We start from the raw sequence: 65,848 nt of genomic DNA on the forward strand, positions 1-65,848 counted from the left end.
ATATGCCAAAATCCACCTATCGTGAAGGCCCAGGCAACAAAAGAGCCACATCACTTAGGTCAAGGGCTCAGAGATATTGCAAGGTGTCCCAAGTAGTCAGGGCTCAGGCAGATGTGGAGAGTCATATCACCTAGATGCTGCCCTAGGAATATGTCACAGTGGAACATGAGAGCAGCATGCAGGCAGAAGGTCCACATCACTTGAGTGCTGGGTTCTGAGGTATTTCATAAGGATCTCTTCACATAGCACCCAGCAAAGAGAGTTTCATCAACTAATTGAAGGTCCTCTGCTCATGTCACAATGCTCCATGTGGGTAGGGTCCAAGGAGGGACTCACATCTCCTAGGTGATAGGCCCAGAGATGTGTCACAATATCCTCTATGGAACATAGCCCTGGCAAAAGAGTACCATCACCTGTGTGCCTTGCCTAGAAATATGTCACACTCCAGGTTGACAGGACCCCAACAAGAGCCCCACATAGCCTAGGTAGCAGGCCCAGAGATATGTCATGATTCCCTTCTTTGGGCATGGCTGTGGCAAAATAGTTCTCTTGCCTGTGTGCCTGGCCTTGCAATATGTCTCTATATTTCCTTTGTGCAGGGCCCATTCCAGACAGGAGAGTTATATAACCTATGAGGCGAATACAGGGATATGTCCTAATAATTTTGGTGGGCATGGCACAGGCAAAAATGTAACATCACCTGGGTGCTAGATCCAGTGATAAGACAATCCTTACGGAGAGAAGGGCCCTGGCAGGAGAGTCACACCACCTTGAGGCTGGCGTAAGTAGATATCACAATCCCATATATGAGCTGAAACAAGTCTAGAGAGTCAGATTACACAAGTGCTTGGCAATAATTTATATCACAATCACACTGTCAGAAAATTCCAAAGGTGAGATTTTAAATACCAATCATTTCTTATTTTCATCTTTGACAATTGACTTCATCCATGTGAGGTAATGATAATTCTTACTGTCAGCTGGGTGTGAGTACAAGACTCACAATTTTACCTGTGTGCTGAGCCCGGCTTTGACTCCCTCTGTATAACCCAAAGACTTGGTAAAATATGTGTGAGTGTTGTAATCTTTTGCAACCTTTGTATAAAAGATGGTCCACGGTATCAGTCATGTCCCTAAAACTAGTTATCTAGTTATAAAAGTCAAAATAGCCTCTATTGCCTGAGTCCACATACGACAGTCATTATCATTCCTGTTAGCCATGCCTAGATATAGGATTTAATTCCCTCTGCGGTTATGAAACAGGCAGAACAGGCACATCACCTAAATGCTGGGCCAGAAATATTCCAGTATTCTTTTTGTAGGCAGGGTTCTGTCACAAATATCATATATTTGTGTGCTCAGTTCAGCTCTGTGTCACAATGTTTCTTGTGGGCAGTCTCCAGGCAGGAGAGGAGAGTCATATCACCAAAATGATGGGCCCAAAAATATGTCACAGTGCTTCCTGTGACAGAGCCCAGGCAAGAGATTTATATCATTTGGATGCAGTGTTTGGAAATGCTACAATTACTAAAGGAAGCCAGGTACAGGCAGGAGAGGAGAGTTATGCAACCTAGATGATGGGTCCAGAAATATGTTACAAATCCCCTTGAGGACATTGTTAAGATAGCACAGTCAAATCACCAAGTTACTTGGCTCAGGTACTTATGAGACTATTGTTTTTGGGCTATACCTATGCAGAATTATTAAATCACTTAGGAGCTGGACAAAGGTATAAGACACAATTACACTTGTGGAAAGGCTTAAGAATAAGGGTCACCATCCTGCATATGTCCTGGCTCCACTCATATGAGTTGTTATTAGACTTTTGCTATGGTTTGTGGTATATGGCACAATATTACCTGGCCAGAAGGAAAGCAAGAAATTCACATAACCTATGAGGGTTTGGCTCCAGTGTGATATCACAACTTACTTTGTGGACAGGACACTGGCTGAAGGGTCACATCACCTGAATGCTGATTTCAGTGACATATGAAAACTTTGTGTGTAGGCAAGACTTTGACAAGAAAGAGACTTACTTCACCTAGGCAATTGGCCTAGATTTATGTCACAATGTCTGTTCTGTGCAGTACAAAAGCTGGAGAGTGACCTCACATTGGTGCTGGGACCAGCAATATGTCACAATCTCCATGTGGTTAGGGTACAGGAAAAGTGAACCAACGTCACCTAGGTGCTCAGCCAAGCGTTATGTTTCAATGCTTTCTGTTGGCAGAATCCCCCAAAAAGAATCACATCACCTGGATGCAGTTATGTGTCACAATGCATTGTAAGTGCAGGGCTAAAGGAGTAGAAGGGAGTCACATCACTTATGTGATGGACCTAGTTATAAAACACAATTCCCTTTGTAGCCATGTTTTAGGCAGATAATTCACATCACCAGGGTGACGATACGAGTGATAAATAAAAGTGCCCTTTGTAGGAGAAACATGGTAGATGTTATATATTGCAAAGGTGTTTGTTATACTTATGGCGCAATTTTATCTGTGGTCTGGGCCTAGAAAAAGAGTCAAATCATTCATGTGCTGGGAAAAGTTACCTGACCCAATCACACGCTCAGAAAAGTTTGCAAATAAGTTTCGCATTCCACATAAGTTCTCGTTTCCTGTATGTAAGTCGTCAACTCTTTCTATGAGTTTGGTGGAAGTAGAGGAGTCAAAATCTCAACAATGGTCAAGATCCATGTATAGGAGCTCCAGTCCCATTGGAAGATTGTGTTCCAGTAGGGGAGTCACAGCACCGCAGGCATGCTGAATCATGGTTCAAATGTTGCCAAAACACCTGTGAATCTAATCCCCGTATGAGAGTAATGATTTCAATCTTTGATGACTTTTATGTGTGAGATTTAGTACCTCATTACTAGGCCCTGTTTATGCGTGAGAATCACAATTGTATCAACTAGGTGTGCATAGAGAGTCACATTCTTGTCTGGTTGCTGGGGATAGTGACTTGTGGCTCAACCATATGTCACTATCCCCAACTGTGTTCAGGGCCCGTTCTGAGGAGAGTTATATCGCCTAAGTGGTTGACACAGTGATGTGTCACAATAATTTATGTGGGCATGGCTCAGCTGATTCTTACTGAGAGTGGGGCCCAGGCAGAAGGGTCAAACCACCTAGAGATTGGCCCTCATAGATTTCAAAATAACATCACTGGGCTGGAACCGGTCTGGAGAGTCAAATCACACAGATGCTCGGAAAAGATTTATATCACAGTCAGACTGGCAGAAAATTCCCAGGATGAGACTAACAATACCACATATGTCCCATTTTTATCAGTGACAGTTGGCTTTATATATATGAGATGGTTACAGTCTTTAACTGTCAGCTGGGTGTTCATATGAGACTCACAATTTCACCTTAGTGATAGGTCCTGTTATGACACCCTCTGTACAAGATGAAGGCTTTTTAAAATCACTTATGCTGTTACAATCTTCTGCAATCTTTTTACCATAAAGAAACTTAATCACTTAAATAACTCTAAAGCAAGTTATGAGATTAAAAATTACTCCTATTTGAGGGTTCTACATATGGGAGTCCTTATCATGCCTGTGAGCTGTGCTTAGATATATGTCACAATTTACACCGTGGTAATGAAACAGGCATGAGAGCCATATAATCTAAATGCTGAGGCAGAAATCTTCCAATATTATTCTTTTTGGCAAATTCCTAGAAGAAAAATCACATAACTTTGGGCCTATGCCCAACTGTATGGCACAACACCCCTTGTGGGCAGTGGTCCAGAAAAGAGGAGAGTCATATCATGTAAATGATAGGTCCAGAGGTAAGTCATAATGTCTCTTGTTGAAAGGATCAGGCAAGAAATTCATATAATTTGAATGCAGTGTTTAAAAATGCTACAATACCCAGTGGAAGCAGAATTCAGGCAGGAGAGGGGACTGAGGTAACCTAGATGATGGATCCAGAGACATGCTACAAACGTGCCTGAGGATAACGTTAAGACAGGAGAATCAAATCACCAAAGTGCTCAGCTGAGATATATGTCCAAATCTCAATTGTGCGCTATACCTAGGCAAGATTACTAAATTACTCAGGAACTGGGCAGAAGTGTATGTCACAATAACACTGGTGGAAAGTTCCAGGAGTGGGAGCCACCATCATGCATATAACCTGGCTCCAGGTTTAAGAGTCATGATTAGTCCTCTTATCTGGTCTCAGTTGTATGGCACAATATCCCCATGGGCAGACAGCAAGCAAAAAGGTCACATCACCTGGGTGGGTGCTGGTCCAGTGAGCTGTCACAATCTTTATTGTGGGCAGACTTCTGGAAGAAGCATCACATCACCTGAATGCTGGTTTAAACGATGTATCAAAATTTCCCTTTTGGGCTTGGCTTAGAAAGGAGAGGAGACTCACTTCACCTAGGCAATTGGTATAGATAAATGTCACAATGGCCACTATGTGCAGGACCAAAGTTTGAAAGTGACCTTAACTTGGCGCTGGATTTAGCAATGTGTCACAATCTCCCCTGTGGTCAGGGCAGGTCAAGAGAGGAGAAACATCATCTAGGTGCTGAGCCAAGTTACATGTTACAAAGCTTTCTGATGGCAGAAACCAAAATGGAGAGTCCCATCAGTTGGGAGCAGTACCCAGTTATGTGTCACAATGCACCGTTAGTGCAGGGCCAAGGCAGTAGAATTGAGTAACATCACTACATGATGAACCCAGACATAAGCCACAGTGCTTTTCATAGGCAGGCATTAGGCAAATAATCCACGTTACCTGGGAGCTGTTCCCAGTGACATGTAAAAGTGCCCTTTGTCTACAGGCCCAGGCACCTATGCTTAGGTGTATGGTCCATGTATATCACAATTTCATCTGTGGTCATGGGCCTAAAGAAGAGAGTCAAATTATTCAGGAGCTGGGCTAACTTTTATGTCCTAATCACACAGTAGGAAATATTCAGAAATGTTTCACAGTCACAGAAGTCCTGGCTTCACGTACGTACAGGAGGAGTCAACACCTCCTGTGAGTTGTGTCAAAGCAGAGGAGTCCCAATCTCAACAATGGGCAAGATCCATGTATAAGATGCCCAGTCCCACTTGAAGATTGTGTTCCAGTAGGGGAGTCACGGCCTCACAGTTGTGCTGAATCATGTATCACCAAACCACCTGTGGGTCAGATTTGTGTATGAGAGAAACAATTTCAACCTTCAACTGATCTTTTTTGTAACAATTTAGTACCTTATTTGTAGATCATATTTTTGTGAGGGAATGACAATCGTGTCAGCTAGGCATGCATCCAAGAGTCACAATCGCACCTGGTTACTGTTCCCTGTTATGACAGTTTGTGTACCACTCAGACTTTATATGATATGCTTGAGTGTCATAATCCTTTGTGAACTTTATGCAATTAGGAGACTCATTTCTTTACTTATGGCCATGAGACTGACCATGAGAGTAAAAATATGTCTCCCTTCTGGGTAAAGATATGATAGTTATATTTGTGTATGTAAGCTGAACTCAGGTATATGTTAAAATTTCACCTGTGGGCAGAAACAAGGCAGCATAATTGCCTTACTTGGATTCCGAGCACAGAATTCATTATAATCTCCTTCATAGGCAGGCCAAGTCAGAAGATTCATGTCAACGGAGAACAGCCTCAATGAATATGACACCATGTCGACTGTAGACAAGGTTGAAGAAAAAGAGGAGAGTCACACCTCCTAGGTGCTTAGCTCAGCAATACGTAATAATTTCCCCTATTGGCTGCCTCCAGAATAAAGGGGATGGTTACATTACCTAGGTTTTGCGCTCAGTAGTATGTCACAATTCCTTTTGTGGGCAGAACCTAGGCAAGAGACGAGAGTCACATTTCCTAGATGCTATGACCACTGATGTCACAATGTGCCTTGGGGCAAAAGTACAGGAAAAATAGGCAAATCACCTAGCTGATCGGCTCAGAGAAATGTGATAATATCCCTTGCTGTCAGGGTCCAGGCAAAAGAGTCACACTGTTATGATTCTTATGCAATGATATGTCAAAATACACACATGGGAAACAATTAAAGCACAAGTTTTAACACCTGGGTACTCGGCACAGTGATATGACACAATCTCCTCATGTTTGAGGGTGACACCTTTAACTGTCAGCTTGGCGTCTGTAACAAAGTCACATTGTCACGTGTGTGTTGGACCACCGAATGACACCCTCTACAACATCCAAGGGCTTCAAACGGCATCCATTATATTTGCAAACTTCTCTGAGGCCCATAGGCTCATATGGACTCACAATCTTATATATTGTCTTAAATCCAGGTATGATAGTCAATATCTCTAATTTAGGCCACATTCAGGAATGAGAAGCATTTTTATGCCTGTGAGCTGGGCCCAAAAATGAGTCACGATTACACCTGTGGCCAGATCCACATGTGAGAGTCACAACTCCATTTTTGTACTGTGTTGTCATGTTAGACTCAGTAACTCCATAGTGTACTTTGTAAATGTGGGATGGTGACAACTTTTACTTTCACCTGGGTGTGAAACTGAGAGTCACAATTTTAACTTTTTGCTGGGCCTTGTTATAAAATGCTCTGTACCACCCATAAAGTTTATACCACAGGAATTCGTGTCGTAAACTTCTGTGAGCTTTGTAGAAATATTCAACCAAGAATTTTTTCTATTGCCATAAGCCTAGTGATGAATGGCAAAATATCTTCCATTGACTGAATCCCAGTATAAGTTTGCTCATCATGCCTGTGAACTGAAGCAAGATATAAACCATAATCCCATTTGTGGGCAAAAAATTAGAAAAAAAAAGTGTAACATTACTTAGGTGATGTGGCAATTAACATGTCACAATATTCTCTCTACACAGAGTCTAGGAAAGAGGGCCACATTAACTGGATACTGGACCCAGCAATATGACACAATTCCACATGTGGAAAAACATAATGAAGAGATGAGAGCCAAAACACTTACAGAATAAGCCAAAGATGTGTCAAAACACCCTCTGTGGCTCTGGCACAGGCAGGACAGTAGCATCATCAGGGTGCTGGACTTATCACTATGCAATAATTATCTCTTTATTCAGGATTCTGGCAGAAGAGTAACATCATCTGGGTGCAATAGGTCAAAATTTCCCTTTGTGGGCATGGTTCAAAAAAAAGAGTAGAGTCACACAACCTAAATGCTGGGCTCAGCAATATGTCATAATCCCACTATTTTAAAAGCCCAGGCAGGGGGCGAGAGTCATATCACTTAGGTCATGGGCTCAGAGATATGTCCCAGTGTCCCCAGTAGGCAGGACTCAGGCAGAAAATGTGGGTCATATCACGTAGGTGCTTCTTTATGTGTACATCACAATATAACACATGGGGAGAACCCAGGCAGAAGAGCCACATCACCTGGGTGCTGGGTGCTGAGATATGTCACAAGTTTCCCTAGGACAGCACTAGATTGAAAGAGTTACATCATCTTGATGCAGGTCTAACTTTTACGTTGCAACGATCTATGTAGGTGAGGCCCAAGCGTTCGGTCACATCACTTAGGTGACAGGCCCAGAGATATGTCACAATGACCTCCTTGAAATATATCCCTGGCAAAAGAGTATCATCACCTGTATGCCCTGGCCTGCCAATATGGCACTACCATTCTCTGTGTTCAGGGTCCATTCCAGAGAGGGGAGTTACATCACCTAAGTGGTGGACACAGTAATATGTCACAATGATGCCTGTGAATATGGTCCAGGCAACAATGTAACATCACCTGAATGTTAGATCCAGTGGTATGTCTCAATCCTTACTGAGAAAAGGGTCCAGGCAGGAGAATCACATCACCTAGACGCTGGCTCAGGTAGAGATCACAATCTCATATACATGCTGGAACCTGTCTGGAGAGTCAAATCACACAGATGCTTGGCAAAGATGTGTATGACATTCACACTGGGAGATTATTGCAGAGATGAGATTTACAATAACATACATGTCCTGTTTTCATGTTTCACAGTAGGCTTCATATACATGAGATGCTGACAGTACTTCCTGTCAGCTGGGTGTGCATATGAGACTCACAACTTCATCTTTCATTTGGGTTTTGTTATGGCATTATCTGTACAAGCCAAGGGCTGTAAAATATTTGAGGGTGTTATAATCTTCGGTGACCCTTTTACCAGAAAGAGATCTAAGACATCACTTGCATTGCTAAAGCGAGTTACAAGAGTCAAACTTACTCCTATTTGGGAGGTCCACATATGAGTCATTATCATGCCTAGTGATTTGTCAGAATATTGAGCTGTGCCTAATTATTTGTCAAAATTTACTCTGCAGTAATGAAACAGGCATGACAGCCACATAACCTAAACGCTGAGGCAGAAATGTTCCCATATTCTCCTTGTAGGCAGGCTCCTGGCAGAAAAATCATATAACTTTGGGGCTGTGCCCAACTGTATGGCACAATGCCCCCTATGGGTAGTGTCCAGGCAGAAGAGGAGAGTATATCACTTAAATGATAGACTTAAATGACCAGAGATATGTCACAATGCCTCCTGTTGAAACGGCCAGGCACGTATTATTTATAATTGTAGCCGTTTTAACTGGAGTCATTTGGTATCTTGTGGTAGCTTTAATTTGCATTTTTCTAATGATAATGTTGAGCATCTTCACATGTACTTGGCCATTTGCATGTCTTCTTTGGAGAAGTGTCACATAGTGTATCTTGCCTATTGCTAAATTGTGAGTTAGTTTTGCTGTTACGTTTCTTATATATCTTTATGTTTTTCCATTGTGATATGTATATTTTGCAAATATATTCTCCCACACTGTAAGTTGTCTTTTCACTCTGTTAATTTATTTTTGCTATGTAAATTTTTTTTTTAGATTCTGTTAATTTTATTTGTCTGCTTTTGCTTTTCTTGCCTGTGGTTTTGAGATCTTATTTAAAATGTTTTTCCTGTCCTGTTTAGTAAAGAATTTCTCTATGTCTTATTCAAATAGTTTTATAAGTTTGAGTTTACATTTCAATCTTCTATTTATTTTTATTTAAATTGTTTTAATATGGTAACAGGTAGGCAACTAGTTGTATTCCTCTGTATTTAAATAATCCATTTTCTTAGCACCATTCGTTGAAAAGATTGTCTTTTCTTCAATGTATGTTCTAAGCAACTTAAAAATTACTTGGCTCTAGGTTTATGAATTTTGTTACTGGGATCGTTGGATACTTTGGTCTATGTGTCTGTTTTCTATGCCAGTATCATGCTGTTTTGCTTGTTATAGCTTTGCAGTATGTTTTGGAGTCAGGTAGTTTGATATTTTCAGATTTGTTCTTTTTTCACAGCTATTTGGGGAGTGTTTTTTTGGTTCCCCATAAATTTTATGCCTCTTAATTTCATTTTTGTTCAAAAATGTTCTTGGCATTTTATAGAGTTTGCAGTGAATTTGTAGATTTCCTTGTGTAGCATAGCCATTTTAGCAATATTTTTTATAACTCATGAGCAAAAATATCTTTTTTTTTACTTTTTTCATCAATATTTTATAATTTATAGTGTAGAGAGTGTTTCTCTTTTTAATTAAGTTTACTGCTACACATCTTTATTTTTTATTCTAGATAAACAAAAAGTATTTGGAAAATTTTACGTGACTTTGTAATTAAAAACAACTGAACAAATTAGGTATAAATGATATGTACTTCAACACAGCTAAGGCAAAATATGACAAATCAATAAACAAATTAAATATTGTCACCGGCAGGTCTTCATGATTTTTTTTTTTTAAATTAGAGGACTGGATAGAGAAAGATCATGTATCAAAACTTATACATTTGTCATTAAATTTTAAAACCATGAAGTTTGAATTTTTGCCTACATTTTAGACCAACCATGCTTATTCCTATGAAAAAGCTTGCAGTCTTCAACCGCAGCTCAGAAGAAACAAAAAGGGATGAGCGATGAAAAATCTGGTTTAATATTCTAGTTCTAGGCAATTACCCTGCAAATTTTTCAGTGATGAAAATAAACAGGGTGCCCCCCCAAATCTTGGCAAAGTTAACTATTGCCACTAGTTATCTGGGTTTGTCACAAGCATTTTTTTCTCTTCCTTGTGGAAAGAGGACTCAATTCCACAGCTTTATCTTAGCATTTAGCTGCTAATGAGGAGTCCATGCAATCCCCTGAGGAACATTTTTGTCCCAACCTCAATTCCAAGCCTCAGGTTGAAGCCCTAAGAAAGAATACTGGATCTGAGAAATCCAGAGGCAGATGATTATGGTGGTTAAAATTCACCGTGGAAGTGAGCATGACTAATTCCAGTGGATTAAGCCAAGCCTCACATTTCACGGATAAAGGCCATGATAGTATCTGTTGCATAAATGAAGTCTAATGAACTCCAGAACTACTGAGAGCAGGGAAGATAGGACATATGTAGGTAAGAGCAGATATTTCCACCCCCAACAGGCCTTCCTGTTAACATGAGTGAAAGCTGCTTTGACATCCATGGGTTGCAACCTATCACAATCCCTGGAACTCGGGGATACAAGGATGCAAGGGGGAAAGACAACATTCTTTCTTCTATCCCTCAACATACACTGGATATTTCCTAGAAAGATAAAGGAATCAGGGATACATGGTCTTCACTCTCCTTCTAGATGAGTAGCCATTCATTATCAGTCTATATTCCTTTTAAATGCATCCTGAAATTTTGGGCCTCCTTTGAAAAAATGCTTACTTTTTACCTTGTTTTCTCCTCTGTCTTCTTTTTACAGACAGGTAATCATGTATTCATACTATGGGACAGTCACCTCAGATGCATTCTCCAACCTTAGACTGGTTGGCTTAACTTAGGATTGGACTCAGGGCAAAAGAACACAGAAGCCAGACATGCTGGCAAAAGGGTGAAAGAAAATTTTCAAGTTGTGCTTTTGTCCTTCTCCTTCCTATGTAAACTGGAAAAATACCTTGGAATTTTTGAGCTGTCCTTGCCACCTTCCCCTTGTTTTATTTTACTTTATTTTAATACATGATTTTTAATAACCCAGTTTGATTCTTCTCCCATTTAGGTTACCAAATTCATGCCACCAGAGCCTCAGACAAGGCCCCTTTCACTGGAGACACTTAGGTAGGCCTCTTAGGAAAATCTGACTGCCGGTTTTCCAAAACAGTGCCCCCTGTCAACAGGAAGCTCTTAAAAGTGGTGTTGGTCCTGATCCTTCTCCTCATTCTAATGGCAGTTAGATGTACTTCTTTATATGGGGAAATAACAGAGTTAGAAAACAGCCAATGGTCCTGGGTGAAACCCCATCTTCAAGCCTAAAACAGCATAAAGACTGAAAAATCAGACTGCTTCTCCCAGATGAAGCCTGCCTTTTTTCAACTGATTCTCTCTGAATAGTATCCATGTCCACACTGGGGGAAGTGATTGGAGCCAGGGAAACTTCACTCCTTGTGCAGGGAGAAGGAGACTGGCCTCTGCAGTTCTTGTGTGATGGTTTAGTGTTAATCTACCCAGGAGGTGGGACTTGTAAACAGGACTCCCACTCACTCTGTTGACAGTTTTTCTTTCCTTCTTTTTACCCAATCAACTCTACCCTTCATCCTTCAGAGTATCCCTGGGCCTAATCTTTCCTAGTCACGTGAGAAGAACTCAATTTTGCTGAAGTAAGGAGAAAGTTCTGCAACATGAGGATTGGGAACCCTCATTTATGATAAGCTGAGTATATGCATGTGGATTTATTTTTGCCTTCTCTTATCGGTTTCAACATTTATTTTTCTGTCTTTATGCCAGCACCACACTGTTTTGATTAATGTAACTTTGCAATATGTTTTGAAATACAAAACTATTATTCCTCTGAGTTTATTTATTTTTTTACAGGTTGTTTGGTTACTTGTGGTTTTTTGAGTATTTATAGAAATCATAGGGCAATATGTGTTGGCTCACTCCTGTAATCCTAGAACTTTGGGGAGCCAAGCCAAGGTAGGTGGGTTGCTTGAGCCTAGGAGTTTGAGACCAGCCTGGGAAATATGGTGAAACCCTGTCTCTAAAAAAAAAAAAAAAATACAAAAACTTTCTGAGCATGCCAACATGCACCTGCAGTTTCAGCACTTGTGAGGCTGAGGTAGGAGGATCAACTGAGCTTTGGAGGTCAAAGATACAGTAAGTCATGATTATGATATTATACTGCAGCCTGAGTTACACAGGTAAATATTGACTCAAACATTTTAGAATAATTTAGTACTTCTGCAAAAACTATCACCATTTTTAAACATCTCATTGATCCATAGATCACCTGGTATACCATTAACATCTAAAAAACTTGCACGTTCTAACACTTGAAAAATAGTATGCTCAAGAATATGTCCAGTTTTCAAATATATGCAAACATGATGGTTTTGTTTTAACTTCCAGCTGTATTTTATTGTAGTCAGAAAAAATACTTTTTGTGATTACCATCAGTTTAAATATGCTAAAACTAGCATGCTACCTCACAAGTTTGCCTATCTTAGAAAATGTGTCATATACAATTAGAAGTATTATGTATTATGCTGTTGTTGGGTGAAATGTTTTGTAGATTAACCTGACGTCTTATTTCTCTATTTAACTTTTTATTTTTGTGCATTCTCTTTATCTTTATTTTGTTTCTCTTTATTTTTCATTTTATCTATTAATTTAATTTAATTTTATTTCTATTTTTCTTTTTTCTCATTACATTCTCTTCATTTCAAATATACTTCAACTTGTATCTTGTTTTTAGCAGTTTATTTAATTTTATATTTTTTCTGTTATTTGTTTCTAGTCATATTCCTTCATATTATCTTATTTTTTATCCATATTTCTTTTTTATTTTTTCTCCTTATTCTGAAACTTTTTATTGGAAATTATTTCATTTCTGTTTATTTCTTTTATTTTTTGTATTTATTGTTTATCTTCATTTTATTTTCACTTATCTTAATTACATTTCTCTATTTTTCTCTATTTCGGTTTATTTTATTTGTCCTTACTATTTTTCACTTGCTTTAAATTTATTTTTACATTTTATTTCTCTTGATTTTTTTTTTTTAATTTACCTTTCTATGTTCTGCTTCATAAAACAGAAGAGATAAGATATTTTAGATTGCCCCAGCCATAGTCATCAAGGCTCGTGTTTGCTGAGGTTCTCTCTCAGCTACTCTGCCCCGGAGTCTTCAATCCAAATCATAGTCATGGCATCCTAGTAAGATTGCTAAGATCTCTGGGCAGATCTTTCATTGTTACAGGCCCATCTAGCATTCAGTGTCACGGGCCGGTTTTGCTGCTTTCAGAAGCCCCCTGCAAGCCTCAGTGTTGCTAGGCCAAGACCTGACTGCCTCTTCATTAGTGTCCCAATGGATCCCACAAACATAATCCAAGGTCCTGACTGTTCTTCTCCTTTCCCAGAACAGGATCATACACACTTTACTCCACCAGGACATGTCTAGATCATATGTGTGTCTCTACATTTTATTTTATTTTTTTTTGAGACAGAAGCTTGCTCTGTCACTCATGCTGGAGTGCAGGGACGTGATCTCTGCTCAGTGCAACCTCTGCCTCATGGATTCAAGTGATTCTCCTGCCTCAGCCTCCCAAGTAGCTGAGATTACAAGTGCCCATCATTTTTTTTTTTTTTTTTTTTTTTTTGTATTTTTAGTAGAGATGGTGTTTCACCATATTTGCCAGGCTGGTTTCGAACTCTTGACCTGAAGAGATCCAACCTCCTCGGCCTCCAAAACTGCTGGGATTACAGGTGTGAGCCACCACGCCTGGTTGAAATTTTTTTTTATATTAACTTGACATATAACTGATTTATTGGCGCGGTGGCTTATGCCTACAATCCCAGCACTTTGGGAAGCGGAGGTGGGTGGATCACGCGGTCAGGAGATCGAGACCATCCTGGCTAACACGGTGAAACCCCGTCTCTACTAAAAATACAAAAAATTAGCCGGTCGCGGTGGCGGGTGCCTGTAGTCCCAGCTACTCGGGAGGCTGAGGCAGGAGAATGGCCTGAACCCGGGAGGCGGAGCTTGTAGTGAGCTGAGATCGCACCACTGCGCTCCAGCCTGGGCGACAGAGCGAGACTCCAACTCAAAAAAAAAAAAAAAAAAAAAAAAAAAAAAGAAAATATCAGCTTTATGGGTAGCTATACATGCAAATATGTGCAAAAAATGCTAATGATACGAGGAGATGAACATTTCTACATTTTATCTAAGGATTTCATGGAGTTGCTATTTTACCTTTTCCAGTCTTTATCTCTATATATTCAATGGGAAAATCCTCAATGAAGACTCCTCACTGTGATAGACAAAATGTTCAATTAGTCATTGACAGATGCAGTGAGTTAACTTCTGGTTTTTATTTGGAGCCCTCACAGCTAGGATTAAAAACTGTTGGCTCTAAACTCACATGATGAGGAATTATACTATGCTGTCCTCTTCTATACACTTGTCTACCATCACAATTTTTTGAACTTGCCAAAGGAAATTGTGGGAAATTGTTTCCCTCAGACCTACTCATCTCCGTTTCATAAGTTTTAAGATTGGGCATTGTTTAGATTTCTTATAAGCTCATAATCACAGAGGTCATGTTTGTCAGGAGAAAGCTTTCTTGCAGCAGGATTAAGTAAAGACATTTGCCAACCATGGCTTATGGTTCCTCCAGAGGCAGAATGGAGCTTAAAAACCATTGCTGAAGCCAAAAAGTGGTGAAAGAAGTTGAGGGCTGCCCAGAGGATAAAGAAAAAATGCTACTTTTTACTACCAAAGCAGTCACAGCTCATTTTGGCATTAATCTTGCTTCTGACCACGATATGTTTCTTACTGGTCTTTCTTTGTATTCCACTGATTGTACATTTAAAAAAAGAGGCCTGGATGAGAGTGGTAAAAAAAATAAATTCATCCTTCTATAGCTGATGCCTTGGTGAGCTTTGAAGCACACTGAGCAGAGTCTGAAATCCTTCCTCACTATGGGGTAAGTTGTGTCAAACTCGACACCCATTGAAATGGCACAAGGATCAAGATGTCAAAGAAGAGACTCAGAACCAGTAAATGAGATATGGACTTTTAGTGGAAACTTCCACAGAGAGCAGAAAGTACAGTGTCAGTGGGCCTAGCTGAATAACCAGGCCCACTTGCAAAAAACATGCAGTTTGTATGGCCTTTTTATTTAGCACTTTTTTTTCTGAACAAGCTTTCACCTGTCAGCCCTCATTTAACAAAAATGGAATAGCCTCACTTCCTTGTGTGACCTGTATTCCTATGCCACATGATGGGACAGAACAGGGGCTCAGACATTATTGGCGCGGTGGCTTATGCCTGTAATCTCAGCACTCTGGGAGGCCGAGGCGGGCGGATCACGAGGTCAGGAGGTCGAGACCATCCTGGCTAAGACGGGGTTTCACCGTCTTAGATAGATCTCTCTGAGATACTGTTCTCAGATAGAACTCAGGACAGTATCTCAGATTACTCATAGATAAAGAGTAAGCTCCAGGTTGACCATGACAAGGTTTTTTAGATTTGGAACTCTGAACACTCAGAAGCATCTATTTATAGAGGGTCAGTAACCAGGTATGCCCAAGTCAAGATAACACCGTCAGTTTCATCCATCATACAGGCTGGTTTAGGCAGTGGAGTTTCTTCTTCCTGAGATTTTAGATTCAAAATAGTTATTGCTTTACTTGAATTGTTGTGTTGGCAGGAGTTTATCTGAAAGTCCTGATGTGTGTGCACATTGCAGGTACAGTTGTATAAGTTAATGTGATGGCTTCTTAGTTGGTAGAGTCTGTTTTTGTTACGGGTGTGACTGGGTATATACAGGCTGCTGAGGTGACCGTCTCCATATTCACCGGACCACGACAATATGGGGCCCCAGTTCCACTATTTTCCAAAGTATGACATGCTGAACAAGACCCTGAAATTGTGGTTCACTGTGACCAGGCTGAGGCTGCGCTTTAAAAGGCAGAACTGCCAGCTTGGTGCCTTATTTTCCTTGTCATTCTAATGCATCTTTTGATAAGGAGACCAGAAAAGAGTATTTTAGTACGGAGACCAGAAAAGGGTCTGAATATGTGACAGCCCTCCTCATAGAGTTGGTACTATTTATTCATGACTCTCTTAAGTGTCAAGAAAGGTTGAGAGATCTGCTTCCTGGCACAGCCTGAGTAGGCTAGAGCACTGTGACCCGTAATGCTTAGCTCATGCGGTCTTCACAGAAATTTCAAAAAATCATAGGATACGCGGGGTAGAGAAAGAGCTGGTACAAATAACAACTTGCAGGTGAAATAATTGGAAGCAGGAAGAGAATGGGATCTGCTTGGAAGAGTATACACACTGCCTAGGTGCAGCTGAACAGTCAAGTCTGTTCTCTGATTTGAGCCTTGTGTCTTGGAATTAACAGGTCCAGTTTGGCTCTGGCCTGAGTACTAAAATTTTGGTTCTAGAACCAAATGTGAACTCTGGACTCTGGAATTCCAGTTGGGTTTCACAGGCCGGTGGATTAAGGAGGCCCACATGAGCCCATAAAATGGGCTGTGGGTGGCTTTGCCACACATGACTGGCTGCTTTTGTGCCTAGACTCTCAAGGAAGAGGCATCTTCTTCCTCAAGGCAAGCCCAGGGAGGTCTGAAACTTATGGCTGCCAGTGAAGAAAAATGGTAATGCCTCTGGCCAGTGCTTTTGCCCCTCCTGCCTTGTGGCTTTGGGGATTCAATTTGCTCATCAAAAAATGGGCAATGAAATCCCCTCAGTGACTGGCTGCTCACCCCACATTTGCCTGGCCACTGCACAGAGCCCACTCACCACCTCCAGTTACATCCTGTGCTTCCACTGATTGGCTAGGGGAACATGCTCACTGAAGCCCAGGTGACCTATCCTTTCTCCAATGCACAGCCTCATGCAGATGCCACCCAGCTTTCCTTTTAGATTGTAATCTTAGGGAGTTAGAGAGCACTAACTCATTGACGAATTAATCTGCTCTAACTTACTGACTAATAAATCAATAAGTCACTTAATGTTACAAGATGGGTGTGGGACTTGATACTCTTGATTTCTTTCCTCAGGTGGGACTGCACTGGGCATTGCCATCCTGATTTCGTTGTGAAAAAAGCTAGCAGGTGAGGCAGGATTCAAGGTCCAGGAACAGAACACAGCACCCAGGCTGGCCTGCACAGGGGCCTCTGAGGCCCTTGCAGGCAGGAGGGCTCACTGGAAGTCCAGGCCCCTTTTCTAGGATGGTGACCATAGCCCCTCCCTGGACCTCTGAGGACAGCCTACTTGTTCTGCAACTTGCAACCACTGGATTCTAAGGGGTGAGCATCCAATTGTGTGTGCGTGAGTGTGTGTGTGTATGTGTGCGTGTGTGTGTGTGTGTGTGTGTGTGTGTGTGTGTACATGGCCTTCTGCTTCATTTCCATGGGATGTTCTCCTAGAAGAAATTCCTAGGGAATCCTGGGACTGTGCTGGAGATTCTCAAACTGCCAAATTCAGTAAGAGTTGTCTCAAGAATATAATTAGTAGTATTTTCTGCAGATTACTATGTCAGGGTTTCCTTTGCCAAAAAAAAATGTGTAAAAAACAAAGTTGTTAGTCCTTTACATTATTTTAATTAGGTCATCAAATAAACCTTTTATTTTCTTCAAACTTATTTTTATGACAATCATTGAATTTTTGTTTTCTTCTTTGTTCCAACTGTTACCTGTTTTAGAGAAAAATATTTAAAAAATGTGATACACAATTACTAACAAGTGACAGCAATTTATTTAAAATGCAATTAGATTTCTTAAATGAGTAAACAATTTCAGTAAACTTAGTTTGTGTTACTTGTATAAATTATTTTTCATCTTATCCTCAATCTTAAAAAAATTTAGCTAGGTATGCAATTCAAAATTGATAGATGTTTTATATAGACAACTTAAAAACATTTTATTGGTCATGTTGGGTAGTATAATTCTCACATATTTTATCTTAGAAATCAACACATTTGACAATTGATATTTATAGTATCTATAAAAGTGACTTTATAAACATGCTTTTATAGTTGCTAAAATTTTTGGAGAAAAAAATCTATTCTGGCCTTCATTAGTAAAACTTAAAGATGATAGAAATGAGACTATATTTACTGGCTAAATTAACGACAAAAACTGAAAGAGATTCATTTACTTATTCTTTATCTTTCAGTATCTGATAATGAACAGAATTAAAGATGCTCAGAATCTGCATCAGTATAGAAATAAAGCAAACAGCTCTTGTGAAAGAATTATTGAAAATATACAGAACAAACCTATCAATTATATTTAAAAATTTACCCAATTCATAGTCCAAAAAATACCACTCTTACAGAGGTTTACTACTGGCAGAATCCAGCGTTTCTTATGACCTGATACAACATAACCACTCTTTATATATCATCTGATTGCCCAAAATCTACCCAGAACTGAAGGCTAATCCTGCCAGTTCCTAAAAAGACAGTCTTCACACACAACCCATTTTCATTTAAGCTTGTTTCCCACATCAACCTTTCAGTAATGTCTGCCAGAACTACACTTCTGAAAGTCCAGGACAGCAGGGCAGAAGGGAAGACTACTTAGGTTATAATAAATGTTTTGTTTTGTTTTTCCATATCACACAGTATTTCTGTCCTCAGAGACATTAAGTTGAGGATGAGCTGTTTCAAAACCTAGAAATAAGGCTGGGTGTGGTGGCTCATGCCTGTAATCCTAGCATTTTGGCATGCCCAGGTGGGTGGATCACAAGGTCAGGAGATCAAGACCATCCAGCCTAACATGGTGAATCACTGTCTCTGCTAAAAATACAACAAATTAGCCAGGCTTGGTGGAGGGCACCTGTATTCTCAGCTACTTGGTATACTGAGGCAAAAGAATAGATTTAACCCAGGAGACAGAGGTAGCAGTGAGCCGAGATTGTGCAACTACACTACAGCCTGGGCAACAGAGTGAGATTCCATCTCAAAGAAAGAAAAAATACCTAAAATCAAATGTAAAAAAGTGGCATGATAATTCTGTCTATGCCAGAATATAGAGGAGGAAGACTAAAACCATATTTTGTTAATCTAAATGAAAAGAGTTCAGGGCATTTTAGGTTTCAATACCTGTGGTGAATACCCTTAACATGTGTCAGCCATTCCAGGTTTGACTGCATAGGCTAGCGCTCTGCCTTCCTCCATAGATGTTTAAATGTAGCACCATAATCCAATAATTTTACAAGGTTTTCATACAATTATGATCTCTTTTTGAGAACAATTAATGTCATTTATTATAGATGTTTTCAATTTTTCACTAGAGACAGTAGGCTAATTTTAAAAAGACTATTTTTTAATCATGTAGCTTCTATTACATAGCTAGTTTTGTCTTTTTTACTTCGTGTATATGCCAAAAAGACCTCATGACTTATTAAACATTCAACTATTTACTTGAATAAATTGGCCCTATGCATTTAATCAGCTCAATTATATCAATTTTATGAAGTAAAATGAACAATAACTAAACAAAAATTGGATTAATCGCATTTTCTAATTGAAACAAAATATAAAATATACTAAATAAATAACATTCAATAATGCACACACTGTGAAATTACTCACATGTGAAAGTTATTTTGGGAACACCATTATATTTTACCAAAGCCACTTTCATAATCTGTGAGGAAATTATACAAATAATGTTTTACAAAATTGGACAAAAACAAAATTGTGTATTATGTTTACAGTTAGCCACAAATGAACAGATATAAAAAAAGTAATTTGCATAAGATATTTCAAAGCCAGGAGCAATGACATATTAGATAAATACGTTTAATACAAAGCAGAGAAAATAAATTTGCTTTCAAATTCTTTGAAGATTCTGGTTTGCTGGTGACTTATCAATGCTTGTATAACTACCTATTTCATTCTAATATTTTTCTTTTCTTCTCAAAGTAGGTACATGACCGTAAACAAATACGATTATTCTCTATAAATCTGTTACACCTAAAGTTTATTTTACAGTGATATATCTGTATATTTAAAACCATGTAAACCAAAACTGAAAGTCTGTATATGTTTAGCAGACCAGAGAAGTCATATTTTTAAAAAAAAGTTGGATAAAATGTTTTAAATAGTTGTTCAGAATTCTGAAACATGTAGTTCCATTATACTCAAAGTCTTCATTGCAACCATCATAATAATCTGTAGTTACAAGAAAAACAAAAATGTAAGTGCTAGAAACCATATTCTCAAAATTATTTTCAGTTAAAGACCACTAACAAAGTAACCACTAGAGATGTTATTTCACTGTCACCAGATAGTATATTGTTACCATCTGTTACCTACAACCTTGAGTAAGATGGGAAAAGTTAACATCAGTGGCAAAATACACATTCAATGTAAAATAGCCATAACACAAAAACAACAATTTTGGCTTATTAAAACAAATTAAGTTCACACATTGCCATTAAAAAGGCATTTTTAAATTCACTGTATTTTAATTACATTAATTTGCAAATGGTAAAGGAATTTTCTTCTAAAATTCATATGGTTTCTCTTACTGTGCAGAATGCTATCCTGATCACTTAAAACACTCCTATCATCCTGTCACATATAATACTGCTGTTAACATGGCCAGATGCAGTGGCTCATGCCTGTAATCCCAGCACTTTGGGAGGCTGAAGCGGGCAGATCACCTGAGGTCGGGAGTTTGAGACCAGCCTGACCAACGTGGAGAAACCCCGTGTCTACTAAAAATACAAAATTAGCCAGGCGTGGTGGTGCATGCCTGTAATCCCAGATACTCGAGAGGCTGAGGCAGGAGAAGTACTTGAACCTGGTTGAACCTGGGAATTGGAGGTTGCAATGAGCAGAGATTGGGCCATTGCACTGCAGCCTGGGCAACAAGAGTGAAACTCCAACTCCAAAAAAACAAAAACAAAAACAAAAACAAGACAAAACAAAACAAAACAAAAATACTGCTGTAAACCAACCATTAAGTAGCCTTTCTACTAAGATTTTCTTCATTTACATTAGATTTCAGTTTTCTTAACCTTCCATGAAAAAGAATATAAATCTGTCTATCTAATTTAGAAGAACCTCTCATAACTCTGGTACAGCAACAATTGACCATGTTCTTTCACATAAACACTAGAAATGAAGAGAGCATCAAATGTAAGAGTTAAATTACGTCAATATTCGCTTTTGAAAACAACACTACATTTTATTTTTTGTTTTTGTTTGGGATGGAGTCTCACTCTGTTGCCAGGCTAGAGTGCAGTGGTGCGATCTCAGCTAACTGCAACCTTCACCTCCCAGGTTCAAGCCGTCTTCCTGTCTCAGCCTCACATGTAGCTGAGAGCACAGGCGCTCACCACTACAGCCAGCTAATTTTTTTGTATTTTTAGTAGAGATGGGGTTTTGCCATGTTGGAGAAGATGGTCTTGATCCCTTGACCTCTTGATCTGATCCCCTCAGTGTCCCAAAGCACTGGGATCACAGGCTTGAGACACTGGCCTGGCCTAATTTCTTTTAAAATAAAAAGGTAGGTTTCTTTTAGAGGAAAGTAGTCAAGATTGCCAGCTAGAATCTGCTGGACTGCGTAGTTCTCACAGAGAGAAATGCAAAATATGCATAAATACAGCACCTTAAACTGAAACATCCAGGTACTAGCATTGGGAACAATCAAAGAAACGACTTATCTAATGGAGAATGGAGTAAAGGAAGGTAGAATAATGGGCCATCCGGGAAAAACAAGAAGCCAAGGGAAACTTTCCACCCAGTAAATCAGTAATTGCATGTGTGACCCTGGCAACCCACAATTCTGTCACTGATTTTGCAACCCTCAGGTAAGGAGATACCCTCGTTAACCCACTTCATTATGGCCTTCCGTTTAACAAACAGAGCTACATGGAGTCACAGCAGAGCAGTCACCCAGGCCAGTGCAGAGATTCAAGAGCCTTAGATAATCTGGCTCTCCAGGCTTCCAAGAAAAATTAGCTGCAACTCCAGCAAAGCAGGAGGTTACATCCTTGTACACTCCCATAGGAAACAGGCAGAATCCAGGGGCCTGAGCAGCGATGGTCTGTAGGACTCATTTCCACAATTCCTCACAGGGTAAGATCTACTGGCTTACAATTCCAGCCAACCATTGATAACAGCATTTCACCTCCACGTGATGGAGCTACCAGAAAGAGGGGTGGCCCACCCTCTTTGCTGCTTTGGCAAGTTAGCCATTCCAGCCTTCAGGCTTTGAAGAGCTCAAGCCGACTGGGGACAGAAAGAATCTCCTAGCACAGTACAGGTGCTGTAAAAAGACATGTCCAGATTGCCTGTTAAAGCAGGTCTGCAATCTCATTCCTCCTCACTGGGAAATACTTTCCAACCAGGGTGTCCATCTACCACCACTGGTGCTATTTGATCGATGGAATTTGGAAATGTCTTTGGGATACAGTTCCTGGAGGGAAGAGTGAGCTGCCCTTTTTGCTGTTTGTGTGACTTAGCTGTTCCAGCCTTCTGGCTTTTGAGAATCCAAATAAACTGAGGGTGGAAGTGGTACCTCTGCCCAGCAGAGCTGTCCTACAGAAATGTGGCTAGATTGCTTTTCAAGTGGGTCCCCAATTATGTCACCCTCACTGGGTAAGATCTTTCAACTGAGATTTTTAGCTACCTCCTATATGTGCTTTTGTGCTGGAAACAGGTCTAACCTCCCTGGGACAGGGCTCCCAGAGAAAAGGGCATGTTGCCATTGTTGTTGTTTTGCAGCATTTACTGGTGATAACTTCAGATACTGGAAAATTGGAGATGACTAGAAACTGCAATGGACACTCAGGATAATCCAACAGCCCTTCAGAAAGTGGCCAGATTGTTACGTAAGGGCCTGTTCTCCTATATTCTCTTTGGGAAGGTTCTCCAGGACTGGCCCACTAGCCAATCATTCCCAGAGTTATTGAGCCAGTAGCAAGTTAGCAATTCCCTGGACAGAGACTCCAGCAGCAATTGAAAATACTTCTGCCACTGCCCCTGCAGTAGAACTGTCCTTGCTTCCCTCAGGCTAATGAACAGTCCAAAAACTTAAGTGCGTTATTCACACCTTAAACAAGCTGCAGTTTACCCAAGGAGAAGAGGCCAGTCCATCCTCCTTGGGTTTCACACACTCCTCACTGCTCCTCACCAGACAGTGAACCTCTACTTGGCCAAAAGCAGAGCTCCTCCATCCTGGGCTGACTGCACTGAGGGATTGCTGACCTACATCTCTCTGAGATGCAGCCCCCCAGAAGAGAAGCAAAGAGGTGGGCCAGCAAGCCAGCTTATGTGGTGTCCAGTGGGTTTGGCACAAAAGCATCTGTAGGAAAGTGTGGCCAGTGATGGCCATTTCTCTAGGCTAAACTTTCTCTCATAAGAGACTTTAGCCCTAGAGAACCTGTTGGACCTAATTTCTGCAGGATAGTCTTGCAAATGAGAAGAAGCGTCTCCAACTGAGCACTCCTTGGTCTGCTGGTCTCTCCCAGGGTCCCAGTCTGGCTGCAGCCACTTACAGGGCAGTCTCAGCTCCTCTGGAAGAGTAGTTTACCATACCATGGCATCTGCATTGGTGGACGATGCCTGAGCCCTAACTGCTCCAGCAAAGCAGCCCCTGTGGCTGCACCAGCACACAGGTATGTTCCCCATACTGCAGCTTCTCCAGAGACCATGGCAACTCCTGATATTACTTTGGTGGCACATGTCTGCAAAGGTGGGTTGGACTTTGCTTGATCCATCAGCAAATAAGAATGCAGTATTCCCCTGCCACCCACAGCAGCTTCTACTGTAGATGAAGCTTTGGTGGGCAGAGAGCCAGAAAGGCACAACTCTGCCTTTGTGTTAACACTGTGCAGAGAACTGTGTATTCTCCCACACTCTGAACAATCACTTCTTTATTGGTGGGGCACAAAGAAGGCATCAAACATTCACTGGCCAGCTTCCTGCACCAAGCTAACACAACCAACCATTATTAGCGCAACAGCACACACAGTGTCCAGCAGTTACGTCCTCAGTCACCTCCCAACTTCTTTGCTCCTGCCACTAAGGTAAATGCCCAGAGGCAGGCAGAAAACCCATATCCACTACCACTTTGCTGCAGCTGCGGCATGCTAGTCCTACAAAGTGATGGACTTGAAATATCAAGGAGCCAGAGAAGATGGTTGGAAACAAATACAACTGCCCCAGAGTATGCAGCCTCTGAGTTGTGAGCTGAGCATTGTCTCCCTGCCACCAAAAAAAAAAAAAAAAAAAAAAAAAAAAAAAATTCCCAGGAACAAAGCCCGTAGGCTCAATCTACTTTATACCACAATTGGATATTACAGGCCATTGAATAGGATTAAAAAAAAAAAAAAAAAACTCCATTCAAATGTCAGCAACCTCAAAGATATGCCCACAAAGATTTGACAAAATCCGTGCAAAAATGTTGAAAACACAAAAAACCACAGTGACTTCTTTCATCCAAATGACCAAATTATGTAATTTGGTCATTTCAGCAAGGCCTAAGATGACAGAAGTAGAATTCAGAATATGGATAGAAATAAACTTCATTGAGCTACAAATGTAAGTTGCAACCCAATGCAATAAAAGGAAAAAAATGCAGGAATTAATGGAAAAAACAGCCAATCAGGAGGAAAATGTGGTCAACCTGATAGAGCTGAAAAACACAATACAAAACTTTATAATGTAATCAAAAGTCTTAACAACAGAATAGGCCAAGCAGAGGAAAGAATCTCAGAACTTCAAGACTGGCTTTCTGAAATAAGACAGACAAGAATAGTGAAAAAAGAATACAGAGAAATGAACCAAAGTCTCTAAGAAATACAGGATTATGTAATGAAACCAAATCTATGATTAAAAAGAACATCTGAAATTGATGGGAAGAATGAAAACAACTTGAAATACCTATTTCCAGATATCATCCATGAGAATTTTTCCAGCCTAGACAGAGAGGTCAACATTCAAATGAAGGAAATGTGGAGAACCCCAGTAAGATACCCTACAAGAAGGTCACCCTCAAGACACGAAATCGTGAGATTCTCCAAGGTCAAAATGAAAGAAAAAAATGTGTTAAAGGCAGTTAGAGTGAAAGGCCAGGCCACCTGTAAAAGAAGACCATCAGACAAACAACAAACCTTTCAGCTGAAATCCTACAACTCAAAAGAGACTAGGGGCCAATATTCTACATTCTTTAAAAAAAAAGAATTCCAAACAAGAATTTTCAGAGGAACCGGCCCCGAATATTTCAACATAGGTTCTTTTCTATTTTCCCTAAGTGTTGGCTGGTCTGAGAAATAAAGGGAAAGAGTAAAAAAAAAAAAAAAAAAAAAAGGGAAATTTTACAGCTGGGCCTCTCGGAGTGACATCACATGTCAGCAGGTTCTGTGATGTCCACCTGAGCCACAAAACCAGGAAGTTTTTATTAGGGATCTCAAAAAGGGAGGGGTGTATGAATAGGGAGTGGGTCACAGGGTTCACATGCTTCATAGGGCAATAAAAGATCACAAGGCAAGGGGGCAGAGCAAGATCACAAGGCAAAGGTGAAATTAGAATTACTGATGAAGGTCCATGTCCCAATGGGCATGCACTATCATTGATAAACATCTTAACAGGAAACAGGGTTTGAGAGCAGACAACGGATCTGACTAGAATTTGCCAGGCTGGAATTTCCTAATCCTAGCAAGCCTGAGGGCACTGCAGGAGACCAGGAAGTATTTCATCCCTTATCTTCAACTGCATAAGACAGACACTCCCAGAGCAGCCATGTTAGAGAACTCCCCCTGGGAATGCCTTTTTTTCCCAGGGCTATTCCTTGCTGAGAAAAGAATTCAAGGATATTTCTCCTATTCACTTCCTGCAAGAAGAGAAGTATGATTCTGTTCTGCCTGGCCCCGTAGGCAGTCAGACCTCATGGCTGTGTCCCTTGTTCCCTGAACATCGCTGTTATCCTGTTCTTTTTCAGGGTGCCCAGATGTCATATTGTTCAAACACACATGCTTTACAAACAATTTGTGCAGATAACGCAATCATCACAGGGTCCTGAGGCGACGTACATCCTCAGCTTATGAAGTTGAAAGGATTAAGAGATTAAAGTAAAGACAGGCATTGGAAATTATGAGAGTATTGATTGAGGAAGTGATAAATGTCCATGAAATCTTCCCAATTTATGTTCAGAGATTGCAGTAAAGACAGGCATAAGAAATTATAAAAGTATTCATTTGGAGAACTGACAAATGTCCATGAAATCTTCACAATTTATGTTCTTCTGCCATGGCTTCAGCAGGTGCCTTCATTCAGAGTCCCTGACTTCTCACAACAAGAATTCTATATCTTACCAAAGCAAGCTACAGAAGTAAAAAATAAATATAATCCTATTCAGATAAGCCAACGCTGAGGAACTCTGTTACCACAAGACCGGCCTTACAAGAGCTTCTGAAGAAAGCAGTAAATAAGAGACTATTACAAGTCACTACAAACAAAATAAAAACAAAACAAAAACAAAACAAAACAAAACAAACCCCCAAAAAACCCACTAAAGTACATAAACAGCTGGCACTATAAAGCAACTACATAAATGTGAAAATTAGCCAGCTAAGATCACAGGGACAGAATCAAATCCACGCATAAAAATGCTAACTTTAAATGTAAATGGGCTAAATATCCCAGTTAAAAAACAGAGTGGCAAATTGCATGCAGAGTTAATATCCAAGGGTATGCTGTAACTGAGACACCCATCTAAAATAAGATAACAATAAATTGAAAAAGAAAAATCTACCAAGCAAATAGAAAACAGGAAAAAAGCAGCCGTTGAGATTATAGTTTCTAGCAAAACAGACTTTTAAGTCAACATAGATTTTTTTAAAAAGACAAAAAAGAACATTACATAAGAGTAAAGTGCTATATATGCACCCAATACAGAAACATACAGATTATAAACCAAGTTCTTAGAGACCCTCCAAGATGTTAAGTAAATGGTCTTCATCAGTCGTTACCCTTATATTGCATTCATTCAGTATTAAATCTCTGATGTGGAACACGACATGAGGATTTGTTAAAGGCTTTTCCACATTTTTATCACTTGTGGACTTTCTCTGTAGTATGAATTTTCTTATGTCTAATGAGGTGTGAGAATGAGCTCAATGTTTGGCCGCATTTTTCACATTTGTAGGGTTTCTCTCCAGTGTGAATTCTCTTATGATTAGTAAGGTCTGAGAAGCACTTAAAGGCTTTGCCACGTTCCACGCGTTTTTAGGATGTGTCTCCAGCATGATTTATCTTGTGTTTAATGAAGGTTTAGGAGCAGGTGAAGGTTTGCCACATTCTTTATATTTGTAAGATTTCTCTCCAGGATAAACTTTCTTATGTTCAGTAAGACTTGATAACTTTTTAAAGGCTTTGCCACATTCTTCACATTTGTGTCATCTCTCTGCAATAGGAATTTCCTTTTTTATAGTAAAATGTGAGAACAATGTACAGTCTTTGCCACGTTCTTCATACTTGTAGCATTTCTCCCACTAATTTTTTTTTTTATGTTCACTGAAGTTTGAGCACAACTCAAAAGGTTTGCCACATTTGTTTTGCTATGAGTAGATGACAGACATTGAGGAAAGCCATTAAAACTGCTTTTCTGCCCTTGCAATAACCCACACTTTGGTAGTGTTTCTTTAAAAGTAAGTTATTAAAGTCACAGCTTTCATATTTTATCAGTCACTTTTTGGAATGAATCTTTTATTTTGTGCTCCATCCATATCTCTGTAGTAAAATGAAAACAGCCCAGCTGAAACAAACAAACAAAAAAAGACAAAATTTCTCCCTCATTCGACTCAGGTGAATACACTTGACAAATGTGTAATTATACAAAGCACATTAACAAGGTGACAATAAAATACCACAGGGCCTAATTCCTTTATAAACATATAAGTTTAACATAATATACTTACCAAAATGCCTTTGTGAGAAGTCCAAGACTCAGTTAAGCATTTGCAGCACCAAGTGAGCAAAATGCCAAGAACCACATAGGAGTGTAATAAAAGTATTTCATATTTACCCACTACACACATATTTTATCCTATGAAAAGTGTAGAGACTGACAACTCCTGTCTTACCCCTTCAAAAATAAATAAAACAGTGACATGTCCATGCTTCTGGCTTTTTGAGTTTTTACCAAAGACAAATTCCTACATTCCAAGACAGTGTTGAAAGGAAAGATGGTATACTTTGACTGAGACTAAAGACAAATAACTGTTACAAAAAAAGAAAGACTTCAGTATCATAGGCAGACTATGGGTATCCAGCTGACTGCAGGATCTCAGTGAGAAATATGGGGAACGGCTGGGAGTATTGGATCACACCTGTAATTCTAGCTATTTGGGAGGCTGAGGTGGGTGGATCAGCTGAGGTAAGAAGTTCAAGACCAGCCAGGTCAACATGGTGAAATATCCAGAAATCAGTTATAAAAAATGGAGATATAAATGGTAATATAAAAATTACCAGAGGCGATTTGGGTTAGTTTAGATCTATTTTTAAAAAGAAAAAAAAAAAGTGCTAAAAAGTGAAAATCACCGTGTCAATGATGCTTAATCAGTAAAATAGAAATAAAGAAAAAAACATAAAAATAAATAAATGAAACCAACAAAAGATAAAAGTCACAAAAAGGAATGAAAATTGTGCAGTAGAAGCACAAAAAAAGACTAATATGCAGTTCAACATCAGTAAAAAATTTTAAGAAACTCAAGAAGCTCAGACAATTTCAACTAAGGTTAACACAAAGAGATTTCTAACAAGACAAAACATAAGCAATGTTTTGAAAGTCAGAGAAAAGAAGAGAATCTGGAATTCAGAAATAAAAAATAGATGTGTTATTCATATGTATGCTTCTGCAAGATTACCAGTAAATTTATGAATGTCAATCTTTTGGGCATGAAGGGAATAAGATGACATAGTTAAAACACTGAAATAAATAGCCTAATAAAGAATACTATAGCCTGCAAAATTATCTTTCCAAATGAAAAAAAAAAATGTGGCTATGTTGTAGTCTATATCAGGATGTAACTATGTCATGCCTTTAAGAGACTCATTTCAGATCTAATAAAAATTAGACTGAAAATGGCAGTATAAAAATACATTCCATGCAAGTGTTAATCAAATGAGAGGAGAAGAGGTAACAATTTATTAAGTTGAAAACTGTTATATTTATATAATTTATTTTATGTTAAAATTCACAAGGGACAAAGTAGGACATTCAAATGCAGTAAGAGGGTTCATTCACTGAGAACCTATAAATGCAGGACAGTTATTCCAAACACATAAATCAAACATTGACAGAATTGAATCAAAAATAGGCAGGCAGCAATGAGATAGTGGAAGTATATATCAATACCCCACTTTCAGTAATAAATAAAGCAAGACAGAATATCAATGAGGGAACAAAAACTTGAATGTACTGTACAACAACTACACCTAAGAAATGTATAGAGACAACAGAATAGACTTTCTTTTCAATAGCACATAAAACATTTTCCTAGATGGACCACATGTGACACCACAAAAGAAGTCTTAATTATTTTTCAGTTGAAATTTTACAGAAAATTATTTATAGCCCAGACGGAATGGAACTAGAATTTAGTAACAAAAGAAAAGCAGAAAAACTCCAAAAATATAAAAATTAAGCAACACAGTTTTTTTTTTTTTTTCTTTTGAGATGGACTCTCACTCTGGCACTCCGGAGCTAGGTTGGAGTCCAGTGGCACAATCTCAGCTCCACTGCAATCTCCACCTCCTTGGTTCAAGCCCTACTTGGCCTCCAAAAGTTCTGGGATTAGAGGTATGAGCTACCATGCCCAGAAAACAACGCACTTTTAAGCATGCTGTTTTTCAAGGGTTGGAAGATAAAATATTATGAAGATGTCCATACTGCTTAAAGTGAAGCACACCGGCAACACACTCCTTTTCAATTTTTAATTTTACTTTTCCAAAAATAGACAAAACTCCACAAAATTACTTGAGATTCCAATAAACCATGAAAAGCCTGACAATCTTAAAAATATATATAGGAAGCATTACACATAACAATTTCCAAACACAAAGCAAACCTACATTAATCAAAGGATTGTGCTGCCGGTATAATGGTAGAACACCAAAGTCATGAAACAAAATTCAGCACAGATATAAACTCTTGAATAGACAGGAGAGACATCACCTAGGTTTTGCATTCAGCCATATGTCGCAATTCCTTCAATAAGCAAGACCCAGGCAAGAGAGCGGAGTTACATTTCAATAAGCAAGACCCAGGCAGGAGAGCAGAGTGATATTTCAAAATGTCCTCTGGGTGCGGGACAGAGGCTGGAGAGACACATCACCTAGCCGAAAAGACCAGAAATATGTAATAATATCCCCTGTTGACAGGGCCCAGGCAGAAGAGTCAAGTTATTATGATTCTGTCCCATTGACATGTAACAATAAACCCATGGAAAGGAATATGAGCCAAAAAGTCTCAACACCTGCATACTATGTCCAGTCGTATGACACAATCTCCTCATCTTTGAGAGTGACAGTTTTAACTTTTACCTGAATATGTATATTAGCGTCACAATTTCACATGTGTGCTGGGCCAATATACAACACTGTCTACAGGAGCTGAGGGTTTTATAAACCTGCATAAGAATTGCAAAGCTCTCTGAGGACTACATGCTCCTATGGACTCACAATCTTACATATGGCCCTAAACTCAGGTTTGATAGTCATCATCTCCCTATAGGCAGGGTTAGGGAGGAAGACCCATTATTATGCCAGTGGGCTGGGTCCAGAAATGAGTCACCATCCCAACTTTTGTCAGATTAACATATAAAAGTCAAACCTCCAACTTTGTGCTGTATTCCCTGTTAGACTCAGGACCTCAACCTTGGACATTGTAAACGTTGGATGATGACAACTTTTGATTTCACCTGGGTGTGTAACCAGGAGTCTCAATCTGAACTTTTTGCTGGGCCCTGTTATGAAACATTCTACCACCAAAGAGTTTGAAAAAATATAACTCAGTGTTAAGCTTCTATGACCTTGGTAGAAATATGTAACCCAGGAACTTACCTATTGCCCTAAGCCTAATGATGAGAGGTAAAATATCTCCTATTGGCTGAATCCCAAAATAAGTTTGATCATCATGCCTGTGAACTAAAAGCAAGATATATGTCATAATCCCATATGTGGCCAAATAAGTATGCAGGAGGGAAACATCACTTATATGGTGTGCCAGGCAATATGTCAAATTGCCTTCTTCAGGCAGGGTATAGGGGATATTAGGTCACAATAACCGGGTGCTGGAGCCAGCAATATGACAACATCTCACATGTAGAAAATACCCAGCCAAGTTAGGAGAGCCAAAACATCTGCATTATGGGCTGAAGATATGTCAAAATACCTTCAGTGGCTCCAACACAGGCCGGAGAGTCACATCATAAGGATGCTGGGCTTATCAATATGCAATATGCCATAGTTTCTTCTTTGTGCAAAACCCAGGCAGGTGAGTAACATCATCGGGATGCTGGGCCCTGCAATAGGTCCAAATTCTTTTTTTGTGGGCATGGCTCGGGAACAAGAGGAGAGTCACATATTCTGCGTGCTGGGATCAGCAATGTGCCAAAATCCTCTTAATGTGAAGCCCCAGGCAGAAAAATAGAGTCACATTTTTAGATCATGGGCTCAGAAATATGTCCAAATGTTTCCAGTAGGCAGGGCTCATTGAGACGAGGAAAGTCATATCACCTGGGTGCTTCCCTTCAAATATGCATAATGTAACATGTAAGCAGAAACAAGGTAGAGGAGCCACGTCCCTTGGGTGCTGGGTCCTGAGATATGTCACAAGGCTGTCTTAGGATATCATCCAGGAAAGGGAGTTACATAAATGAGGTACAAATTCTCTGCTTATTCCACAATGCTCCATGTGAGTAGATCCCAGAGAGGGAGTCACTTCAACCAGGTGATAGCTGAAGAGACGTGTCACAGTGTCCTCTATGAAGCACAGCCCTGGCTAAAGAGTACCCTCACCTGTGTGCCTGGCCTAGAAATATGTCACTCTCCAGGTTGGCAGGGCCCAAGCCGGAGAGCCACATAACTTAGGTGACAGGCCTAGAGATATGTCACAGTGCCCTACTTTCAGCATGGCTCTGGCAAAAGAATACCCTCACCTGTGTGACTGGCATTGCAATATGTCACTATCCTTCCTTCGGGCAGGGCCCATTCCAAAGAAGAGAGTTACATCACCTATGAGGTGGACACAGGAATATGTCACAGTAATTTTTGTGGACATGGCACAGGCAAGAATGTAACATCACCTGGCTGCTAGATCCAGTGATCTGTCACAACACTTACTGAGAGAAGAGCCCAGGCATGGCAGTCATATCCCCTTGAGGCTGACCCAGCTAGATATCACAATTTCATATATAAACTGGGACCATTCTGGAAAGTCCAACTACACAGGTGCTTGGCAAATATGTATATCACAATCACACTGTCAGAAAATGTCAAAGGTGAGTTTTATGATACCACACATGTCCTGTTTTTACGTGTGACAGTTGGCTGCAACCATGTGGGATGATGACAGTTATTTCTGTCAGCTGGGTTTGCATACAGGACTCACAATTTCACCTGTGTGCTGAGTGCTACATTGGTTCTGCTTGTATAACCCAAAGACTCTATAAAAGTATGTGTCAATGTTGTAATCTTTTGTGATGTTTGTACAAGAATGTGATCCATGATATCACACATGTCCCTACACCTAGTTATAAGAGCCTAAATATTCTCTATTTGCTGAGTTCACATCTAAGAGTCGTTATCATTCCTGCGAGCCTTGCGTAGGTATATGTTACAATTCCATGAGTGGTTATGAAGCAGGCAGAACAGCCTCATCACCTAAATTCTGGGCCTGAAATATTTCAATATTATCTTTGTAGACAGGGTCCTGTCAGAAATGCCACATGACTTGTGTGCTGGGTCCAGCTCTGTGGCACAATGTCCCTTGTGGGTAGTGTCCAGGAAGAAGAGGAGAGTAATATCACCTAAATGATAGGCCCCAAAATATGTCAAAATGCCTCCTGTTGACAGGGCCCAGGAAAGAGAGTCGTATCATTTAGATGCAGTGTTTAGAAATGCTACAATTACCAAAGTAAGCAGGGTACAGGCAGGAGAGGAGAATCATGTAACCTAGATGATGTGTTCAGAAATATGATACAATCCCTCCTGAGGCCATTGTTAAAATAGCACGGTAAAATCATCAAGTTACTTGGCCAGGTATTTGTCAAAATCTGATTTGTGGGCTATACCTAGGAAGAATTATTAAATCTCTCTGGAGCTGGACAAAGGTATGTGTCACAATTTCACTTGTGGAAAGATTTAGGAATTACAGTCACCATCCTGCACATGTCCTGGCTCCAAACATATGAGTTGTTATTAGGCTTTTGTTTTGGTCTCAGGTATATGACACAATATCACCTGTGGCCAGAAAGAAGGCAAGAAACTCACATCACCTACATGGGTGCAGGTCCAGTGAGATGTTGCAATCCACCTGGTGGGCAAAACCCTTGCAGAATTGTCAGATCACTTGGATGCTGGTTTCAGTGATATATTTTTAAAAAGCCCTCTGTGGGAAGGACTTTGGCATGAGAGAAGACTCACTTCATCTAGGAAATTGGCCTAGATTATGTCACAATGACCATTAACTGCAGTAAGAAGGCTAAAGAGTGCCCTCACCTTGGTGCTGTACCCAGGAATATGTCCCAAGCTCCCTGTGGTCAGGACACAATGAAAAGTGAAGAAACATCACCCAGGTGCTGAGCCAAGTGGTATGTTACTATGTTGGCAGAACCCCCCAAAAAATCACATCTCCTGGGTGCAGTAGCCTGTTATGTGTCACAGTGCTCTGTAACTGCAGGGCCAAGACAGTAGAAGAGAGTGACATCACTTATGTGATGGACCTAAATGTAAGACACAATTCTCTTTTTAGGCAGTTTTCAGGCAGGTAAATCACATCACCTGGGTGACGGTCCCAGTGATATATAAAAGTGCCCCTTATAGGCAGAGACAAGGATGATGTTATATATTGATTAGGGGCTTGTTCCGCATATGGCAAAATTTCATCTGTGGTCTGGGCCTAGAAATGTGCATCAAATTACTCATATGCTGGGAAGGGTTGCATGACCCAATCATACTTTCAAGAAGGTTCAGAAATAATTTTCAGTTCACTCAAGTCCGAGCTTTGAGTATGCGAATCAACACATTCTACGAGTTGGGTTGTAGTACAGGAGTCACAATCTCAGCAATGGGAAGATCCATGTGTAAGAGCCCCAATCCCACCCGAAGACTGTGTTCTAATAAGAGAGACACAGCACCACAGTTCTACTTAATCATGGTTCCAATGCCATCAAACACCTGTGGATCAGATTCACGTACAAGTGTAACAGTTTCAAGTCTTATGTGTGTGAGATTTAGCACTGCATTGGTAGGCTCTGTTCATGTGTGAGAATAACAATTGTGTCAGCTTGGTGTGCATTCAAGAGTCACAATACCACCTGGTTTTGGGTGCCTGTTATGACACTCTTTGTACCACTCAGGCTTTATACGATATGCCTGAGTGGGATACTTTTCTGTGTATTCTTAGAGGTGGGTAATATAGAACTCTACCCATGGCCATAGAGTTATTATTGTGCATGTGAGCTGAATCCAGGTATATGTCCCAAATTCACCTTTGGACAGAGACAAGACAGAAGAGTCTCATCATCTGGATTCTGATCCAGGGATACATTTTATTCTGCACTGTAGGCAGGACTCAGTCAGAAGAATCATATCACCTGGGTACACTCTCAAATAATATGTCATCATGCCTACTGAATACAGGGATTAAAAAAAGTGGATAGTCAAATTCTCTAAGGACTGGGCTCAGCACATCTTCTCGGACTCTCTTGGCAGAGCCCAGGACAAAGGGGAGAGTCACATCACCTAGGTTTTTCACTCAGTGGTATGTCACAATTTCTTCAGTGGGCAGGATTCAGCAGGAGAGGAGATTCACATTACCTAGATGCTTTATCTAGTGATATGTCACAGTGTCCTTTGTGGGCAGGGCACTGGCAGGAGAGACACACCACTTAGCTGATAGGCCTAAAGACATGTGATCATATCCCCTGTTGTCAGGGTCCAAGCAGAGGGTTAAACTATTATGATTCTAAGCAAGGGATGTTTTACAATGCAACCATGGAAAAGAATTTAAGCCTAAAATTCTCAACACCTAGAGGTACTAGGCCTCGTGATATGGCACAATCTCTTCATCTATTAGGGTGACAACTTTGACTGTTTGGTGAGTATATAGGAGTCACAATCTCATGTGTATTCTGGGTGATCCTATGACACAATCTACAACATACAAAGGCTTTAAGCAACATGCATGAGAGTTGCAATCCATTCTGAGGCCTACATGCTCCTATTGACTCACAATCTTACATACTGCTTTAAACTCAGTTATGATAGGCAACATTCCTCTTATAGGCTAGATTCAGACAGAAGACACATTATTATGCCCCTGATGTGGGTCCAGAAGTGAGTTACCATCTCACCTGTAGCAAGATCCATATATGAAAGTCACAATTCCATCTTTGTACTTTATTTACTTGTTAGACTCAGGACTTCAACAGTGGGCTTTGTAAATGTGGGATTTTGACAACTTTTTCTCTCACCTGCATGTGTAATCAAGAGTCAAAACCTTAACTTTTACTGGGCCCTGTTATAAAACTCTGTGTACCAACCAAGGAGTTTATAGATTATGTGTTACTGTTGTAACCTTCTGTGAACTTTGTACAAATTTGCAACTCATAACCTTACCTATTGTTCTAAGTGTAGCCATGAAAGGCAAAACATCTACTATTGGTGAAATTTCAATTTCAGCTTGATCATAATGCGTCTGAATTGAAGGAATGTAAATTTCATACCATTTGTAGAAAAAAAAAAAAACTTTTCAGAAAGGTAGCATACTTAGGTGCTGTGCCAAGCAATATATCACAAGGCCCTCTCAATGCAGGTCTAGAAATTGGGGTTATGATAACTGGGTGCTGGACTCAGCAATAAGACATAAACCCAAATGTAGAATATGTAGGAAAAAGAAATGCATACTAATGATGAGAACAAGATTACCTACAGAATAGGCCCATGGTATGTAAAAATACTTTGTTATTCTAGCACAGGCAAAAGAGTTACATCATCAGGGTGGGGGCCCCAGCAATATGCCATAATTCTCTCTTTATGCTGGACCTAGTAACAAGAGAACTGTCATCTTCATGCTGGGATCAGTGATACATCAAAGTTCCTTTTCATGGGCATAGTTCAGGAAAAAAGGAGTCAATTTACCTAAGTATTGGGCCTAGCAGTATATCACATCACCCCATTCTAAAGGCTCTTGCAGAAAAAAAGATTCACATCACTTAAGACACAGGCTCAGATATATGGCCCAATGTCCCAAGTAGGCAGGACTCATGCAGAAGAGAAGAGTCATATCACCTAGGTGCTTCCTAGGTATATGACACAATCTAACATGTGAGGTGAAGCCAGGCAGAAGAGTCACATCACCTTGATGCTGGGTCCTAAGATATGTCACAAGACTTCCTTAAGACAGGACACAGAAAAGAGAGTTACAAAAAATAAGTACAAAAAAATATCACAATGCTCCATGTGGGCAAGACAGAAGCAGGGAGTCACATCACCTAGGGGACTGGCCGAGAGATATGTCACAATGTCCTCCTTGAGTCATGGCCCTGGTGAAAGAGTACCATCACCCATGTGCGTAGCCTAGCAATATGTCCACTATCCAGGTAAGCAGGACCCAAGCAGGAGAGCAACATCATCTAGCTGATAGGCCCAGAGATTTGTCACAGTGACCTCTTTAGGACATGGCCCTAGCAAGAAAGTACCATCACCTCTGTGCATTATGTTGTTATCCAGGTAAGCAGTACCCAAGCAGGAGTGCAGTATCACCTAGGATAGGCCAAGAGATTTGTCACAATGCCCTCTTTAGGACATGGTACTAGCAAAATAGTCCTGTCACCTCTGTGCCTGGCCCAGCCACATGTCACTATCACCCACTGAGTGCTGTGCCCATTCTAATAAGGAGAGTTGTGTTGCCTAAGTTGTTGACACAGTGGTATGGCCCAGTGATTTCTCTATGCATGGCTTAGGCAAAAATGTAACATGACCTGGGTGCTGGATCTAGTGATATGTCATGATTCTTAATGACAGCAGGGCCGAGGCAGGAGCATCACATCACCTAAAGTTTGGCCCAGGTAGGTATCACAATAACATATGTGGACTGGAACAAGTCTGGAGAACAAAATCACACAGGTGCTTGGCGAAGATTTATATCACTCACACTGGCAGAAAATTCTGAGGATGAGATTTATAATACCACACATGTCCTGTTTTCATGATTGACAGTTGGCATCATATATGTGAGACGGTGACAGTACTTGCTGTCAGCTGAGTGCACATATAAGACTCACAGTTTCACCTTTCTCTTGGGTTCTGTTATAAAACTCTCTGTATGGGCCAAGGTGTTTATAAAACATCTGAGGCTCTTATAACCTTCCTTGTCTTCTTTTTTACCAGAAAGTGATTTAATCTCTCATGTTTCTGAAGCAAGTTATGAGACTCAGAATTAACCGTATTTACGGGGTCCACATATGAGGGTCATTATCATGTCTCTAAGTTGTACCTAGGTATATGTAACAATTTATATTGTGGCTTATGAAATAGGCACGACAGCCAAGTACACTAAATGCTGAGCCAGAAATGTTCTAATATTCTCCTTGTAGGCATACTCCTGGCAGTAAAGTTGCATAAACTGGGGGTTACACCCAGATATATGGCACAATGCTCCTGTGGGCAGTTTCCAGACAGAAGAAGAGACTCATATCACCTAAATGCTAGGACCAGAGATATGCCGCAATGTCTCGTGTTGAAGGGACCAGGAAATGGAGTCATATCATTTGGATGGCATGATTAGAGATGCTGGAATCCCCAGTGGAAGGAGGGTTCAGACAGCAGAGGAGAGTAAGACAACTAGACGAGGGGTCCAAAGCCATGTTACAATCCTTCCTGAGGATATTCTTAAGACAGGAGAGTCAAATTGCCAAGGTGCTCAGCTGAGTAATATGTCCAAATCTCATTTGTGGGCAACATTTAGGCAAGATGATTAAGTCACTCAAGAGATGGGAAATAGACTATGTCACAATAACACTGGTGGAAAGTTTCAGCAATGGGAGTCACCATCTTTGATGTGACCTGGCTTCAGGTCTAACAGTCATGATTAGTCCTCTTGTTTGCTCTCAAGTATATGGCATGATATCGTCTATGGACAGAGAGCAAGCAGAAATGTCACATCACTTGTGAGGGTGCTGGTCCAGTGAGATGTCACAATCTTTCTTGTGGCCAGGACCCTGGAAGAAGAGGCATATCACCTGGAAGCTGGTTTCAGTGATATGTCAAAATTTCTTCTGTTGGGCAGGGCTTAAGAAGGTGAGGAGAATCACTTTACCTACATCTAGGCAATTGGCCTAGATATATGTCACAATGGCCACTAGGTGCAAAACCAAAGTATGAAAATGACCTCACCTTGGAGGTGGGTTTATCAATATGTCACAATCTCCCCTGTGGTCAGGGTGAGGTAGGAGAGTAGAAACATCACCTAAGTGCTAAGCCAAGTGATATGTTACAAAGCTTTCTGTTTGTAGAACCCAGAATGGAGTGTCACATTTTCTGAGTGTACTATCCAGTTATGTGTCACAATGCACCATAATTACAGGGCAAAGGCAGTGGAAGTGAGTCACGTCACTTACATGATGGACCTAGATAAAAGCCACAATGCTTTATATAGGCAGGAATCAAGCAAATAATACACATCTCCTGGCTGCTCATCCCAGTGATATGTAAAAGTGACATTTGTAGGCAGGCCCAGGCACCTTTGCTTAGGTTTTTGGTCCACATATGTCACAATTTCATCTCGGGTTATGGCCTAAAAAGGAGAGTCAAATTACTCAGGACCTGGGCTAACTTTTAAGTCCTAATCATACACCAGGAAATATTCTGAAGTAAGTTTCACAGCCCCACACAAGTCCTGGCTTTATGTATGAAAGTCAACACCTTCTGTGAGTTGGGTCGAAACAGAGGAGACACAATCTAAACAATGGGCATAATCCATGTAGAAGATGGCAATCCCACTTGATAACTGCATTCCAGGGGGAGAGTCCCAGCCTCACAGATGTGCTGAACCATGCAACCCCAAACCACCTGTGAGTCAGATCCACATATGAGAGGAACAATTTCAATCTTTTACTGCTCTTTTGGTGAGATTTAGTACTTTATTTGCAGGTTCTGTTCTTGTGAGAGAATGATAGTCGCGTCAGCTGGGTGTGAATCCAATAATCACAATAGCATTGGTTTGCTGTTCCCTGTTATAACACTCATTGTACTACTCACATTTTCTATGATACGCTGGGAGTGTCATAATACTGTGTGAACTTTATACCACTATGAGAACCATTACTTTGCTTGTGGCCATAAGAATGGCAATGAGAATCAAAATATCTCTCCTCTTTGGGTCCAGGTATGATAGTTGTATTATTGCATGGTATCTGAAGCTGGGTATATGACAAAATTTTACCTGCGGGCAGAAACAGAGCAGGAGAGTCTCATCACCTGGATGGTGAGCTCAGGATACATTATAATCTTAGAGAAACAGAGAAGACTCACATCACCTGGGTGCTGGACTCCGCAATATGTGATAATCCCTTGTTTTGGCAGACTCCAGAATAAAGAGGAGAGTTGCATTACCCAGTTTTTGCAGTCAGCGTTATGTCACAATTCTTTTAGTGGGCAGGACCTAGGCAGGAGAGAAGAATCACATTTCCTAGATGTTATCACCGATGATGTCACAATGTTCTTTGGTGAAAAAGCAGAAGCAAAATAGACAAATCACCCAAGAAATAGGCTCAGATATATGTGACAATATCCCTACTTGGCAGGATCAAGTAGTAAAAAGTCACATTATTGTGATTCTGACCCAACGATATGTCACAATGCACACATGGGAAACAAAGCAGTTTTTACACCTGGGTACTAGGCCCAATGATATGACAATATCTCCTCATCTTTTAGGGTGACACCTTTAACTGTTAACTCATATGTATGTAAGTCACATTGTCACGTGTGTGCTGGGCCATTGTATGACATCCTCTAGAACATCTGAGAGTTTTATACAACATGCGTGAGATTCACAAACTACTCTGAGGTCCACATGCTCATTTTGACTCTGAATATTATATATTGCCTTAAACCCAGATATGAGAGTCAGTATCTCTCATTTATGCTTAGTTCAGGAATGAGGCTTATTTTTATGCCTGTGAGCTGGGTCTAAAAATGAGTGATGGTTGCACCTGTGGCAAAATCCACAAATGAGAGTCACAATTCCATCTTTGTACTGTTTTACTTGTTAGACTCAGTATCTCAGCAATGGGCTTTCTTAATGAGGGGTGGTGACAAGTTTTACTTTCAATTGTGTGTGTAATTCAGAATCACAATCTTAACTTTTTGCTGGGCTTTGTTAGGAAACGCTGTACCACCCAAGGAGTTTATACAATATTAATTATTGTTCTGTGAGCTTTCCTCAAATACGCAACCCAGGATTTTACCTATTGCCCTAAGCCTTGCGATGAGAGGCAAAATATCTTCTATTTGCTGAATCACAATGTAAGTTTGACCATCATACCTGTAAACTGAAGCAAGGTATATTTTATAATCCCATTTGTGGGCAAAAAATTACCAAAAAGAGTAATGTCACTTAGGTGCTGTGGCACGCAGCATGTCACAGTGCTGTCTCTAGGCAGAATACAGAAAGCAGGGTCATGTTATCTGGATGCTGGACCTAGCAATATGACACAATTTTACTTGTTAAAAAAAGAAACTCAACCAAGGGATGAAAGCCAAAACACTTACAGATTTGGCTGAAGATATGTCAAAATGCCCTCTGTGGCTCTGGCACTGGTGGGACTGAAGCATCATTAGAGTGTTGGGCCTACCATTATGCAATCACTCCCTCATTATTCAGGACTGCAGCAGAAGAGTAACATCATCTGAGTGCAATAGGTGAAATTTTCCCTTTGTGGGCATGGTTCAGAAAAAAGGAAATAGTCACATAACCTAAATCCTGGTCTCAGAAATACATCACAATTTCAGCATTTTAAAGGCTGAGGCAAGGGAAGAGAGTCATATCACTTAGGTCATGGGCTTAGAAACATGTCCCAATGTCCCCAGTAGGCAGAAGTCAGGCAGAATTCAGGCAGAAGAGGAGAGTGGTGTCTCATTGGTGCTTCTTTAGGTGTATGTCTCAATCTAACACATGGGCAGAACCAGACAGAAGAGCCATATAACCTGGGTACTGGGTCCTAAGGTATGTTGCAAATCCCGATTAGTTCAGAACCAAGGTGAAAGAGTTACATCACCTTGGTTCAGGTTTCACTTTCATGTCACAATGCTCTATGTGTGTGAGGCCAAAGCATTTAGTCCCATAAACTAGTTTATTGGCCCAAGAGATAGGTCACAAAGTCCCCTGTGAAGCATAGTCTTGGCAAAAGAGTATCATCACCTGTGTGCCTGGCCTAGAAATATGTCATTCTCCAGGTTGTCAGGGCCCAAGCAGGAGAGCCGCTTAACCTAGGTAATAGGTGCAGAGATATGTCACAATGCCCTACTTTGGGCATGGCTGTGGCAAAAAGTACCCACAGCTGTATGCCTGGCTTCACAATATGTCACCATCCTTCCTTTGTGCAAGGCCCATTCCAGAGATCAGAGTTTCATCCCTATGAGGTGCACACACAAATATGTTCACAATAATTTTGGTTGGCGTGGCACAGGCAAGAATGTGAACATCACCTGGATGCTAGATCCAGTGATATGTACAATCCTTACTGAGAGAAGGGCCCAGGCAGGAGAGTCACATCTCCTTGAGGTTGGCCTAGGTAGATATCACAATCCCACATATGGGCTGGAACAAGTCTGGAGAGTCAAATTACACTGGTGCTTAGCAAAGATTTATATCACAATCACACTGTCAGAAAATTCCAAAGATGTGATTTACAATACCACACATGTCCTGTTTTCATGTGTGACAGTTGACTTCATCCATGAGAGATGATGACAGTCCTTACTGTCAGGCGGGTGTGCATACAAGACTCACAATTTCACCTGAGTTGAACCCTGCTTTGACTCTTTCTGTATAAACCAAAGACTCTGTAAAATGTGTGTGTTGTAATCTTTTGTGATGTTTGTACAAGAAAGTGATTCAGGACATCACGCATGTCCCTAAACTGAATTATAAGAGTAAAAATATTCTCTGTTGGATGAGTCCACATATAAGAGTCATTATTATTCCTGCAAGCCCTGCCTAGGTATTTGTTATAATTTGTTCTGTTGTTATGAATCAGGCCTAACAGCCACATCACCTAAATGCTGGGCCAGAAATATTCCAGTATTCTTTTTGCAGGAGGGGTCTTGTCCAAAATATCACATAACTTGTGTGCTAAATCCAACTCTGTTGCACAATGTTCATTTTGGGCTGTGTCTAGGCAGGAGAGGAGAGTCACAGGACCTAAAAGCTGGGCTCAAGCATGTGTCAAAATGCCTCTCAACAGGAGAGTTTCTCCAAAAAAAGAGAGCCATGTCATTTGAATGCAGTGTTTAGAAAAGGTACAATTACTATAGGAAGCAGGGTACAGGTCAAAGAGGAGAGTCATATACCCTAAATAATGGGTCCAGAAACATGTGACTATTTTGCCTGAGGACACTTTTTAGATAGCACAGTCAAATCACCAAGGTGCTTGATGAAGATATTTGTCAAAATCGCTTTTGTAGGCTATATCTAGGCAGAATTATTAAATCACTCAGGAACTGAAATACAATATATGTCACAATTACACTTGCGGAAAGGTTTAGGTATAAGACTCAACTGTGGGCTTTGTAAATGTGGGATGGTGGCAACTTTTAATTCCACCTGGGTGTGTAATCGAGAGTCCCAATTTGAACTTTTTGCTGGCCCCTGCTATAAAAATTTCTACCACAAAGGAGTTTATAAAATGTAAGTTAGTTGTGTAAGTTTCTGTGAGCTTGGTACAAATATGCAGCCCAGGACCTTATCTATTGCCCCAAGCCTAACAATGAAAGGCAAATATTTTCTATTGGCTGAATCCCAGTATAAGTTTGATCATCATGGCTGTGAGCTTAAACTGGGTATATGTTATAATGACATATGTGGGCAAAACACTACGCAGAAGGGTAACATCACTCAGATGCTGTGCCCAGCAATATGTCACAATGCCTTCTGTATGCAGGGTGTAGGAAATTGGGTCACGTTAACTGGGTGCTGGACCCAGAAATACGACACAATTTCACATGTGTAAGAAACCCAGCCCAGTTATGAGAGCCAAAACACCTACATAATGGGCATAATATATGTCAAAATACTTTCGGTATCAGCAGCACAGGCAGGAGCATCACATCTTAAGGGTGCTGGGCCCAGCAATATACAATATGCCATAATTATCTCTTTATGCAGATCCCATGCAGAAGAGTAACATGATCTGCATGCTGGGCAATAATATGTGTCAAATTTCTTTTTTGTAGGCATGGTTCAGGAGAAAGAGAAGAGAAACAGATCCTGAGTCCTGGGCTCAGCAATGTAACAAAATCCTCCTTTTATGAAGGCCCAGGAAGAAAAACAGAGTCACATCACTTAGGTCATGGGCTCAGAGACATGTCCTAATATTCCAACTAGGCAGAGCTCAGGCAGGTGAGGACAGCCGAGAGTCACATATCCTGAGTCCTGGGCTCAGCAATGTGACAAAATCCTCCTTTTATGAAGGCCCAGGAAGAAAAAGAGTCACATCACTTAGGTCATGGGCTCAGAGACATGTCCTAATACTCCAACTAGGCAGAGCTCAGGCAGGTGAGGACAGCCGAGAGTCACATATCCTGAGTCCTGGGCTCAGCAATGTGACAAAATCCTCCTTTTATGAAGGCCCAGGAAGGAAAAGAGAGTCACATCACTTAGGTCATGGGCTCAGAGATATGTCCTAATACTCCAACGAGGCAGAGCTCAGGCAGATGAGGACAGCCATATCACCTATGTGCTTCCATCAAAATATGTCACAATTTAACATGGGGGCAGAAACTATGCAGAAGAGCCACATCACTTGGGTGCTGGGTCCTGTGATATGTCACAAAGTGCTCTTAACACAGCACCTAGCCAAGAGAAATACATCATACTAGGTGAAGGGTCTCTGCTTATGACACAATGCTTCATCTGGTTAGGACCCAGGGAGAGAGTCACTTCATTTAGGTGATAGGCCCAGAGATATGTCACAATGTACTGTGTGAAGCATAGCCCTGGAAAAGGGTACCATCACCTGTGTGCCTGGCCTAGAAGCGTGTCACTTTCGAGGTTGGAAGGACCCTAGCAGGAGAGCCACATAATGTAGGTGATAGACCCAGAGATATGTCACATTGCCCTCCTCCAGGCATCCACAGGATAAGGAGGAACCTTGCCTGTGCGCCGGTCCTTGCGCTATGTCACTATCATTCTGTTGTGCAGTGCCCATTCCAGAGAGGAGACTCACATCAACTATGAGGTAAACACAGAAATATGTCACAATAATTTTGGTGGGCAGGGTGCAAGTAAGGATGTAACGTTACCTGGGAGCTAGGTCCAGTGATATGTCACAATCATTACTGAGAGATAGGACAAGGCAGGAAAGTCATGTCACCTCGAGGTTGGCCTAGGTAGATTTCATAACCCCACCTATGAGCTGGAACAAGTCCGGAGCCTCAGATTACACAAGTGCTTAGCAAAAATTTATATCATACTCACACTGTCAGAAAATTCCAAAGATGAGATTTACCATCTTACCACACATGCCCTGTTTCATGTGTGACAGTTACCTTTATCCATGTGAGATAATGAGTTCTTACTTTCAGCTGGGTGTGCAAACAAGACTCATGATTTCATCTGTGTGCTGAGCCCTGCTTTGACTTTGTGTGTATGACCCAAAGACTTTGTAAAATATGTATGAGTGTTGTAATATTTTGTGACCTTTGTACAAGAAGGAGATCCAGGACATCATGCATGTCCCTAAACTGAGTTATAAGATGCAAAATATCCTCTATTGGCTGAGTCCACACATGAGAGTCATTATCATGGCTGTGAGCCATGCATAGGTATATGTTACAATTCACTCTGTGGTTAAGAAGGAGGCCTGACAGCCATATCACATAAATGCTGGGTCAGAAATATTCCAATATTCTTTTTGTAGTCAGAGCCCTCTCAGAAATATCACATAACTTATGTGCTATGTCCAGCTCTATGGCTCAATATCCCTTGTGGACAGTGTCTAGGCAGGAGAGGAGAGTAATATCACCTAAATGATGGGCCCAAAATTTTGTCACAATTCTTCCTGTTGACAGGTCCCAGGCAAGAGTGTCATATCATTTGGATGCAGGGATTATAAATACTACAATCCACCAAAGAAGCAGGGTACAGGCAGGAGAGAAGAGTCACGTAACCTAGATGAAGGGCACAGAAATATGTTACAAGAGCCCCTGAGGACATTTCAAGATACATCAGCCAGATCACCAAGGTGCTTGACCAATGTATCTGTCAAAATCTCATTTGCTATACCTAGGCAGAATTATTAAATCACTCAGGAGTTGAGCAAAGGTATATGTCACAATCAGACTTGTGGAAAGGCTTAAGTCTAAGAGTCACCATCCTGCACAAGTCGTATGCTCTAGTCATATGAGTTGTTACTAGGCTTTTGTTTTGGTCTCTGGTACATGGCAGAATATCACCTGTGGCCAGAGAGAACACAAGAAAGTCCCATCACCTATGTGGGTCTGGGCCACTAAGACATCACTATTCACCTTGTGGGTAGGAACCTGGTGGAAGAGCCACAGCACCTGGATTTCAGTGACATATCAAAAGCCTCTCTTCTGGGCAGGGCTTTGGCAAGAGAGGAGACTCACTTCACAAAGGCAGTTGGCCTAGATGTTTGCCACAATGTCTATTCCGTGCAGTAACCAAACTGTAGAGTGGCCTCACATAGGTGTTTGTCCCAGGAAATATGTCACAATCTGCCTGTGGTCTGGGCCAAGGCGAAAGTGAAGAAACATCACCTAGGTACTGAGCCAAGTGATATGTTCAATGCTTCCTGTTGGCAGAACCCAAAAAGAAGAATCACATCACTTGAATGCAGTACCCAGTTCTTTGTCACAATGCCCTGTAAGTGCATGGCCAAGGAAGTAGAAGAGAGTCACATCACTTACAGGATGGACCTAGATATATAACAAAATTCCTTTTGTAGAAAGGTTTCAGGCAGATAACTCACATCATCTGGGTGATGGTCCCAGTGACATATGTAAAATTTCCCTTTGAAGGCAGAGCCACGATGGATGTTATCTATTGCTTAGCTGCTTGTTCCACATATGGCACAATTACTTCTGTGATCTGGGCCTAGAAAATGAGTCAAATTATTCATTTGCTGGACAAAGTGACCTATCCCAATATGACACTCTCATATATGTTCGGAAATAAGTTTCACATCCCACACAAGTCCTGGTTTTGTGTATGTGAGTCAATTCTTTCTGTAAGTTGGATCAAAATGGAGGAGTCAAAATCTCAACAATGGGCAAGATTCATGTATAAGAGCCGCAATCCCCCTTGAACATTGTGGTCCAGGAGGGGAGTCACGGCACCACAGGTGTGCTGAATCCTGGTTCAAATGTTAACAAACCACCTGTGGATCAGGTCCATGTAGGTGAGTAATTATTTCAAACATCGACTGCTTTTTATGTGTGAGATTTAGTCCCTCATTCCTAGACCCTGTTAATATGCGAGAATGACAATCATTTCAGTGAAGTGTGCATACAAGAGTCATATTCTTACCTGGTTGCTGGTCTCTGTTATGACACTCTTTGCACCATTAATGCTTTATATGATATACCTGAGTATTATAATCCTTCGTGACTTTTATACAAGTGAAAAACACAGGGCTTTACCCATGGCCGTGAGACTGGCTATGAGAGTCAAAATATTCCTACAGGCTGGGCCCAGGTATGAGAGTTATTTTTGTCCATGCGTGCTTAACCCAGGTACGTGTCAAAATTTCACCTGTAAGCAGAGACAAGGAAAGGGAGTCAACTCACCTCGACACTGAGCCAGTGATACAGCATAATCTCATTTGTATGCTGGGCCTAGTCAGAAGAGTCACTTCACCCGGGTACAGTTTCACATAATATGTCAGCAAGCCCACTATGGACAGGGAAGAAAAAAGAGAGGACAGTCAGTCCACCTATGTGCTGGACTCCGCAATATGTAACAACCCTCTCTCTTGGTAGAGTCTAGAATATGAAGGAGAGTCACATCATGTAGGTTTTTCAATCAGCGGTATGTCACAATTTGTTTGCTGAGCAAGGCTCAGGCAGGAGGTGAGAGTCACATTACCTAGATGTTAAGCCAAACAATATTTCACAATGTCTTCTGGGTGCAGGACACTGTCAGAAGAGACAAATCCTCTAGCTTATAGACCCATAGATATGTGATAATATCCCCTTTTGGCAGGGTCCAGACAGAAGAGACACATTATGATTCTAACACAGTGATATGTTACAATCCACCCAAGGAAAGGAATTTAAGCCAAATAGTCTCAACACCTAAGCACTATGCCTATTAATAGGCCAAATCCCCTTGTCTTTGAGAGTGACATTATAAACTCTGAGCTGGGTGTGTATATGAGAGTAACAATTTCACTAGTATCCTGGGCCGTTGCATGACTCTCAACAATTTTCAAAAGCTTTATACATCACGCATGAGAGTTTCAAACCACTCTAAGGCCTACATATTCACATGGATTCATGACCTTACATATTCCCCTAAACCCAGGTATAATAGTCAGCATCTCCTCTATAGGCTGGGTTAGAAATGAGACTCATTTTTATGCCTGTGAGCTGGATCTAGAAATAAGTCACAATCCCACCTGTGGCCAGATCCACATACGAAAGTCACAATTCCAACTTTGCACTGCATTCATTTGTAAAACTCAGGTTCTTAACAATGGCCTTTGGACATGTAGAATGATGACAGCACTTGCTTTTACCTGGGTGTGTAATCAAGAATCTCAAACTGAACTCTTCACTGGTCCCTATCACCAAACTCTCTATACCAACAAAGAAGTTCATACATTATGAGTTAGTGTTGTAAAGCTCTGTGAGCTTGGTACAAATATGCAACCCAGACTTTATGTATTGCCCAAAGCCTAGCAATGAAAGGTAAAATATCTCCTATTGGCTGAATCTCAGTATAAATTTGACCATCATGCCTGTGAACTGAAGTCATAGTCCCATTTGTGAGCAAAAAAAGTAGGCCCGAGGGTAACATCACTTAGGTGTTGTGCCAAGCAACATGCCACAGTGCCCTCTCTAGGTAACATAGAGGAATTAGAGTCATGTTAACTGAGTTCTGGACTCAGCAATATGAAACAATCCATTATGTGGAAACAAACAAAAACAAAAGTGAAAAAAAAAAAAAAAAAAACAGCAAAAAGATAAGAGCCAAAACACCTACATAATGGGCCCAGGATCTGTGAAAATACCTTCTCTGCCTCCAGCAAAGTCATGAGTTTTATATTTTCAGGATGCTGGGCCCAGCAGTATGTTATAATATTCTCTACATACAGGACCCACGTAAAGGCGTAACATTATCTGGGTGCTGGGCCCTGCAATAGGCCAAAATTTCTGTTAGTGGGCATGATTTGAGATTAAAAAAAAAAAAGGTGAATCAAATAACCTGATTGCTAGGTTGAGCAATATTTCACAATCTCTCCATTGTAAAGACCCAGCAGAAAAAGAGAGTCACTTCCCTTAGTTCATGGGCTCAGAGATATAGTCCAGTGTACCCAGTGAACAGGGCCCAGGCAGAAAGGGAGACTCATATCACCTAAATGTTTCCCTAGTTATATGCCAAAAACCTTACCCACGGGCAGAAACCAGGCAGAAGAGCCACATCACCTGGGTACAACTGCAAGTAATATGTCACCATCCCCAGCATAGATAGGTTTCTTATAAAATTAGATAATGACACCACGTGGGTGCTCTGCTCACCAATATGTAACAATTCCCTCTCTTGACAGAGTCCAGGAAAAAAAGGGGACTTCTGTCACCTAGGCTCTGCACTCAATGGTATATGACAATTTTTTCAGTGAGGAGGATCCAGGCAGTAAAGATGGGTCAAATTTCCTAGATTCTAAATCCAGCAATATGTCAGTGTCTCCTCTGGGCAAAGTACTGGCAGGAGAGACATATTACATAGCCAATAGGCCTGGAGATATGGGAAAATATCCTCTGTTTGCAGGGCCCTGGAAGAAGAGTCACATTATTTTGATTCTGACCCAGTGATATGTAACAATGCCCTAATGGAATGAAATTTAAACTAAAAGTTCTCAACACCAGCTAGTAGGGCAAGATATATGACAAAATCTCCTCATCTTTAAGGGTGACACCATTAAATGTTAGCTATCTGTGTATAAGAGAGTCACAATCTCATGTGTGTGCTTGCCATTGTATGACACTCTCTATAATACCTGAGAACGTTATGCAACATGCATGAGAGTTGCAATCCTCTCTGAGGCCTACAGGCATTTACAGAATTATGATTATGCATATTGCCCTAAACCCAGGTATGACAGTCAGCATCTCTCCTATAGACTGGTGTTAGGGATGAGATCATTATTATGACTGAGAGTTGGCTCCAAAAATGAGTCACCATCCCACCTGCGGCCATATTCATTTATGAAAGTCACAACTCCATCTTTGTGGTGTATTTGCTTAGACTCAGGATCTCAACAATGGGCTTTGTAGATGTAGGATGGTAAAAACTTACTTTCATCTGAGTGTGCAGTCAAGAATCATAATCTTAACTGTTTGCTGGGCACTGTTAAGAAACCCTTTGTATCACCCAGGAAATTTTTATTACATGAGTTAGTGTTGTAAACTACTGTGAGCTTTGTAGAAATGTGCAATGAGTAACCTGACTCTTTGACCTAAACCTGGTGGTGAGAGGAAAAATCTCTCCTATTGGCTGAATCCCAACATAAGCTTGATCATCATACCTTTGGACTGAAGCAAGGTATTTCTCACATTCCCATTTTTTAGCAACCTATGCAGAATATTAACATCACTTAGGTTCTTTGTCAAGCAATATGTCATGATGCCCTCTGTAAGCAGCACCTAGGAAAGAGGGCCACATTAACTGCAGGCTGGAGTCAGCAATATAATACAACCACACGTGGAAGAAATTCAGCAAAGTGGTAAGAGTGAAAACACCTAGAAAATGGGCCAAAGATATGTCGAAATACCTTCTGCGGTCCTGGCACAAGCAGGAGAGTCACATCATTAGGGTTCTAGGCCAAGAAATATGCCACAATTTTCTCTTTATGCACAACCTAGGCAGAAGAGCAGCTTCATCTGGGTACTGGGCCCTGAAATACGGCAAAAGATCTGTTCCTGGGCGTTGTTCAGTTACAAGATGAGAGTCACATTACCTAAATGCTGAGCTCATCAATATCTCATAATCTTACCATTGTAAAGCCCTAGACAAAAATAGAGTCACATCACTTAGGTCACAGGCTTAGAAATATGGCCCAATATCACCAGTAGGCTGGGTTCAGACAGAAGAAGAGTCATATTACCTAGATGCTTCTTTAGCTATATGTCACAATTTAATATGTGGGTGAAAACCAGGTTGAAGAGCCACATCATGTGGTCCTGGGTACTGAGGTATTCACAAGTCCCTCTTAGAAAAGGACCCAGGCAAGAGAGTTATGTCACCTAGGTGCAGATTCCACGCTTATGTCTCAATACTTCATGTGGGCAGGACCAAGCAGGAAGTCACATCACCTTGGTGATAGGACCAGGTATATATGACAAGGCATTTTTGAAAGCATGGCCCTGGCAAAAGAGTTCCATCACCATTGTGCCTGGCCTAGCAGTATGTCACTATTCAATTGGGCAAGTTTCAAGCAGAAGAGCCGTATCACCTACACGATAGGTCCTGTGATATGTCAAATGCCCTTTTTTGGGCATAGCCCTGGGAAAAGAGCATCATCACCTGTGTGCCTGGCCTAGAAACAGGTCACTATTTTGCCCAGTGTTCAAGGCCCTTTCCAGAGAGGAGAGTGACATCTTCTAACTGATGGACACTGCAATATGTCACAATGATATCTGCGAGCATGGCGCAAGCAAGAATGTAACGTCACCTGTGTGCTGGATCCAATGATGTTATAATTCTGAGTGGAGGGCCCAGGCAAAAGAGTCACGTCACTTCAAGGTTGGCTTAGGTAGATACCAAAATCCCATAGGTAGGCTGGAACCAATCTGAAGGGTGAACTCACACAGGCACTTGGCAAAGATTTATATCAGTCATGATGGAATAAAATTCTAGGGATTAGATTTACAATATCAGGCGTGTTCTATTTTTATGTGGGACAATTGCCTTCATCATCTGTAATGGTGAAAGCCGTTACTGTCAGCTGAATGTACATATGAGAATCCCAATTTTCTCCATGTGCTAGGCCCTGTTATGACTCTCTCTATACGACACAAGGATGTTATAAAATATGTGTGAATGTTGTAATCTTCTGTGACCTTTTTACCAGAAGGAGATGCTGGATATCACTTATCTCCCTAAGCCTAGTTATAAGAGTCAAAATGTTTCCTATTGGCTGGGTTCACATATGAGAGTCCTTATCATGTATTTTAGATGTGTCTACAGATACGGCGCCATCTCATCTGTGGTAATTAAACAGGCAGAAAACGACATCACCTAAATCCTAAGCCAGAAATACCCCAACTTTATTTTGTAGAGAGGGCCCTAACAGAAATATGACAAAACTTAGGTGCTAGACTCAGCTCTATGGCATAATGCCCTTTGTGGAGTGTGTCCAGGCAGTAGAGGAGAGTCATATCACCTAAATGAAGGGCCCAGAGAGATATCACAAAGCCCCCCCTTTAAAAAGCCCAGACAAGAGACTCATGTCATTTGGGTGCAGTGCTTAGAAATGCTACTCTTCACTGGAAGCAGGGTTCATGCAGAAGAGGAGAGTCATGTAACCTAGACAATGGCTCCAGAGATATGTTATGATCACTTCCGAGAACCTGTTAGGACACAAGAGTAAAATCATAAAGGTTCCTGGGAAAGGTGTAGGTCCAAATGTCATCTGCGGGCTATAACAAGGCAGGATTATTAAATCACTCAGGAGCTGGGTAAAGGTGTATGTCACAATAGTACCTGTGAAAATCTGGGGCAGGGATGAGAGTAATGATCCTGTCCTGCACGTGTCCTGGCTCTGGGGACAAGCGTCATCATTAGGCTTTTTATCTGGTCTCAGGTAAATGGAACAATATCACCTGTGGGCAGAGAGAAAAAGGAAAGTTCCATCACCTTAGTGGATGCTGGTCCAGTGAAATGTCTCAATTGTCCTTGTGGCTAGGACTCTGATAGAAGAGTCACATCATCCGGATGCTGGTTTCAGTGACATATAAGATCCCCCCTGTGAGCAGAACTTAGGCAGGAGAGAAGACAAACTTCACTTAGGCAATTGGCCTGAATATACGTCACAATGGCCCCTATGTGTAGGATCAAGGCAGGGGAGTAACCCTCGCTTTGGTGCTAGGTTCAGCAACATGTCACAATCTCTCTGGCGGTCAGGGCACAGGCAAGAGAAAAGAAATATCACCTAGTCGCTGAGCCAAGTAATACGTTACAAAGCTTCCTACTGGCAGAAACTTCATTCTCCAAAAAAGTCACATCACCTGGGTGCAGTACCTAGTTACGTGTCACAATCCACCACCAGAAGTGCAGGGCCAAGACAGTAGAAGGAAGTCATGTCACTTAAGTAATCAACTTATATAAAAACCACAGTGCTCTCTGTAGGCAGGCCTCAGGCCAAGATTTCACATCAGCCAAGTGCTGATCTCAGTGATATGTAAAAGTGCCCTATGTTTCATTACCAAAAAAGATGTTACTTATTGCTTAGGTGCTTGGTGCATGTAAGTCACAATTTCAACTGTGCTCTGGGCCTAGAAAGGAGAGTCAAAACACTCAGATTCTGTGCAAAGTTATACTTCTCAGTTACACACTCAAAAATGTTCAGAAATAAGTTTCACAGTCCCACACAAGTCCTGGATTTGGGTATGAGAGTCAACACCTCCTATAAGTTGGGTTGAAGTACAGGTGTCACAATCTCAAAAATAGGAAAGATCCACATAGAAGAGTCTCAATCCCACTTGAAGATTGTGTTCCAGTAGGAAAGTCAAAGTACCACAGTTTGACTAAATCATAGTTCAAACATCACCAAATCACCTATGGATCAGATTCGTGTATGAGAGTAACAATTTCAAGCTTCAACTGCTTATGTGTGTGAGATTTACTACCTCATTTGTAGGCTCTGTACATGTGTGAAGATGAAAATCATGTCAGTTGTCTATGCATCCAAGAGTCACAATGGAACCTGGTTGCAGGTACCTGTTATGAAACTCTTTGTAACATTCAGGCTTTATATGATATGCCTGAGTAGTATAATTTCCCGTAAATTATTACAGGTGGGAGATCTAGGACTTTACCCATGGCCTTAAGACTGCCTGTGAAAGTCAAATATCTCCCACTGGCTAGGTCTAGGTATGAGAGTTATTATTGTGCTGAATCCAGTTATTATATGAGCTGAATCCAGGTATACATCACAATTTCACCTTTGGACAGAGACAAGAGAGAAGAGTTACATTATCTGGTTGCTGAGCAAGGGATACGTTATAATTTCCTTTTTAGTCAGGACCCAGTCAGAACAGTCATATCACCTGGATACAGTCTCAGATAATATTATCATGACCACTAAACCCTGGATTGAAAAATAGAGGATTGTCACGCCCCTAGGTGATGGGCTCAGCAATATTTTATTATTTCCTCATTAGCAGAGTTCAAGACAAAGCTCACTGGCAGAGTCCAAGACAAAGAAGAGAGTCACATCACCTAGGTTTTGCACTCAGTGGTATGTCAAAATTTCTTCAGTGGCCAGAATCCAGGCAGGAGTGGAGAGTCACATTACCTAGATACTATAGTGATATGTCCCAGTGTCCACTGTGGCAGGGCACTGGCATGAGAGACACCACATCACCTAGCTGATAGGCCCAGAGATACGTGATAATATCCCCTGTTGGCTGGGTCCAAGAAGAAGTTTCACATTATTAGGATTCTGACCCAGTGATAATTCACAATGCACCTATGGGCAAAATTTAAGCCCTAATTCTCAACACTTGGTTACCAGGCCTAGTGATAAGACACACTCTCCTCATCTTTTAGGGTGACACCTTTAACTTTCAGCTAAGGTTGAATATTAGAATCACAATCTCACATGTATGCTGGGCCAATGTATGACACTCTTTACATCCGAGGGCTTTATAAAACCTGCATGAGAGTTGTAAACCTCTCAGCGACCTGCATGCTCATATGGGTTCACAATTTTACACATTGCCCTCAATTCAGATTTGATAGTCAGCATCTCTTTTATATGTAGGGTTAAAGGAGAAGACCCATTATTATCCCACCTCCAGACAGATCCACATATAAATTCACAATTGCAACTTTGTGCCGTATTCCACAGTGGGCATTGTATATGTAGGATGGTGACAACTTTTAATTTTACTGGGGTGTATAATCAGTACTCCAAATCTGAACTTTCTACTGGGCCCTGTTATGAAAGTTTTTACCACCAATGAGTTTATACAATATAAGTTAGTGTTGTAATCTTTGGACTTTGTACAAATATGCAACTCTCTGTGTACAAATATTACTCTCTGTGGTTATGAAGCAGGCAGAACAATCACATCACCTAAATTCTTGGCCAGAAATATTCCAATATTCTCTTTGTAGGCAGGATCCTGTAGAAATGCCACATAAATTGTGTGCTAGATCCAGCTTGGTGGCACAGTGTCCCTTATTGGCAGTGTCCAAGCAGGAGAGGAGAGCTGCCATATCAGGTAAATGATGGAACCCAAAATATGTCACTATGCCTCCTCTTGACAGGGCCCAGGCAAGAGAGTCATATCATTTGGATACAGTGTTTAGAAATGATACAGTTACCAAAGAAAATCATGTACAGGTGGGAGAGAACAGTCATGTAACCTATGTGATGGGCCAGAAATACGTTACAGTCACGCCTGTGGATATTATTAAGATAACACAGTCAAATCATGAAGATGCTTATACCAAGGATTTGTCAAAATCTCATTTTGATGCTATACCTATGCAGAATTATTAAATCACTAAGGAGCTGGGTAAAGGTATATGTCACAGTTACACTTGTGTATCGCTTTAAGACTAAGAGTCACCATGCTGCACATGTCCTGGCTCCAGATATATGTGTTGTTATTAGGCTTTTATTTATGGTCTCTTGTATAAGGCACAATATCGGCAGTGGCCAGAGAGAAGAGAAGAAAATCTCATCAGCTACATGGGTGTGGATTCAGTGAGAAGTCACAGTCTACCTTGTGGACAGGACCCTGGCAGAAGAGTCAAATCACCTGGATGCTGGTGTCAGTGAAATATCAAAACCTCTTCTCTGGGCAGGATTTTTGCTAGAGAGGACACTCACTTCACTTGGGCAATTGGCCTAGCTATTTGTCACAATGCTTCTTATGTGCATTACCAAGGCTGGAGAGTGACCTCACAAGGGTGCTGGACCCAGAAATATGTCACAATCTCCCTGTGGTCAGGGCGAGGACAATGCGAGGAAACATCACCTACATTCTGAGCTAAGTGATATGTTACCATGTTCCAGTTGGCAGAACGCAAAAAGGACAATGATCTCCTGGACACAGTTTCTGCTTATGTGTCAAAATGCACTGTAAGGGCAGGGCCAAGGCAGTAGAAGGGAGTCACTTCAATTCATGGTGGATGTAGATATAAAACACAATTCCTCTTGTAGGCAGGTTTTAGGCAGATAATTCACATCACCTGGGTGATGGTCCCAGTGATATATGAAAGTGCCCTTTGCAGACAAGGCCAAAGAAGGTATTACATATTTCTTAGGTGCTTGTTCAACATAGGGCACTATTTCATCCGAGTTCTGGGCCTAGAAAAGAGAGTCAGATTATTCATGTGCTGGACATGGTTACCTGTCCAAATCACACTCTCAGATATGCTTGGAAATAAGTTTCACATGCCACACAACACCTAGTTTCCTGTACCTGAGCCAACTCTTTCTATGAGGTAGATCTTAGTAGAGGAGTCACAATCTCAACAATGGTCAAGATTCATGTATAGGAGCCCCAATCCCCCTTGAAGACTGTGTTCCAGTAGGGAAGACACAACACCACAGGTGTGCTGAATCATGGTTCAAACTTTACCAAACCACCTGTGAATCAGATCTATGTGTAAGAGTAATTATTTAAACATTTGACTGTTTTTTTATGTGTGAGATTAGTATCTCATTCCTACGCCCTGTTCATGTGTGAGAATGACAATCATGTCAGCTGGGTGTGCATTTAAAAGTCCCATTCTCACTTCATTTCTGGCCTCTCTTATGACACTCATTGTACAATTAAGGCTGTATATGATATACCCGAGTGTTATAATCCTTTGTGAACTTTATACAGTTGAAAAACTCAGGACATAACCCATTGTCGTGAGACTGCCTATGAGAGTCAATTATCTCTACTGGCTGGGTCCAGGTATGAGAGTTATTATTCTGCATGTGTGCTTAACCCAGATATATGTCAAAACTTGGCCTGTGAGCAGGGACAAGAAAGGAAAGTCACATTACCTGGGTGTTGAGCCAATTATACAGTGTAGTATTATTTGAAGGCTGGGCATAGTCAGAAGTGTCAGCTTTATGCTGGTCCAGTGATACAATATAATCTTGGTGATGTGACAGCCTCAAAGATTATGTCACCAAGCACACTATTGCCAGGAAAAAAAGAAAAAGAGGAGTGTCACTCTACTCTACCTCAGTGCTGGGCTTTGCAAACTGTAATAATCTGCTGGCTTGGAAGAGTCTAGAATATGAAGGAAAGCCACATCACATAGATTTTGCAATCAGTGCTATGTCACAACTTCTTTGGTGAGCCACACCCAGGCAGGAGAGTAGAATCACGTGACCCAGATGTTAAGTTAATATTTTCCAATGCCTTCTGGGGGCAGGGAACATGCAGGAGAGAAAAATTCCCCTACTTATAGGTCCAGAGATATGTGATAATATCCCCTGTTGGCAGGGTCCAGACAGAAGAGTCACATTACAATGATATGAACCCAGTGATACGTCACAGTGCACCTGTGGGAAAGAATTTATGCCAAAATGTCTCAACAGGTGGGTACATGGCCTAGTAATATACCAAATTTTGTTGCCTTTGAGGGTGACACCATTAACTGTGAACTGACTGTCTACATGAATATAACAATTTCATGTGTTTCCTGGGCTGTTGATTGACACTCTGTGACATTTGAAGGCTTTATACAGCATGCGTGAGAGTTGCAAACCACTCTGAGGCCTACATGTTTGTATGGATTCATGATCTTACATATTACCCTAAACTCAGGTATAATAGTCAACATCTCTTCTGCAGTTTGGGTTCAGGGATGAGACAGTTTATTATGCCTGTAAGCTGGATCCAGAAATGAGTCACCATCCCACCCGTGGCCAGATCCACATATGAAGGTCACAATTCTGATGTTGTACTGTATTCACTTGTTAGACTCAAGACCTTAACAGTGAGGTTTGGACATATGGAATAGTGACAACGTTTGCTTTTACTTGGTTGTGTAATCGAGAGTCCCAATCTGAATTTTTGCTACTCCCTGTCATGAAACTCTCTGTACTCCACACATTTATACATTATGAGTTAGTGTTGTAAAGGTCTTTGAGTTTGGTACAAATATGCAACCCACAACCTCACCTATTTCCCTTGTTCTAGTGATAAAAGGCAAAATATCTCCTTTGGCTGATTCCCAGTGTAATTTAGACCATCATGCCTGTGAACTGAAGTAAGGTATATGTCATAATCCTATTTGTGGGCCAAAACTAGGCAGGGGTGTAACATCACTGTGCTGTGCCAAGCATCATGCCACAATGCCATCTCTAGGCAGCGTATAGGAATTAAGTCATATTAACTGGGTACTGGACACAGCAATATGACACAATCCCATATGTAGAAAAAGAACAGGCAAAAAATCAGAGCCAAGACATCTACAGAATAAGCTCAGTATATGTCAAAATGCCTTCTGTAGCTGCAGGAAAGCATGACAGTCACATTTTTAGTGTGCTATTATTATATATTAGTATATGCCATAATTCTCCGTGTACGCAAAATCCAGGCAAAAGAGTAACATTATATGTGTGCTGAGCCCTGCAATAGGTCAACATTTCTGTTTGTTTGCATGGTTCAAGAGAAATAGCTGTCAATAAATCTGAGTGCTGGGCTCAGCAATATGTCACAATGCCGTCACTGCAAAGACCAGACTGAAGAAGAGAGTCACTTCACTTAGGTCTTGGGCTCAGAGATAGATCCCACTGTCCCAGTAGGGCAGGGCATGGGCTGAAAAGGAGAGTCATATACCTAGGTGCTTTCCTAGTTGTATGTCACAATCTAACATGTGAGCAGAAATCAGGCTGAAGAGCCACATCACCTGGGTAGACCCTCAGGTAATATGTCACCATGCCCAATGTAGACAGATTTGATGAAAAATAAAAGTAAAAAAAGAATCACAACACCTGGGTGCTGGGCTCAGCAATATGTAGAAATTCCCTGTCTTGGCAGAGTCCAGGACAAATAGGAGAGTCATGTCACCTAGGTTTTGCACTCAGTTGTATGTCACAATTTATTTGGTGGACAGGTTCCAGGCAGGAGTATTACCTAGATGCTGTATCTAGTGATATATCACAATGTCCCCTGTGGGCAATGCACTAGCAGGAGAGACATATCACCTGGCCAATAGGCTTGGGGGTGTGTGAAAATATCCCCTGTTTTCAAGGCCATTATCATTATTCTGACCCAGTGATATGTGACAATGCCCTTTTGGAAAGGAATTTAAACAAAAATGTCTCAACACTGGGGTATGACGCCAAGTGATATGACACAATCTCTTCACCTTTAACGGTGACACAATTAATGGTTAGCTAGTTGTTTATATGACAGTCACAATCTCATGTGTGTGCTGACCCTTGTATGACATTCTCTGCAATATCTGAGAACACTATACAACATGCCTGAGAGTTGAAAACCTCTCTGAGGCCCACATGCTTATATGAACTCATGATCTTACATATTGCCCTAAACCAAGGTATGACTCTCAACATCTCTTCTCTAGGCTGGCTTCAGAGATGAGACTGTTTTTAAGCCTGTGACCTGGGACCAGATATGTATGAGTCACCATCCCACCCGTGACAAGATTAGCTTTTGAAAATCACAACTCCAACTTGGTCCTGTATTCACTTGTTAGACTCAGGACCTTAACAATGAGATTTGTAAATGTGAGAAGATAACAACTTTTACTTGCATTTGAATGTGTAGTGGAGATTCACAATCTCAATTTTTTGTTGGGATCCGTCATAAATATCTCTGTACCACCCAGGAAGGTTTTATGATATGAATCAGTGTTGTAAGTTTCTCTGAGCTCTGTATAAATATGCAATGAAGGGACTAACTTATTGATGTAAACCTAGCAATGCAAGGCAAAATATCTCCTGTTGGCTGAATCCCGATATAAGCTTGATCATCATGTTTTTGAACTGAATCAAGGTATCTGTCATAACCCCATTTGTGGGCAAAATCTAGGCAGAAGGTTAACATCACTTAGGTGCTGTTCCAAGCAATATGTCACAATACTCTACCTAGGCAGGGCCTAGGAAAGAGGGTCACATTAACTGGGGGCTGGAACCAGCAATATGCTACAACAACACGTGGAAGAATACCAGCAAAGTTATGAGAGCCAAAACACGTACAGAAAGGGAACAAGATATATCAAAATACCTTCTGTGGCTCTGGCACAAGCAGGAGAGTCATATCATTACGGGACTGGGCCAAGCAATATGCCCTAATTCCCTCTTTACGCATGACCTAGGCAGAAGAGTAACATCATCCAGGTGTTGGGCCCTGAAATACAGCAAAAGTCTTGTTTGTGGGGGTTGTTCAGCAACCAGACAAGACTTACGTTACCTAAGTGCTGGGCTCATTAACATTTCACAGTCTTCTTATTGTCAAAGCGCAGACAGAATAAGAGAGTCACATCATATAGGTTATGTGCTCAGAGATATGGCCGAATGTCACCAGTAGGCAGGGATCAGGCAGAAAAAGAGAATCATATCACCTAGGTGCTTCTTTAGGTATATGTCACACTTTAATATGTGGGAAAAAACAAGGCTGAATACCATATCACATGGTCCTGGGTCCTGAGATATTCACAAGCCCCCCTTAGAAAAGGACCCAGTCAAGAGAGTTACATCACCTAAGTGCAGGTTCCACACATATGTCACAATGCTCCATGTGGGCAGGGTCAAGCAGGAAGTCACATCACCTAGGTGATAGGCATAGAGATATGTCACAAAGCTTTTCTTTTCTTTCTTCCTTTTTTCTTTTTTTTTTGAGATGGAGCCTCGCTCTGTTGCCCAGACTGGAGTGCAGTGGCACGATCTCGGCTCACTGCAAGCTCCGACTCCTGGGTTCACGCCATTCTCCCACCTCAGCCTCCCAAGTAGCTGGGACTTCAGGCACCTGCCATGGCACCTGCCTTATTTTTTTGTATTTTTAGTAGAAATGGGGTTTCACCGTGTTAGCCAGGATGGTCTCGATCTCCTCACCTCGTGATCCACCCGCCTCGGCCTCCCAAAGTGCTGGGATTACAGGTGTGAGCCACCATGCCCAGCCATAAAACTTTTCTTAAAGCCTGTCCCTGGCTGAACAGTACCATCACCTTTGTGTCTGGCCTAGCAATGTGTCACTATGCAGGTGGGCAGATCCCAAGCAGAAGAGTCATATTACCTGCATGATAGGCCCTTTGATATGTCAAAATGCCTTCTTTTGGGCATGGCCCTGGCAAAAAAAAAAAGTATCATCACCTGTGTGCCTGGCCTATGAATATGTGACTATCCTATCCTATGTGCAGTGCCCATTCCAGAGAGGAGAGTTACATCTTTTAAGTGACGGACACAGTAATATGTCACAATGATGTCTGTGTCATGGTGCAGTCAAGAATATAACATTACCTGGTTACTGCATCCAGTGATGTCAAAATTCTTACTGAGAGCAGGGCCCAGGGAGAAGAGTCAAACCACTTCAAGGTTGGCCCTGGGAGATCTCAAAATTTTATATGTAGGCTTCAACCAGTCTTAAGAATGAAATCACAATGGTGCATGACAAAGATTTGTATCAGAGTCATGATGGAATAAAATTCTAGAAATTAGATTTACAATACCACACATGCCCTATTTTCATGTAGAAGAGTTGCCTTCATCCGTCTATGATGGTGAAAGTTCTTGCTGTCAGCTGGGTTTGCATATGAGACTGACAATTTTCTCGGTGTGCTAGGCCCTGTTATGGCATTCTTTATACAACACAAGGGTGTAACAAAACATGTGTGAGTGTTATAGTCTTCTGTGACATTTTTACCGGGAAGAGATCATTGACATCACTTATGTTCCTAAACCTAGTTATAAAAGTCAAAATTTCTCCTATTGGCTGGGTTCACATATGACAGTCACTATCATGGCCGTTAGTTGCGCCTAGGTATATGCTACCATGCTCTCTGTGGTTATTAAATGGGCAGAAAAACCACATCACCTAAACCATGAGCCAAAAATGTTCCAATATTTTATTTGCAGGAAGGGCCATAACAGAAAAGCCACAAAATTTGGTCATAGGCCCAGGTCGTTGGCATAATGTCCTTGCTGGAGAGTGTCCACACAGGAGAGGAGAGTCATATAACCTAAATGATGGGCCCAGAGAAATGTAACAATGCCTCCTATTGAAAGGGCCCAGGCAAGAGGGTCATGTCATTTAAATGCAGTGCTTAGAAATGCTACACTCTTCACTGGAAGCAGGGTTCATGCAGGAGAGAAAAGTCAAATACCCTAGATGATGGGTCCAGAGATTTGTTACGATCCCTTCTGAGGACACTGCTAAGACAGGGAAGTCAAATCACCAAGGTTTTTGGCCAATGTATATATCAAACTGTTATCTCTGGGCTATAAATAGGCAGGATTATTAAATCACTCAGGAGCTTGGCAAAGGTGTATGTCACAACAACACCTGTGGAAAGGTTCAGGGATGAGAGTCACCATCCTGCAAATGTTCTGGCTCTAGGTACAGGAGTTGTTGTTATAATTTTTTTATCTTCTCTCAAGTATATGGCACAATATCACCTGTGGGCAGGGAGAAGAAAGGAAAGTCACATCATCAGAGTCGGTGCTGGTCCAGTGAAATGTCACAATCCTTCTTGTGGGGAGGACTCTGGAAGAAGATTCACATCGCCTGGATGCTGATTTCAGTGATATATCTAAATTCCTTCTGTGGACAAGGCAGGCGTAGGAAGGAGAGGAGAAAAACTGCTCCTAGGCAATTCGCCTGGATATATGTCACAACTGTCCCTATGGGCAGGAAAATGCAGGAGAATGACCTCACCTTTGTGCTGAGTTCAGCAATATGTTACAATCTCTCTGGTGGTCAGGGCTCAGGCAAGAGAGAAAAAACATCACCTAGGTGCTGAGCTAAGTGATATGTTACAAATCTTTCTATTGGCAGAACTCCACCCAAAAATGAGTCACATCACCTGGGTGCAGTATCCTGTTATGTGTCACTAGGCACCATAAGTGCAGGACCAAGGCAGTAGAAAGAAATGACATCACTTACATGACAGAGCTAGATAAAAGCCATAATGCTCTTTGTAGCCGTGTTTCAGGCCAAGATTTTACATCGGCTGGGCGCTGGTCCCAGAGATATGTAAAAGTGCCCTCTGTCGCATTCCCAAAAAGGTGTTATACGTTGCTTAGGTGCTTGGCGAATGTATGTCACAATTTCAACTGTCCTCTGGGCCTAGATAAGAGATGCAAAACACTCATAGGCTGGGCAAAGCCATATTTCTCAATCACACTCTCAAAAATGGTCAGAAGTAAGTTTCACAGTCCCATACTAGTCCTGCCCTCAGGTATGAGAGTTAACATCTCCTATCAGTTTGGTCGAAGTACAGGAGTCACAGTCTCAACAATGGGCAAGATCCATGTATAAGAGCCCCAACTCTGGCCAGGCACTGTGGTTCATGCCTGTAATCCCAGCACTTTGGGAGGCCGAGGTGGGTGGATCACCTGAGGTCAGGAGTGGCCAACATGGTGAAACCCCGCCTCTACTAAACACAGAAAAAATTAGCCGGGCATGGTGGCAGGTGCCTGTAGTCCCAGGTACTCAGGAGGCTGAGGCAGAAGTATCACTTGAACCCAGGAAGTGGAGGATGCAGTGAGCTGAGATGGCACCACTGCACACCAGTCTGGGCAATAAGAGAAAAACTCTGTCTCAAAACAACAACAACAACAACAATAACAAAAAACCCACTCCCACTTGAAGATTTCGTTCCAGTAGGAGAGTCAAAGCACCACAGGTCTGCTGAGTCATGCTTCAAATGTCACCAAACCACCTGTGGATCAGATTCATGTATGAGAGTAAGAAAAATTTCTACTGCTTATGTGTGTGAGATTTAATATCTGATTTGTAGGCTTTGTTCATGTGTGAGAATGACAACTGTGTCAGCTGGGTGGGTGTCCAAGACTCCCAATAGCACCTGGTCACTGGTGCCTGTTATGACATCCTTTGTACCACTCAGACTTTATGTGATATGACAGAGTAGCGTACTTTTCTATGAATTCTTACATATGTGAGATTGAGGAATTTAACCATGGTAGTCAGACTGTCTAAGGGAATCAAAATAAATCCCCTGGCTGGGTCCAGGCATGAGAGTTATTATTGTGCATATGAGCTGAATCCAGGTCTATGTCACAGTTTCACCTTTGGACAGAGGCAAGAGAAGAGTCACATCACCTGGGTCCTGAATCAGGGAAACAGTATAATCTCCTTGTAGGCAGGACCCAGTCATAAGAGTCATATCAGGTGGGTACAGTCTCAAATAATATGTCAATATGCCCACCGTATACAGGATTGAATAAATAGTGGACAGTCACATCCCCTAGGTGCTGGGCTCAATAGCATGTTACATTTCCCTCTTTTGGCAGAGTCCATAACAAAGAGGAGAGTCATATCACCTAGGTTTTGCACTCAGTGTTCTGCAACAGCTTCTTCAATGGGAAGGATCCAGTCAGGAGGGTAGAGTCATATTACATAGATGCTATATCTAGCAATATGTCAAAATGTTCCCTGTGGACAAGACATTGGCAGGAGAGACATATTCCTTAGCTGAAAGACACAGAGATGTTTGATAACATCCACTGTTTGCAGGGCTCAGGAGAAGAATTACATTATGATGATTCTGTCCCAGTGATATGTAACAAGGCATTCAGGAAAAGGAATTTGACGCAAAAAGTATCAAAACCTGGGCACTAGGCCTAGTGATACGACACAATATCTTCATCTTTGAGGGTAACACCTGTAAATTTTGGCTGACCATGTATATTAGTGTCACAATCTCATGTGTATGCTGGGCCAATATATTACACTCTGTAAAATACCCGTGGGGTTTATGAAACCTGCGTGAGAATTGCAAACCTCTCTGAGGCCTACATGCTCATAGGGACTCACAGTCATACATATTATCCTAAACCTAGGTTTGGTAGTCAACATCTCTCCCGCAGACAGGGTTAAGGGGGAAGACCTATGATTAAGCCTGTGAGCTGGGTCCAGAAATGAATCACCATTTTCCCTGTGGCCAGATCCACATATAAAAGTCACAGTTCACACTTTGCGCTGTATTCCCTTGTTAGACTCAAGATCTCAACAGTGGGCACTGTAAATGTGGAATGGTGACAACTTTTATTTTCAACTGGTTGTGTAAGCGAGAGTCATAATCTGAACTTTTTGCTGGGCCCTGTTATGCAACTCTCTACCAACAAAGAGTTTATACAATGCAAGTTATTGTTGAAAGATTCTATGAGCTTGATACAAATATGCAACCCAGGATTTAACCTATTGCACTAAGCCTAATGATGAAAGGCAAAATATCTTTTATTGGGTGAATCCCAATATAAAGTTCGTCATAATGCCTGTGAAGTGGACCTAAGTATATGTCATACATGAGAGCCAAAGCACCTACCTAATGGGCACAAGAGACATCAAAATATTTGACTCCAGCACAGGCAGGGAGTCAAATTTTAAAAATACTGGGTTCAACAATGTGCAATATGCCATAATTTTCTTTTTATGCAGAACCCAGGCAGAAGAGTAATATCACCTGGGTGCTGGACCCTGCAATAGGTCAAAATTCCTTTCTGTGGGCATCATTCGGGAAAAAGAGGAGAGTCACATATCCTGAGTGCTCTGCCCAACAATGAGTCAATATCCTTATTTTGAAGGCCCAGGCAGAAAAAAAGAGTCACATCACTTCAGTCTTGGTCTCAGACATGTGTCCCAATAGCCCCTCTAGGCATGGCACAGGCAGATTAGGAGAGTCATATCACCTAGGTGCTTCCCTAGGAATACGTCACAACATAACATAAGGACGCACACCGGGCAGAAGAACCACATAATTTGGGTGCTGTGTCCTGAGATATGT

The 65,848-nt window shown here is 41.2% G+C and overlaps 1 protein-coding gene and 2 pseudogenes across 1 annotated transcript; all 3 read right to left on the minus strand.

Annotated features, from left to right (window-relative positions):
* TRIM60P7Y (tripartite motif containing 60 pseudogene 7, Y-linked) lies at window positions 18,139–19,205 on the minus strand (annotated as a pseudogene).
* Window positions 26,740–27,748, minus strand: ZNF736P5Y (zinc finger protein 736 pseudogene 5, Y-linked; annotated as a pseudogene).
* Window positions 39,337–60,540, minus strand: BPY2C (basic charge Y-linked 2C). The gene is made up of 9 exons (NM_001002761.1): window positions 60,510–60,540; window positions 60,112–60,234; window positions 56,910–57,046; window positions 52,382–52,500; window positions 50,205–50,322; window positions 47,245–47,350; window positions 46,428–46,552; window positions 39,753–39,877; window positions 39,337–39,658 (listed from the first exon to the last, which is right to left on the minus strand). The coding sequence occupies exons 4-7, from the start codon at window positions 52,457–52,459 to the stop codon at window positions 46,534–46,536; spliced, it is 321 nt and encodes a 106-aa protein (NP_001002761.1). The 5' UTR covers window positions 52,460–52,500; window positions 56,910–57,046; window positions 60,112–60,234; window positions 60,510–60,540; the 3' UTR covers window positions 39,337–39,658; window positions 39,753–39,877; window positions 46,428–46,533.
* Window positions 60,541–65,848: the final 5,308 nt, after the last annotated feature.

Source organism: Homo sapiens, chromosome Y, assembly GCF_000001405.40.
Source record: "Homo sapiens chromosome Y, GRCh38.p14 Primary Assembly".
NCBI classification, from domain to species: domain Eukaryota; kingdom Metazoa; phylum Chordata; class Mammalia; order Primates; family Hominidae; genus Homo; species Homo sapiens.

Coding starts and splice junctions, on each gene's coding strand:
- BPY2C (NM_001002761.1), bottom strand. CDS start 52,459: ATGATGACGCTTGTCCCCAGAGCCAGGACACGTGCAGGACAGGATCAT. Junction 50,323..52,381: donor CCTGCCCCAGATTTTCACAG/GTACTATTGTGA, acceptor CCTCTTTCCTAG/GTGCTGCTTACAGAGGGCAT. Junction 47,351..50,204: donor TACCTTGCTTCAGTCCAAAG/GTATGATGATCA, acceptor CCCTGTCCATAG/TGGGCTTGCTGACATATTAT.